This window comes from Terrapene carolina, unplaced genomic scaffold (assembly GCF_002925995.2).
Source record: "Terrapene carolina triunguis isolate 2854851 unplaced genomic scaffold, T_m_triunguis-2.0 Scaffold22, whole genome shotgun sequence".
Lineage (NCBI taxonomy): Eukaryota > Metazoa > Chordata > Testudines > Emydidae > Terrapene > Terrapene triunguis.
Window position 1 is genome coordinate 9,972,381 of NW_020664373.1, and position 72,089 is coordinate 10,044,469.

Genomic DNA, 72,089 nt, shown 5'->3' on the forward strand with positions numbered 1-72,089 from the left:
ATGCAAACATCACACATCTCAATGCACAAAGTTACCAGAATTTTGTGGTGAGTGACTGTTCCTGAACCCATATGTAATGAGACTTCCTACGTCTAGATGAGACACTTGGGACTTTAAATCTAAAGTGAATACATTTGTCTTAGCTGCAAGTTATGAACAGATGCTGAGACTGTGTTATTTTTAGCCCACATCTCTTATTTAGCATTGTCGATTGGATTATTACATGGCATTTTGTGACATTACAGCATGAAGGGAACATTGCAAGCTTAGTTGTTTTCCTGTTTGCATAAAATTTGTTTGTTGGTCCAAGTGAAAAATAAAACAAACTTACACAGGAGGGTGGGAAGATGCAAAACACACACAGTTGTCAAAAGGAGAATTCAGACCCTAGCAAAAGTAGATGACAGAGCCCACTATTAAATATTGTGAAAGATGCACAAATTATATGAAATTAATGACTAGTGTGTGTATGCGAGTGTATGCATGCACAGTTTTGTTCTAGTAGCAAGACACTGTCAGCTGCATTAATGACATCTAACTTGAGGCAGCATTTTAACTGAGTCGAGTACGCTGTTTCACTGAAACATTCATAAAATAGAAAAAATACTCTGTGTTCTATGATTTCATTATTAGAACAAGTCAAAGTCTACTAGATCAGCAGTTCTCAACCAGGTGTCTGGGGAACCGTGGGGGGCCACAAGCAGGTTTCAGGGGGGGCCACCAAGCAGGACCGGCATTAGACTCACTGGGGCCTAGGGCAGAAAGCCGAAGCACTGTCGCGCAGGGCTGAAGCCCGGGGACCAGTGTTCCCTCTAATTTTTTACGTCCATGTGCGGAATGAATTTTTGTATGTACACCAATATGAAAGTGATATGTGACACATCACCTTCATATTGGTGCACATAACAAAATTCATGTGGTGGGGGTGAGGCCAAGGGATTTGGAGTGAGGGGGGGCTCAAGGCTGGGGAAGAGGGTCTGGGGTGGGGGGGTGCGGCTCTGGGGTGGGTCTGGGAATGAGGAGTTCAGGGTGCGGGAGGGGGCTCAGGGCTGGGCAGAGGGTTGGGTGCAGGGGGTGAGGGCTCTGGCTAGGGGTGAAGGTTCTGGGGTGGGGATGAGGGGTTCAGGGTGAGGGAGGGAGCTCAGGGTTTGGGGTGCAGGAGGGAGCTCAGGGCTGGGGCAGAGTGTTGGGGTGCGGGCTCTGGGGTTGGGCCGGGGATGAGGAGTCTGGGGTGCAGGCTGCCCAGGGGCTACAGTGGGGAGAGAGGACTCTCCTCAGCCCTCTGTCACCTTAGCAGCTCGGGGCTGGAGGGGAGGTGCATCTCCCTGGCTGCGGCAGCTCCAGTGGGGCTGGGCCGAGGGAGGGGCTCCTCTTCCCCGGCCGCGGCAAGTCAGGGGCAGGCAACTCCACTCTGGGGCCAGTGGGGGGAGGGGGAGCGCCTCTCTCCCAGCCGCGGCAGCTCCACACTGGGGCCAGCGCCAGGGGAGGGCACAGGGCTTAATAGGCAACTACGCGGCCACGCAACTTAGAGGGAACTTAGCCAGGGACCCGCACCCCGCCACCCCGGAGTGAAGCTGAAGCCTGAGCAACTTAGCTTTGTGGTGCCCTCTGTGGTATGGGGCCCCAGGCAATTACCCGGCTTGCTACCCCCTAACGCCAGCCCTGGCTTTCATATGCAGAAAACCAGTTTTGTGGCACAGGTGGGCCATGACGTTTTTATAGCATGTTGGGAGGGGAGGGTGCCCAGAAAGAAAAAGGTTGTGAACCCCTGTACTAGATTACAGGCCAAATCCTGATCCCACATCAATGGAAAATTCCCATTAACTTATATGGAACTGAGGCAGGAAACAGCCACTTTAAGTACATCTCTGCTCTCTTCTAAATTTGGCTTGATTTTCTTACAGAGCTGCAAAAAGATACATCACACCACCATCCATTTAATATCATCCTGGTAGGACATAGGGTTGCCAACTTTCTAATTGCACAAAACCGAACACTCTTGCCCTGCCCCTACCCCGCCCCTTCCATGAGGCCCCACCCCCACTCACTCCAGCCCACCTCCTTCCATTGCACGCCCTCCGCCACCCTCACTCACTTTCACTGGGCTTGGGGTTGGGGCACAGGCTTACCTCGGGCGGCTCCCGATCAGCGTTGCAGTGGGGGCGCTAAGGCAGTCTGGTTAAGAAATATGGTTAAGTTGAAGTTTGTATCTAAACAATAAGGTCTCAGTCCTGCAAATTTGAGCAAATCCTTAAATTTCAGGACATGAATAGTCTCATTGATAATCATCATAATAGAAAAAGTGTCTCATGAAACATCACTCCTCTCATTCATAGTCACATGGTCCAACTACCGTCCTATTTATGGTCACGTCATCACTATGGAAACTACAGCCATTTCTTACATAGAAAAATAAGATTATTAGGAAAGAAATTAATGTATTTGTATTAGGGCTGGCAATTAATTGCCGTTAACTCATGCGATTAACTCAAACAAATTAATTGCGATTAATCACAGTTTTAATTGCACTATTAAACAATAGAATAGCAATTGAAATTTATTAAATAGTTTTGGATGTTTTTCTACATTTTCAAATATATTGATTGCAGTTACACCACAGAATACTCACTTTATATTTATTTTTTATTACAAATATTTACACTGTAAAAATGATAAACAAAATAAATAGTATTTTTCAATTCACATCATAGAAGTTCTGAAGTGAAATCTCTTTATTGTGAAAGTGCAACTTACAAATGTAGATTTTTTTGTTACATAACTGCATTAAAAAACAAAACAATGTAAAAATTTAAAGCCTATAAGTCCACTCAGTTCTACTTCTTGTTCAGCCAATCGCTAAGAGAAATAAGTTTGTTTACATTTATGGGAGATAATGCTGCCCGCTTCTTATTTACAATGTCACCAGAAAGTGAGAACAGGCATTTGCATGGCACTTTTGTAGCTGACATTGCAAGGTATTTACATGCCAGATATGCTAAACATTCGTATTCCTCTTCATGTTTCAGCCACCATTCCAGAGGACATGCTGATGACACTCGTTAAAAAAATAATGCATTAATTAAATTTATGACTGAACTCCTTGGGGGAGAATTGTATGTTTCCTGCTGTTTTACACGCATTCTGCCATATATTTCATGTTATAGCAGTCTCGGATGATGACCCAACACATGTTGTTTGTTTTAAGAACACTTTCATTGCATATTTGACGAAATGCAAAGAAGGTGCCAATGCGAGATTTGTAAAGATAGCTACAGCACTTGACCCAAGGTTTAAGAATCTGAAGCGCCTTCCAAAAATTGAGAGGGACAAAGTGTGTAGCATGCTTTCAGGAGTCTTAAAAGCACAACACTCTGATGTGGAAACTACAGAACCCGAACCACCAAAAAGGAAAATCAACCTTCTGCTGGTGGCATGTGACTCAGATAATGAAAATGAATATGCGTCGGTCCGCACTGCTTTGGGTCGTTATCTAGCAGAACCCGTCATCAGCATGGATGCATGTCCTCTGGAATGGTGGTTGAAGCATGAAGGAACATATGAATTTTTAGCATATCTGGCATGTAAATATCTTGTGACACCGGCTATAATAGTGCCATACGAACGCCTATTCTCATTTTGAGATGACAAGAAGCAGGCAGCATTACCTCCTGCAAATGTAAACAAAACTTGTTTGTCTGAGCAATTGGCTGTACAAGAAGTAGGACTGAGTGGACTTTCTAGGCTCTAAAGTTTTACACTGTTTTATTTTTGAAATCAGTTATTTTTTTGTACATAAATCTACATTTGTAAGTTCAACTTTCATGGCAAAGAGATTGCACTACAGTACTTGTATTAGATGAATTGAAAAATACTATTTGTTTTGTTTTTTACAATGCAAATATTTATAATAAAAAGAAATATAAAGTGAGCACTGTACACTTTCTATTCTGTGTTATAATTGAAATAAAAATATTTGAAAATGTAGAAAACATCCAAATATATTTAAATAAATGGTTTTCTATTATTAACAGCATGATTAATCATGTGATTAATCATGATTGATTTTTTTAATCACACAATTAATGATGATTAATTTTTTTAATCGCTTGACAGCTCTAAGTTTTATATGGGTTTTTCAGTGAGTTAATGATTATTACAGATTTATCTGTATATGAAATAGGTCAGTGGTTTTCAACCTAAGATTTCCAAAGAGGTCTGCACCTCCATTCAAAACATTTTAGGGGTCCACAAATGGAAAAAGGTTGAAAACCCAGAAATAGATGAATAGCCCATTTTAGATGGGAATTAAACCACTGGTGGCAGTGGAAAAAGCATGTTTTATTTTCTGTACAATCTGGAGATCTGGAATGGTTCAATGGGAAACATTAATAACCTGAAGAACAATCTGCTTCCCTTGCCTCATACAAAAATTAAATCACCAGGATGTTCCCAGTTCACCTTCCTCACAACCATAAGTCAGAGAGCTCCTGGGATCTCAATTTTATCCTGTTCTATACTAAGGTCAGAAATATTATTTGAAAAATCCAACAACTAAGTCTTTAAACCATGATTTGAAGACTTCAGTAACTCAACCAGAGGCTAAGGGTGTATTACAGGAGTGGGTTGGTGAGGTTCTGTGCCATGCAATGGGCAGGAGGTAAGACTAGATGATCAGGATGGACCCTTTGATCTTAATGTCTATGAACTATTAAATAAAATAAATAAGGTAAGTCAGAAACCAGGCTATGGACAGCAACTTCCATACATGCAAATAAAAGCTGCTTATAAGATTGTGATGACTTAACTGCTACCACTGGTGAGGTGTCCAATAATGGAACCAAATGCTGAAATATTTTAAATTAGAATTCAAGTTCTGTCATTTGATATTAGAGGAGTTTATTCCAAAACACAGTTATACAATAGGTTTCCTTTTCAGCTGGAAGCATAACCCAAAAAGCTATTTTGGGGGGGACATTTGCTGGTTGGCCTCAACACCATACTTACCAGGCCCACCAACTCAGCAAATTACATATGCCACAACATTTTAACAAAGTTCAAGTTCCTGTTTGTCTTCTTTCAGTTTCTGTTTTGGGTTTAGTATGGAGTCAGGTACTTTGAAGGTGCAAAAACTCATGTAATTTCAAACTGCGTCCTCCAAAGCTGAGGTTCCTCAGCTGCTCAGTGTGTGTCCACTGACTAATAGGTCTTTTTTCAGCTCACTCTCCTGATAAGTTCTGATTTTCCTTCTTCTTGTTGGACAGCTTCATCGTCATCTGGAGGAAGCACTTTCTATTTCAGTTCTTCTTTATATATCTGCTCATGGTCTAGAAACAGCTAAGTTAAAAACCTTTGGCCATAGAGTATGGAGAAAACACAGAGAAATTGCAAATAGTTGGTTGACGGATAGCAGCATGAGTGGCAGTGTGATATGATAAATATACGTCATGAAAGGGCTACACACAATGTACCTCTTGTGTATTTGTACATCACCGATTGAACACAGAGATGGCAAACAAGTCATTTACTTGCCTTAGGCTGTACATGGGCAACTGCTTGAAAATATCAGAATCCATAATGTTTAATGACATTTGAATTATTTTGGTCTTTTCAATGCATTGTTGTTAAAGCTAAAATGAAAACAAAAACTTAAATAGAGAATTTGCATTATTTTCTAAAACGATGTTTGGTGATCTTCATGTTGTATGAAAGCCGGATTGACTTCTCCATCCTCAGGTTCAGGGTTGATGGGGTTGGTTTGTACTAATTCATTTGTGCCTGCTTTCCTTCTCCTGTAAGCAAAAAGAATCTGTTAATATATAGGAAGCTGAGCCTCTGCTTTGATCAGGTACTTTTGGATTCTAACAAGAGACTATTGTAAAAAAAAATACTGTATTTCATGTGACTCGTTTTGCGAAAACGAATTACACTGGGCCTATTGACTTTAATGGGAACACGAGGAGGTACATCATATGGTAGAAGTACCCTTGATACAAATAAGTTGTAAAACAATGAACCAATCTTTGTTGTATTGGTTTCCGATCAAAACTATGGTTCAAATAATTCTTATGAAAAAAAGACATGCAAAGCACATTATAGGTCAGCTCCTCCAGTGCATTAGGGTGGCTTGGAACCCAAATAAACAATTTAGGCTTGCTGAAAACCCATCTTCAGGACCAGCTTCGATAATGTTGAGTTGCCAGGCCTCCCACTGCTGGCATATATTATTTAAAATATTACTTACTTTCTTCGGTCTCTCTGCCCAGTGATGATCAAGACAATGGCTCCAATCACAACTACGCCCAGGACCACCCCAAACAGTATTAGCCAGACAGGGACAGGTGGTTCATAAGGTGGTGCCAGTGTTGGAAGAATACCCTCAAACTCCAGAGTTTTGTCATCCAGTTTGAAAGCCTCATTGATTCGTCCCCGAGACATTCTGCCATCAAGAGCACAATCAAATAGATGAATAAATTAAACACAAACAAATCAAATATTTTTGGATTCCTTATAATCCTCTAGGTATTCTAAACTTCCATTGAACTCTTTGCTTGAAGATGCTACTTCAGTACTGGAGTGATAAACTATTTTTCTTTCTGGCATGATACCGCAGTCATACAGCAGCAAGACATGCCAGATTTGCTCTGCTACAAAGACAGTAACTGAAAGCCTGAATTTCTGTAGTAACCAGAACTGACATATTCAGATTTGTTACTGTACACAATAGTATCCCAAATCCTAATCGCCAAACCAAAACAAGACAAGAAACCTTTTGACCTCACTGTCTACTTGCATCTGCTCTCTCTCCTTCCCTTTACCTCTAAGTTCCTTGGATGCCCAGCATACACCACAGCCTTGACTTCCCTTTCTCTGTTTCCCTCTTGGATCCCCTGCAGTCTGCATTTTGCCTTCTTCACTCCACCAAAAATGCTCTCACCAAAGTCTCCAAGGGCCTTTTCCTGGCCATGTCTAAGGTACTTTTCTGCATCTTGATCTTCCTGTTGCTTTTGACAAAGTTTGCAAGAAACTATAACTTCTTTGGCCATATTCTCTCCTAGTTTTCCAATCTCTCTGACCGCTCATCAGCACCTCCTTTGGTTTTTAATTCTCCCCAGCCAGTCCCTCGGGGATTTGTCTTTTGTCCACTCTTCTTTTCTCTCTATATATCATCCACAACCTTATTGTTCACACAGCTTAATTTATTGTCTCTGTGGTAGTATCACAAATCTACTTCTCCATCCTTGATCTCTTCTGTACAGTCTCCCATACCTGGCTTTCTTTCTAACATATCATCCTGAAGGTCCTGCTAAAAATAGCACCTGAATTTACACTAGTTAGGTTAAAATTACATGGGCCATCTATCTTCAAGTTCAGGGCATAAGCTAGTCACCAGCTGGGGTTGGAGAAATGTACCTTCTCCATGGCACAGTACAGTACAACTCGATGTATTCTAGGAGTTTCACGACTTTTCTGTGTCGCCTTATATTGGCAGGTTTGAAAACAACATCAGATTAGACAGGCTATTTATCTTTTTTGATATGACAATTTCTCTCATCCTAATTTTTCCTTATTTTAGTTTTGGGTCACACTTTCTTATAACACCTCCCTCAGTCATTTGAGTATTTATATGGCTCCAACCCTCTTTCATGTTATTTCCTCTAAGAGCAAAATTTCACCTGATGGCTGTTTCCACCTCAGTTTTGGGAACAATGTCAGAGACATTACCAGGCATACTGACAGTAAAATAGAAGGAGATTCTTTGTGTTACAGCTCCTATGTGGATATCTGTGCTCCTGACGGGAAATATAAAAAAAATTGTTTCATGATTAAAGAGATACCCCCAATTAAAATCACATGAATGAAAATCTTGCATCCACTATACCTACAAACAACACCTAGCAGCACAACTTAAGGGTCCATTGCTTGAAAGAGGTATTTTTGTCAACACTTGAGCTTTCAGTTTTGTGTTACTAAGTAATTCTAGATACAGATGTGTTGCCCCAGGATTGAGGCACCCACTGGCATAATCCCTTAAAGCAGCAGTTCTCGACCAGGGGTCCGAGGCCCCCTGGGTGGCCACCAAACAGAGCCAGCATTAGACTCACTGGGGCTCAGGGCAAAAAGCCAAAGTCCAGCCCCACCACCCGAGCCTGAAGGTGAAGCCTGAGCAGCTTAGCTTCGCGGGACACCCTGTGGTTTGTGGCCCTGGGCAATTGCCCTGTTTGCTATCCCCTAATGTCGGCCCTGGCTTTTATATGCAGAAAAACTGCCTGTTGGGGCACAGGTGAGCTGTTGAGTTTTTATAGCATGTTAGGAGGGGCCTCAGAAAAAGAAAGGTTGAGATCCCCTGCCTTAAAGCACCTGGCCAAGCACAGAACAGAGGGGTTGCCCTCACCTGTTTGGGGCAAAATTCAGCTCAGCTTCTTGCACTTTGAACTAGAGAATAAAAACTAGCATTTGGTTGCACCTAGGCCCTGCTGAGAATTTAGCTTAGACATAATGGTGATTGATGTGCTATAAATGTGATCAAAAATATTAGGCAGATAGGTCTCTTTGGATGATTTTCTGAGGCTATCTAAAAATCATTCAAAGAGACTTAGCAAGTATAATGCTTTGTTTCTACAAATATCTATTTCTGTTCATAGCCTATGTTAGTAAAGGACTGTTTATTTTAAAATGCAATTAGATTAGGGTAGCATTTATTTATTGTGGGTGACTTTTCAACTCATTCAGATCAATTAACTCATGTTTTGTGGGTCCAAAATTCCTTGGCTATTCAGCATCATGTATATGATATGAGTATTATTGCCTAGAATTTTATATAATTTCATTTTTTATTTTTAATGGAATGTTTCTCCTCTAGGGAAGGTATCTCTATTGTTCTGTTCTTTGGCTATCATAGCCATATTCCTGTGTTAGCATTTGGGCAGCTGTTCTCATGATCAAATCTCACCGTTGGTAAGTGGTAAACTACAGTCTCCTACCTCATCCAAAAATAAAATATCATCTAACTATTGCACAGGTGATGTTTTTCTTTCTATCAAAAGTTCTGAAGATTAAACAGCATGCAGCAAAGCAAGTGGCTCCCCTATTATGACCCTCATGTCCTTTAGTATGAAACCACCAGATCTCCTCCAGCTACATTACACAGAAATCACAATTAATTCCACCAGTACATATCCCTGCTGAACCAAAAGCAGTACTGTATGCTCACAGCATGCATAGTCAAACAAAATAACTCACTGGAATGAGACAGTCTGGTTCTTGACCTCTGAGAAATACTTTCTCATCGCATAGGCAATCGATGACTGGAACAAATATAATTCAGTTTCATCCCATTCGTACTACAATATAAAAAACAGACCTTCAACAGAGATTATAATTATGCTGAAAATTACCGTGCATTAAGCAATTACTTTTAAAATACTGCTTCAGTAGTAGTAATTATAATTAGAGCTAGGCAATTTTTTTTTTTGCCAGAAAATGCAGATTCAGGTTGACGAAAACATTTTGTAACTTTGTGCTGAACCTGCTGAATTGTTTTGGTTGGAAACCATACACACCCCGCCAAAAAAAAAATTCTTTCATTTTAATATTTCAAAACAACTTTTCATTTCAAAATGTGTTGACTTGACTCAAGCTCCAGTCATGGCTCAGGGCTCCATTGAGCTAGGAGCTGTACAGAAGGTAACAAAGAAGACATTCCCTACCCCATAGAACTCACAGACATTTTACCAGGCAGCACATGACAGGTGGACAAACATTGCGGGAGAATGAGGTAACAAAATGAACAGAACAATGGAAGTCTTGGCTCACCACTTACTTACTTACAAAGGTAATTTACATACCCAAAGTGACTTACAAATATCTGATTAATCTTCATAACTCCCTTCAAGATAGATAAGTGATTGATTCTCCATTTTACAAATGGGGAAAATGATACATACATAAATGGAGTGTCGTGAAGAAGCTCACTGAGGGTACATCTACACTGCAACAAAAGACCCGTGGCATGGCCGCAGCTGGGCCAGGTCAGCTGACTCGAGCTCGCGGGGCTCAAACTGTGGAGCTATAAAACTGCAATGAAGACGTTCAGACTTGGGTTGGAGCCAGGGCCCTGAGACCCTGTGACGGGGAGTGTATCAGAGCCGAGACTCCAGCCCAAGCCTGAATGTTTACACTGCAACTTTTAGCCCCGCAGCCTGAGCCCTGCAAGTGTGAGTCAGCTGACCCAGGCTCTGAGAGTTGGTGCCACGGGATTTTCATCTCAGTATACACATACCGTGAGTGAGTCAATTGCTGAGCCAAGCCTAGAATGCAGGGGTTTCTGGATTCCAGTCCCATATCTAGTCCACAGCTGATGCTGTTCCTCTGAACCTGACCATCTTTTCATGTGTTGTCATCTATCTGAAGTGCTGTCATTTTAGGGTATTTATCACCTAAGGCTATTTTGTGTCCCAACTGAATCCCACAAATAGCACCAGGAATATCTATCCCATTTCAACACAAGGGTTCATAATAGCTGAAAATATTTTTTTTTTTTTGCTTAAAATAACGAGAGGCCAAATCCTAGCCCAGGAGTATTTCCACTGGAGTTATTGGGAGTTTTGTCTGGGAAAGGACTTTATGATTTAGACACTGGTTTCTATTATATAATTTTATACATAAACAGGTCATTTAGTAGGAGACCCAGTTGTTTTTGTCTTTGTATTTTTCTTGTTAAGAATTCTTTGTAGCAATGTTTCTGCATAAGGTATGTATTGATTTTTGTGCCCCAAACCAGACAAGTGATTCAAAAACAGCAGAGCATATGTGGTATTTCATAGCAAACTACATGATAAGTCAGATATTAACTCCAATGGAACACAGAAACAGAGAGTGGTGCATCAAGTTAAATAGCTCATCTCTGGCAGGTGCCCCTGCCTGTGCAGGTGGAAAAACCCAGCAATAACTGAGAATGTATCCTACGCAATTGTGCAATGGTGTACGTGGAAGGAAAGTTCATTTTTGACCTCTGTAGCAATCAGTTTATAACTTGAAGCCAGAGCTTTGATTACACTTATATCTTAGCATGCATGCCCATAAATGTTATTATTGGTAATATTATCCAGCCCTGATATGAGGCTCATGGGCATGGTATAAAACTCTAGATACCCCTTATATAATAGCAATTTAAAAAATACAGCTACATTTTTTAACTCTCTTATTTCCTGCTGCAGTGAATTTCATAAAAGGAGGACACATTGGGCTGGTATATGTCAGCCTAGCTCCATGGAAGTGAATGGTGGATTCAGCTAGAGCAGAAGGAAATGCTGCTTCTAAACTCAGACACAGTCAGTAGACCAATTCCTCCGTAAGTATAGTGTAGCACAGCTCCATTGACTTGAATCTACATTACTTCCAGGGACAGGCTCAGTGCTCAGCAGTCAGAAGGACAATGTTCTGATCCAAAGTCCGTTGAAGCCAATGAAGTCTTTGCATTGACTTCAGTGAGTTACAGATCAGGCCCTACGGGACAATAAAGGTGGCTTAAAGCCACTATTGCCCACAAACACCTTCTTCTGAGGTGTGCTGAGCATGCAAAGATAGTACCCCAGGATCTGGCCCTTAGCATTAATGAAAAATACAGCTGTATGGGTTATCTCTGAACTGGCATCTTGTACATTCATTATTTAGCTGATACTACACACAATGCTTTACTTAAGCATTCATAGGAGTTAGCATTGTTTTCTCCTGTAGCTACCACCACAATCCATAATGTCATTGTATTTGCTTTTTTCTAATTTTCCTTTCATCCTTTGCCCCTTTATACTCTACAATATCTATTTTCCACCCCCTAAAAGAACCCCGTGTATTAACAGAGTTTGATTCCACAACCACTGCTTTCATATTTGGCAGTAGAGCTGGTTGGAAAATTTTTGTTGAAATAGTTTTCCATTGCAAAATGCTGTTTCAACTAAACTGATTTATTTGCATGATATTGTATAAATTTCAACATTTCATTTAGAAATTTAAAAAAAATTGAAAATGGAAAAAGTGTCCTGTTTTGACATTTTCACAACAAAAAGATTTAATTTGTAATTCAAAATGACTTTTTGTTTTGAAATTTACTTTATTTTTATAAAAATTAAAAAAAAATTGAAAAGGGCCAGAATCAAAACCACCACATTTCAGATTTATCCAAACAAAACATTTTGATTGACTGAAAATAAATTATTTTTCAAATTTATTTTGCAAAAAAATTCAAAATTTTGGTTTTCAGGATGAATGTTTAGGAAATCTTAAAAAATTTCACAGTATGGAAAAATCTGTTTCCTGACCAGTTCTATTTAGCGGTTCCTTTAGCTTTTTAATTATCTATCTTGTTTTTATAAAATCTATTTTATGATGTTTTCATTCAGAAAAGTATTCAAACAAAGATCTCATGTGCTATTTAAGAGAAAATGTAAGTTTGGCCTCTAATTTTAGAAGAAATTTCCATTTTAAAATACACTTAGTTGTCTACAAGCAGTTTGTGTTTCAGCTTTTTATGGTGTGATCACACAGAAGATGCTGACAGAGTGGTTCTGGTTAACATTTAAAAAGGAGTCGGTTTTTTAAAAAGAAGAGACAGATCCTCATATTAAATGGTTTATGAAATATTTTGTCTACAGTTGGCAGAAATTAATTGAGTTCAAAAGGACTGGTCCTGGCAGTCTTTTAAATATATTTTTTTCTCTCTCAGACACTCTAGTAAAGTCAAGTCACAGCCAGAGCAAAGCTGCAAGTGTCTCTACCTGATCAATGTCACCTGAGACGTCAGTACATTCTAAACAGATGCTTAGTGCAATAGATGTACGTTATATGTGCTGTTCCAAACAAGCTGCTTCTTTAACATAAGCTGTAGTAAACAGACAACGAAGTTCTCAATTTACTTTTTTCACAAAATCCACTGTGCCTCCATTAACTTTGTAGCATTTCCATAACTGGAAGGCAATGCCTCAATCTTTCCTGGACTTTTACCAGCACCAGTGTGTCAGGTGTAATACAATATAGCTGCTGTCATATTTAGAAAGGATTCAGAAGTCAGGTTTGTCAGGAGAGAAGAAGCAGAGGTTTTACACTGTACAACAGCTGGCTAAGGCTGTTCAGGCTTCTAGAACTATTGAGCCAGACTCTCGGCTAGGGTAAGTCAGTGTAGCTCCACTGACTTCAACAGAGCTACACTAAATTACACTGGCTGCGGGATTGGACCATGTAGTACACAAGGGAGATGGCTAGAGGCTTAACCCAGGCATTAGCATGGGACCTGAAGCTGTACTCAGTGACATAAAGCAGGGATGTCACTGACTTTGATGGGCACAGGATTAGGCCCATAGTCACTCCCAGGCTCACATTACACTGTCTCCATTGCACAGTCAGTCCCTGACTTGATACAGGATGCCTTATCTGACAGCTGTGACCATGAGATGGTCTAATACAGGCAGTTTGCTGTGTACTTAGCCCCACTTCTAAGCACCTGTAAGATACAGGTTTGAGCATTGGCCTGCTAAACCCACAGTTCTGAGTTCAATCCTTGAGGGGGCCACTTAGGGATCTGGGGCAAAAATCTGTCAGGGACAGTACTTGGTCCTGCTGTGAAGGCAGGGGGACTGGACTCAATGACCTTTCAAGGTCCCTTCCAGCTCTATAAGATACATATATCTCCATATTAGCCTAATGTTCTTGACTGCTGCAAATCAGCACTTATTAGGCCAGATTCACTAGTACACTCTCTAGCTATTTTGTGACGCAAAAAAGTGGTAAACCCAGCATAGCCAACCAGTTAAACTGGAATTTGGGCTGCTTTGCAATGTCTGGGCAGTACACAGCAGCTGAATGTGTCCCATTATGAGCTGCGGCAAGTCCTATGTAGGAATCTTCCCAACATGCCTACACACTAGTTAACACGTGTTACCAAGATCCCTTGCTGAACTACAAGGTTTCAGAATCATTTACTTGTGTAGAAGGAGTGTCAGAGCAGAAATGTATTTAGTGGACAATGTTTATGTGCTTGTTTTGCAGCTTGGGACCATATCTTACAGTCATTCAAATTAAGTACTGTAAATGAGATTGTTTTACAGCCACTCAGTTGCACCATACAAGAGCATGATGACAAAAACCAGGCACAAAATGGTGTTAAGTTAACCATTAACTATAATGGCTAATAAATGTGTTGTAATATGGAGCCTTTTAGTGGTGTTTCTATCACCACTGAATGACATCTAACTCAACTCAGGGGGACTGGAGGCAAAAAATTTTTTACTAGGGCTTGCATGCAAGAGAGTGACAGAACTGAAAGAGTGTGGGTTTGTGTGAGAAATAATAACATATTTGTGTAACCTTCCTAGACCAATAGGTTCCTGAATTTCATCTGAATTTCAAATTTGAGTGTTTGGATACATAAGCAATAAGCACCTGCCTGATGACCCAATTTTACTTGGAAAAATGCTCATGCTTTGACGGCAATGACAAGCTTTCACAGGAAGGAAGGGTCTGTGCACTATTCCACTGAGAGTACCACGAAGAAGGAAAACTAGAATAAGGGTATGTCTTCACTTACATCCGGGTCCGGATGTAAGCAATCGGTTTTCTGAGTTCGATTTATCGCGTCTGGTTAAGACGCGATAAATCGATCCCGGATCAATCCCGGAAGTGCCCCGGATCGATCCCGGAAGTGCTCGCTGTCGACGCTGGTACTCCAGCTCGGCGAGCGGAGTACGCAGCATCGAAGGGGGAGCCTTCCTGCCGCGTCTGGACCGCGGTAACTTCGGACTAAGGTACTTCGAATTCAGCTACGTTATTAACGTAGCTGAATTTGCATACCTTAGTCCGAAGTGGGGGGGTTAGTGTAGACCAGGCCTGAGGAGCAAATCCGCAGCCAAATGCCCAGCCTTGGCAGATTGGCTGAGTTAGCAGTGAGCCAATCCTCCAGCACAATGTTGAGGGAAGTACCATTTTTTGCCTACTAGCTACTGCACTCCAGAAACATAACAGTAAGGACATTTGGGCATCTGAGCTGGAGCATAGACAGGGAGGAAGGTGTGAGGAGGTTTGCAAGGTTTATCAGGGCCTGGAAAAATGACATCAAATATGCAAACAAATTGCTAGAAAGAGCAATCATATTGTTTGTAACGGAGAGCATCCAATACCTCCTGTATAGAATTCAGCTAGATATTTCCATGTTGATCTATGATTTGTTAAACAAAACATGACATAGTAACAGAATGAATACACTGATCTGGATTTACTCACTGGATTGTTCCCAAGTGCTGATTTCAGACTGATCCTCACTTTGATTGCATTGCTAGAATCTGATTTAAAAAGAAAAGAAGCATTGTATCAGAACTGCAAGTCTTTTCCATAAAGCTACTGCATAGCAACTGAGACGATGAGGTGATTTTGTTTTACTGATAGTTTTTACCCTCCTCGGGCTAATAAGGGTATCAGACACAACACTGTTCTCAGCCACTAGGATATGCTGCATTCTCCCATCCTGACTGTGGCTACAGGTGTGTGTCTCACGTGTGCTTCAGCATTTGATGTAGTGATGCTGGGCTGAATAAAGCATTTTACTCCTCCTCCCACTTTTTGGGCACCCTTTTTGATATGGCCAGCAATGGAGAGCCAGGGAGAGATGACATTTAACATTCCAAACTGGCTTGCCCACCCTGAGCCTGATCGCTGTTCCAGCTCTGATGACCGAAAGTCTAGATGAGTTCTCACCAGCCCGGCAGATGTGAAGCATGCTCAGTAGTCTCAAGCAATGGTTATAACTGAAGAGCTGAAACTGATCAGTACCTACAAACCCAAACCACTATTCTCCCTTCATTCTGTTTATCCGTCCTGAGTTTTTAGCACTGCCAGTGAAAAAAAGCTTTTTGAAGTGCCCTTTGTCAATAATTCATTATCAGGGTCAAGTGCTCAGTTTCTGGGAATCAGGTGAAGCTGTGACAGGTGGCTGATGGCCACCATGGTCCCTGAGTATGCTGACTCTCCAGCTTTGGGAGTGATGAAGTCAATGCACTTTTGCATGAACAACTCTAACTGCTGGGTCCCAGGGCCATAGAATTTGCCTGTTGCCTCTCCCAACTGCCAGATTCAACAACTGCGGAAAGAGAAAGGGGGCGTGGGTTAAGGAGAAGTTGTATTGTCAAGCATTCTGAATTGCATATAAAACCATTACATACATGGAGTCCAGAATGTGTTCCAACCAACAGATCTGCCACTATTGTTCTTTATCAGCCACTGATGTAAGGGTTCAAAGTAGTGGAGCAAGGGTGTTGCATTCATCTTTTTTTCTCCTGTTATACTTTCTAGTGCCTGGGTCCAGGGCTGTGATCTCCCTAAGACAAGCATGTCCCTGGGTATGGAAGGATCAAAAATTATTGCTAGGTTCCATCTGTGCACAGATTATATGTACGCACTCATATTAATGCAAATAAATTCCCTTCTCATTGATAGGAGACTAAACTCCTATGGGTCAGATCCTCAGCTGGTATAAATCTGCATAACTCCAGTGGAATTAGGTGAGGAAACAGACTTTAGTGTAGAACCAAGTTTATCCCTGGTGTAACCCCATTGGCTTCAATAACTTAAGTGGCTTTACAGCCAGGATGAATTTGGCCCAGTTATATTCAGTCTCCTTTTATATAACAAATTGTGTGCTTTGTTACCGCAGTTTGTGACCAGCTGCCGTGGAATTAGTAATGTCACATGTGTAAAGAGGACCTGTATGGTTAGCAGCCTTGCAAAGTGCCTCCTGAAACTGGAACTGATAAATGGTCCTTGTGTAATATCTAAAAGAAAAGAAAAAAAGAACAAAAGCCATACTTTGTGTTACCCATCTCACACTGGAGCAGCAAATAGCCTTGCCCTTTGGAATGGGCCGCAATTTAGATTACCGCTCCTGCTAGTGACACTGGGCACTTTGGAGAGAAAGACAAAACACTAATGACAGGCTGGGCCTAACATCCTGATAATGTTCAAATGCCAAAATCAAACACAGCATAAGAGCCGAGATGTGCTCTCCGTTACAATGGGCCCTAGCTGGAGTAAGTGGGGTTACAGAGACTCTGATTCTCCACTCCAGCTGAGATCGATTGGATGGAGGAGCCCCAGGGAGCCAGATGCAGCTCTCTGAGTCAGGGACATCCCTAATGTATGTCATTGGCACTAGCTACTGATCCTTCAGGGGCCTGTTCCACTGGTTCTTTAGGAACCTGACTCCAGTGAAGGACTTCCAAGGTGCTTCCTCCTTCCCCTTATGGTGAGGGTCAGAGAGGCAGCTGGCACAGGAAACAACAGAGCCATCTCCACCAACATTACACTGCTGTGCAGAAAGCTCCTCTGCACAGCAAGGAATTGCTACTGGGCATCTCCAGTCACATTGCATCGTGTGAGAATCCGGCCCTACAAATGTAACTAGTCTGCAGGTCTGATCCAAAGCCCATTGAAGTAAGTGGAAAGATTCCCATTGACTTCAGGAGGCCTTAGGCCAGGGCCTAACCAAAAGAAGAATTTGGCCGTAACACTCTAAATGAAATATTTAGCACACAGCTGCTTGTCATCTAGGAGTTAAATGATGGTGATAAGGATACCTTATGAAAGAGTAATCATTGGCCACATGGAACAGAGCAGCAGGGTCACAGTACGTTTCATCATGAGGCAGTGGTTCAACCACACCCACTATTGCTCGCCTGTGGATAGGGGAAGAAAAAATTAGAGGCATTTCCATTACGAGTTCTTGAGAAAAAAATATACTGACCTTTCCACATAACAGCTGCCGTTTGTAGCAGTCATCACTGTTGGCATCTCCCTTACCTTCCAAATACAGACATCACAAAGCTAAATAAACTAGGCTCCTAAACTGCTATTGATCTGTGCATGGAACTACTGTGCATGGGATTATTGGACCTAAACATTTAACCCTGACTGGAAATTCAAATGTAAGAAGTGAGTGAAAATGTCACAATAATCTATAACTTTTTTCCAGTTTGAAAATTAACCATGGTAAACAGGTTTTTTTATGATAAATGTTATGAATAAATGCAAGAAGATCAGGCAGAGCAACTAGACTAGTCCAAACAAAAAGAGGCGACTGATATCACTCAAGGACTATTGAAATGATGCTTTGTAAAAACAGAAGAGGTGTAGTCTGAAATTAATGAGCTAAAATTGGTGTGGCGGATATTTGGCCTAATTGGTGGACAAAATACAAGGGGATGAACTATGCTGCTCACTTTTCTCTTTGGGGGGTTTCTTAAAAAAAGACTTTGAAAAAAAATTCATCTCCTTTTCCACCTTGTATCCCAGTTGGTCTCGTCTGCTCTCATCTTCTCTGACCCCATGATAGAAGGAGCTGACCAGACTTCCTTCCTGAGAGGAAGGCCACTAGGCCTTGCTAGTGTTCAAATAACTTTGTTTTTCACTTGTGAGTCCTGGAAATCATATCATGACATCCAGGCCTCAGCCCATCAGTGGGAATACTTAATTGCCAGCATTGCAAAGGCACATAAGATCCTGTTCTGTTCCATTCCTCGTGTTGCTTTCCCCCTTCCTCCTATCCTATCTCTTAGTTTTCATTTTTTCATCAAATCCTGAAATCAACTGCATTGCATCAGTACAGTGGGATAAGATGACCACGATCCTGTCCTGTTTAAGGAGAAAAGACCGAACCAGATTATGTCCCTGACCAGAATGTGAACCACGGTCCAAGCACCAGGTACCCTGATCAGCCTGCCAGCCAAAGCATCCATTCGTGACTCACCAGCCTTCCAGTGTTCCAAAGACATCAACAAAAGCCATATTTCCCTCACCTTCTCTGTCCCATCTCTCCTCTACCTTGTGTCTGCGTGTTTGTTAGAAACAGGAGGCATTTTACCCAACAGGACTGAAAGTGAAATTAACCCTTTCCTTTTCATCAAAGAAAATTTGTTCTGCAAATAGAAGACTCTGATATTTTGCCTCCAAATGGAGAGAAACTTTAAAGGTTTAAGTTAAATTTGCATATCACTCAATGTCATTTTCAGTATAAGTACTTGTTTTAATTTATTCTTCTTCCATGTGTTTCAACTTTAGAATGAATACTTTTGGGTGTTTGCTAAGGAACTGAGTAAAACCAAGGCTTCAGTAGAAAAAAACTCCAAACATAAGTATCTATGTTTTAATGTTGGACTGTGAAAGAGTTTATAACACGGCTAACGTTTTTTTACCTTTGAGTTCAATACCACAAAACTCACAGTGATGTCAATGGTGGCACTGCTTCAAAATGAATAGCAGGATATGGTCCTTTGACATAAAAGATTAAAAACCAAAGGATTTATGTTCGGATGGGGTAGGAAAGGTAAAATCACTGTTGTAAAATATTCCACAGTCAATTAGCTTCACACAGCACTCATAGCCCATTGAACCAAAGACACCATGATGAGGTGTCTACCCCATGCAAGGCCTGAATAGAGAGAAGGGCCAATTAACCTTGTGACAGGATGCACCTGGGGGAGAGTCAGGGTTGAAAAGCTCTAATTGATGATGAAGCCCAGGCTAAACTGCTATAAAACCAGGAAGAAGAAAGTAAGAGGGGGGGCTGCAGTAGAGAAGGCTGATAGTCACCTTTTGGGCTTGGAGGGGAAAAGGAGGAAACTGGGGATGAATTGAAGCCCTGTGATCCAGGCCCTGAGGGAAGGGCATATCCAGAGGAGTGTTGAAAAGGAGCCTGATAGGGATGAAGTAGGAAGCATCCCAGGGAAACAGCAGCAAGGTTTTGGACAGTGCAGAATTTGTCCGCTGGTTGTAGGGTCCCTGGGCTGGAACCTGGCATAATGGGCAGGCCTGGGTTCCCCTACCAGCCACTGGGGAAGTGGCACAGAGTGGGCAGTGGAGCAGAAGACTGCCTAGGATAGTCATCCAATGGGATTTTGATCTCCCAGAAAAGGAGGATTATAGTGACCTGACCACAGGGCCAAGCCATGAAAAAGGAATACCCTGAGTGATAAAGAGGGAGTAATCTGATGAGAGAGAGAGAGAGACACCATTGGGTGCAAAACGGAAGTAGGTGGTGTCAGAGTGGTCGTGAGCTAATCCCCAATGGGCCACAAGGAGGCACCACAGCAACGAGTAGCAAACCCTGTGACAAATTTGGTGACGAATGTGGGCACGATAGTCATCCCTAAGACAAGTGGAGTGAGAAACTATGCTTGTTGGTTACCTCTGAGATGAGGGGACTGTGCATAACAGTCACCACTGATACAAGGGGAAAGTGAGGGGCCACAACAGTCACAGAAGAAGTAAAGGGACAATGGAGCTGCTGCATGTGGAGGCCTTTTTTGGAGAAGGCCTGTATACCCTCCTGAAATGGACGCAGAGTTTTTGCTCCCATTTAAAGGGGATGAAAAACAATCCATGGGGCTCCAGGCACTACTTCTGCAGGTCCTGCAGAACCAGCAGAGACAGTGGAAGGCCCAGTTATATCTGCAGGGGTATTTAATGAAGCTGGCAGAAAAGCGAAAATCTTTATTTAAGATCCTATGGAAAGAAGTGAGCTAGGGCTGAAGAGGCTGGGAACAGAAAAAATGTTCTGAGCCCAGAGGCCTGGTCAAGAGTGTGTATTACACCTGTGGGCAGAGGGGACAGCTGAAAAGGGAATGCCCCTGTGTGTATCAGGACAAGAAGTCTTGCCTGGAAGGGAGGGATGCAGGAAAGCCCAAAAGAGTCCCACCTGCGGAAGAAGTAGGAAAAGGAGGGACCTGTTTTGTCTGTGGGAAATGGGGACACATGCAGAGGCACTGTCTTCACAAAAAAAGAAACTAGCAGAAAAAGAGCAAAGTATCAAGAAAGGAATGGAAGGATGAGTCAGAGGCCCATAGAAAGTGCACAAAGGTTGTAGAGAGGGCCTAGAGGGTGGCTGTGAGTATAGAGGGTGAGAAGAAATTGGAGGGAAGAAAGAGTCTGCCAAAGACAAAGTTAAAGGATATAAGGACAAATACGGAGAGTAACCAGAATGCAGTGGGAACTCAGACCCGGGGAGAAAGGAGCCAGGGAAAAGGCTACAAGAGAGGCTGACAGCTGCAGAGTAAGCCTTGCAAGTGGCTTTGCAAGACTTAGAATTCCAGAGGGAAAAGTTTCAGGACACCATGGAGGAGAAGGGTAGACTGTTCCTTATGGTTGGCAACCTAGAACAGAAGCAAGATAACTAGCTCCAACAACTCCAAGGGGAGAGGCATCCATACCCTCCCACTCCAGCCTGTAACCCTGGGGGGTATGTGATAGGGTGTCTGCCCCACACAAGGCCTTAGTAGAGAGAAAGGGCCAATTAACCCTGTGACAGGCTGCACCTGGGAGAGAGTCAGGGCTGATAAGGTCTAATTGCTGAAGCCAAGCTGGGCAAGGGGCTAAGCTGCTATAAAGTATAGAGTAAAGAAGATAAAAAATAGAGAGTAAGAGGTGGGCTGCAGTAGAGAAAGCAGATAGTCACTTTCTGGGCTTAGAGAAGGAAAGGAGGAACCTGGGGGAGAATAGAAACCCTGAGATCTGGGCCCCGAGGAAAGGGCATACCCAAAGGAGGGTGGAAAAGGAGCCTGACAGAAGCAAAGTGGGAAGCAGCCCAGGGAAAGAGCAGCAAGGTTTTGGACAGTGCCATCCTTGGCCACTGGTTGTAGGATCCCTGCCTAGTACCTGGGCTAATGGGCAGGCCTGGGTTCCCTCCTAGCCACTGGGGAAGTGGCACAGACAGGGCAGTGGAGCAGAAGACTGCCTAGGACAGCCATCCAATGGGACTTTGATACCCCAGAAGAGGAGGACTATAGTGACCTGGCCAAAGGGCCAAGCTATGAAGAGGGAGCACCCGGAGTGGTGAAAAGGGAGTAACCTGACTCCAGAGAGAGTGAGTGTGAGTGATACCCCGGGGTGAGAAACCAAAGGAGAGAGCATCAGACTGGTCATGAGCTAATCCCCAGAAGGAGGTGCCACAGAGGTGAGTTGTGAACCTTGTGAGAGACACCCATTACACTGAATGGGCTTGGGAGCAGGTCCCAGAAAGTGCATTAGTGATATTGAGCAACATCCTCTGAGGTAAGTGAATACCATTATTATCTCCATTTTACACATGGGGTAACTGTGAAACACTGAGAAGTTAAAAGGTCTGTGACAGAGATGGGATTAGAAAACAGATCTCTTGCCTGCTGTGCCTTTGGAATGGAGATGAAATATAGCTCCTTTTTTTCCCTCCTGAAGAGCTGATTTCCCAAACTGTACCATGGAGATAGACCTATTTCAGCATACCTAAATCTCTGAAACTGCAGACATTTAGTCCATACAGGTGTATGAAGACCAAGAACATCATCTACCAGTGGATAGCATTGCAGTGCCACTGAGACAGATCTGTTTACTTTTGCTAAATAATTTGGCATTCCCCTCCACTTCCCTGATGTCTCTAGTACTCCTGAAAATGAAAACTGAACCATCCCTTAAACCCTGTTTCCCAAAAGTTCTTCTTCCTGTTTCCCCACACTTACTTCATCTCCCACCACTTCTTCATCCACTCATCTTTTGGAATGTCACCTCTAAATACCATCCATCGCCACTTCTCTAGCATGTAAGTAAAAGGCATTGTTCCAACAATAGTGAGGGCTTGTTTGAGTAGGAAGTTGATATCCGTTTCTGAAAAAAGAGCACAATGTAACTGTTAAGGTGATGATGAATACATGACCAGGCTACTAATGTTGCTTCCTTCACCATACATAGCTAATAAGTACATCTGCTTAGAAAATTTTAGTGAAACACAAAAAACCCAAAGAAACCCAGGAAGATATTGTTATGCAAATTTGTACATTTTTTTCTCTTTTTACTCCAGTTCTACTTTCTAAACATTCATAATCCCTGTGGCTTTTGTTGCAACATTATTTTGTTGTATTTATTTAGTTGAGATTTAGTTGAGAGTTGATTTAGAGTTCGGATCCAAATCCTAATCTCAATTTTGGAGGATTTTGGATTGAGGGATTTGATTTAGGCTCATCTTCATCATGTAATATTCAACTGGACAAGCCAGACAAATCCAACTGTGAAGAAGAAGTTGGACAAAGCAGCCCTTTACATTTTGATATAGATTTGCATAGCTTTATGTAAACAAAGTACAAGGACCACCACTAACCTTACTGTGCTGTGAAGATTTCCTCAATAATTCCGAAGGTAGTGAAGAACTACCAATTCTAAATTCTTGCAGTAGCATCAAATGAGTGGCACATTATAAATAAACGCTTCCCGGTTCATGAAGTCATTTTGGAAATGAACATACTGTGATATGTAACTGAGATGGAATTCTCAAAAGCTTCTAAGTAACTCACTCGTCTTACAGACTTACTCATACTCTGCTACAGAATATGGCATGAATACATTTTTATTAGTTACCATTGTCTTCCTGAAAAGTAGATTCTAGAAGGTCAAGCGATTTCAAATGCTTTGGAGTAGCTGCCGACAGTGACATGATTTCTCCTACTGCTTCATGAAATCCTTCGTTAGCTCCACTTCTGAGCAGATAAGAGAGGTTGGAATATGCCATATCATACTCTATATGCCCCATTTCATGATGTGCTGTCAAGAAGTCATCCATACTCACTTTCGTGCACATCTTGATCCTGCATTCCAATGCAAAACATTTAAAATTAAATAAAGACACTGGCAGAGTTATACCATTTGCTTGGTACTGGATGCTGTAGTTGTGGCTGCAAAACAGCTAAAATAACTCACTTAATAACCCCCTGGTGTATTTCATGTTCATCGTTTTCTAAAACATTCACCTTTGGGTCTGTTCTATGTTTGATCCCTGCCTAAAGGTGATTTTGGGGGAAAGTTTTAAGTAAAATTCCTTTGGCTATTATTAAATTCTGCAGAGGTCAAATGAATATTGCCATGCATTTTGTATGCCGAGAAGTAAAAAATGGCTGAACTCTGAAAGCTGGCACATTAACAGTGCTTATTAAGGAAAATCTCTGTTGCCAAGTTTACATAGTGGGATGGATAATACAGTAAGAAATTAACAAAAATTGGCTACGCATATAGAACTCTTTTTAACCTGAGTGTTTAGACATGTAGAGATGCATGTTGAACACATTCATTTTTTGTCAATACGCATTATTAACACTTCTGCTGCTACATGGAGATTTAAGGCTTTATTGCACCCTTATGACTAGCTGGACTGTGCAAACTGCATACAGCCCTGAGTAAGGTGTGGCACAGAGTTACATCAACACTGGGGGAGCTCCAGGAGGGTTTGCGCCTTAGAAAAAGGTAGCTTATCTCTGACGTTAAAGGACATGGCCAAGTCACAGAAAGTTGGGTTTGGAACCAAAATCTTTACACCCAGGTGTCCTTTCTCTGCTAAGCCTCTGTATAATCCACTTGAACACAGCGCCTTCCAAGCAAATTAATTACCCTTTCTGTGTCTCTATTTCCTGCTGTAGATGGTACTTTGTACCCACCTACGGCAGCAGTTTTCTATCTCTTGATCTCAGAACACTTTATAGGGATGGATAAGCACCATTTGCCACATTTTACAGTTGGGGTAGCTAAGACATGATTTGCCTGGGGACCATTATGATCTATGAATAAGACATAAGGTGTAGCAGGCAAGAGACCTGCTTTCTAATCTCCTCTCTACCACAAACTCTGTCATTTAACTCCTGTTTGTTACCCCATGTGTGAAATGGAGATGATGATGATTTCTGCTCACCTCATGTGGGTATTGAGGCCTCACTATGTAATGTTTATAAAGTGGTATTTAAGGACAAAGTACATACAGCATATAGTGACATCCATGTGCTAAATTATGAAAGCATGTGATGAGCTGAATGTATCATGCATTTTGGACCACCTCCCCTGGACTCTGCTCATTAATCTATCTCACCCAAAGCTACTCCTGACGTTTCATACCTATGAGCACCTTCATACAACTGCTATTTCATAAAACCCCACCAGACAAATTATTCTCTTTCCCCTCAAATGTGGCTTCCCTTCACTGCCACCAAATTACATTGATAGATGGTCCAGGACTAGAAATTTTCACCCCTAGATCAATGACTGATATCTGGTGACCCACCATTGATCCAATTCTCTCCTTGTAGGATATTGGTAACTACCATTAATTTCAAGGGAAGATAGAACCTGCTTCAATGGGTCTCATTCTATATAAATTCACATTCTCACTGAATATGAAGCAGATACATGGGGATAAATTTTCACTAAATTACAGCCCACATGGCCCCAGGCTAAGCACTGTACTTTTTTGATAATTTTGTTGATGTCCCCCAACACAGTTGTTCTATCACTAACTTATATGAATATAAACACAATCCTCTGTTTAATAGAAGAGAGTAGCCCATTGATTTTACAGAAAAACGTTACAAAATCCAGTTTAGATTCCCCTAACCACCCTAAATCTGCCCCCTACCAAAAATATTAGAGAAGTAAGGAAAAGATAAAATTAAAATAGCAGTTTGCCCTGGTGCACGTGACTAGATATCAAAGAATCATAGAAATGTAAAGCTGGAGAGGACTGCAAGAGGTCACCTGGTCTAGCCCCCTGTGCAGAGGCAGGACCAAGTATACCTAGATCATCCCTGACAAGCATTTGTCTAATCTCGTTTTAAAAACCTCCAGTGACCGGGATTCCACAACCTCCCTTGATAACCTATGCTAGTACTTAACCACACTTCTAGTTGGAAAGTTTTTTCCTCTTATCTAACCTAAATCTCTCTTGCTACAAACTAAGCCAATTACTGTTTGTCCTAACCTTATTAGACCTGGAGAACAAGAGATCACCGCCTTTTTCACAACAACCTTTTACATCTTTGAAGAGAAATGTGAAGATTCTATGAGTACCCATCGGAAAGAGTTACAAACGTTACAGTACCTATAATCCTTTTTTCCCATATCCCAAGCTGTAGGATGGCAAACAACCTTTCTGCCATCGTTAGGCTCTGTAATCATAGAATTGTTCCAGAAGCCTTCAGTCATTTCATAGAGGCCAACAGAGATGAAAAAATCCTCAGCAGCCTTAAATATTTTTGTTGCATCCCAATTCTGAAACAGACAATGAGAATTCACTTATAATATTAGCCAGTCATTCTATGGCTAGATATTTCTCACAGTCCAGTAGAACAGATTCTATTCTGAAAAATGACTCTGAAAAACAGCATCACAGTCCCCATACTTGTTGTATCTCAATGGCTTCAAATCAAAGTCTTACAGTTTGCAAATAAGTGGGTAGCTTACTGCCAGTCCTGAAAACTCACTACGGGAGCTGAGTCAAGCTGGCTCATGGATCACCATCAATAATCAGGTTTCCGCAGGCAAAGCTAGCCTATTGATAATGCATGAGCCAGAACAGAAAAGCATTAACAGGTGTGAAAAGTAGTAAAAACTTAGTTTTTGTCAGTAATGTACACAGATATAGGGTCCAATTCTCCCCTCTCAGTGGTGTAAGTCAGGAGTAACTTGTTGAAGGCAGTGGAGTGGCAGTGTTGTAAAACCAGGTGAAAGGGAAATTGAATCTGTAACTCAGAATACAAACAGACAGCAGAGCTGAGTAAAAAAGGGTTTGATTTTAGAGTCCCTTATCTGATCGTAACTGTACTTGAAAGTTAGTTTAAAAACCTTCATTTGAATTTCATTCCACAATTTTACTTATTCTAAATAGGGGGAGCTCTTTATTAGCCTGACTTTGAGTAAAGCCATAAAGTTAGAGGCTTTAAAATTAGGGGGGTAGGAAAGTCCAGTGAGGGTGTTAGCCTGAGACACAGATGATCTGGATTCAATTCCCTTCTCTGCTATAGACATCTGGGTGACATTGGGCAAGTCACTTAGGGCTTGTCTACATGGGAGGAGGGGGAGTGGAAAGCTCACAAGAGCTGGCGTGCACTAGCTCTTCTGCACTAATTCCCAGTGTGGATACTCTTACTGCGTACTAAGACTGCCTTTGTCCACATTAGCTTAATGCACTTTGCAAGTGTACTAAGCTAAGCCACCTGAGGGCACTCTTAGGCCATGTCTACACTACAAAGTTAAGTCGACATATTTCTGTAAGTCGATATCGAGCCTCCAAATTAAGGAAATCGATCTTGCATGTCCACACCATGCTCATTGTGTCGGTGGAGTGCGTCCTCACTAGCAATGTGCAGTAAGAGTGTCCACCTGGGGAGTTAGTGAGGAGTTGTAAATCCACACCTAGCTTACTGCACACTAGGCTTCACTGTGTAGATAAACCCCTAGTCTCCCTGTGCCTAAATTCCCCACCTGTAAAATGGGGATAACAGAACTTCCCTACCTTACCAGGAGTGTTGTGAGGATAAATCCATTAAAGATTGGGTTCAGGTACTCTGGCAATGGGGCCATATTAGTGGAGCTTCCTATCCAAGAAGTGGGTATATTTAGGATAAATAGTTAAATGTTAAGTATTAAGCTCTCCTGATTGTTTTTGTAAAATGAATGAAATTCAGGCAAATCTACAAACATTTGACTAAACATCACAGAACATTATTATTGGTGTTGTTATTACGCCTCGAGGCCCCTACCAGGTTCAGGGCCTTATTGTGCTAGGCACTGTACAACACAGAAGAGACAGTCACTGTCCTTACAGCTTACAGTCGAAAGACACAAGACTGGCAGAGTTGGGAAAAAGGATACAACACATAAGCAGATTGACCAGGGCAAACGTCTTGTTAGTGCAATGATTTCTTAGGTGGGATTTTATTTACTGGGATTTTTATACACAAAACATATCTTGTGGAACAGATGCAGAAGAGGGAAAGGGAGTTGGAGCTGAGACTAGACAGTGGAAGAGGATGGAGAGAGAGAGAGACAGGGAAGGGAATAGGGAGGGAGAGGGGAACAGATGGGAAGTGAATGGATAAACACAGGGGAAGAGTAAAGGAAACAATAAAAGGGAGTGTAGTAAATAATTCTGTGCCTGAAGCATGACTATACCTAAGGCCAGCCCTGGTTTCCAGGGGGATGGCTGAAGTATTCCATTTAATATACTACCAAAAAACGTCATTTAAAGAACCATGAGAATCACAGCAAAACCATATTTGCAATGCAGCCAATTGCTGCTTGACATCTCATTAGAAGTCTTACCTTTTTAACCATTTCAGACGTTACATCAATGTTTGGTTTGTTTGGATAGGGGACTGTCCAGGCATACAAATTAGTCCAAAATCTACCCCACATGTCACCTTCAACAGAGAAGGGAAAGTTACAAATTAATTAAATAGCATACTATCTGCCATGCTCAAAGTCATCACCAGAATGTTGGGTTTGTATCATAACAGGTGTAAGGATTTTCACACATGTAAGCTAGGGCCTGATGCAAAGCCCATTGGAACGAATGGGAGTCCTTACATTAATGTTAATGGGCTTTGCATCAGGCACATTATTATGATTATTATGTTAGCTCCTAGGAGCCCCAGTCATGGATGTACAAAGACAGAACACAATGGTCCCTGTTCCAAGAGCTTAAAATCTAAGTATGAGACAACAGATGGATAGACATAGACAGGATATATTTAATATAATGATATCACAAGTAGAATATTTTAGAAAATATGTAAAAAAAATAGTTTTATTTGCCATACCAAAATTATTTCAACCTCAAAGGTGCTAATTTCTTCAATGAAAAGCAAACATCGTCATTCCCTGAGATAAACTACCTCTTACCATACAGCTTCAGGACCATTCAAAATTGAAACAACTGAACATCCCCTGCATTTCTATGTGTAATACTACGATTGATTATTTTCATTAACTGCTATTCATATATGGCTAAATGTATATATTATATTAATGCAACATAAAGGTGGCACAGTTAAAATAAGAATGTTACAGTTAAGGTCAAGATTTTCAAAAAATACGTGCCTAAAATTATGTTCCTAAGTAAGAGTTTAGTAGTTTAGGTTAAGATACCCATTTCTGAGAATCTTGACCTAATTTCCTTTAATGATGTTAAGTTGGCTACATTATATAGTGCCATTTTTGGGAGGCAATGTGGTCTAATGGAAAGGGCACTGGATTGGAAGATAGGGACCCTGGGTTCTAGTCCTACCTCTGCCTCTCACCAGCTGTATGAGCTTTGGCAAATTGCTTCAATTCTCTATGCCTCTGTTTCCCCACACCCTTTCTCTGTCTTGTCTATCTAGATCAGTGGTTCCCAAACTTTAACAACCTGTGAACCCCTTTCAATAAAATGTCAAGTCTTGTGAACCCCCTCCTAAAAATGAATATTTCTAGGTAATATTGAGATATACCTATCTCATAGAACTGGAAGGGACCTTGAAAGGTCATCAAGTTCAGCCCCCTGCCTTCACTAGCAGGACCAAATACTGATTTTTGCCCCAGATCCCTAAGTGGCCCCCTCAAAGATTGAACTCACAACCCTGGGTTTAGCAGGCCAATGTTCAAACCACTGAGCTATCCCTCCCAACCCTAAGGTATTTCTTCTTTACCTGAGTATAAATTATAACAGCAGTGATCTTGGAAATATAAAATTTGTTTTTATGACATGCTTATTACAAACTATTATTAATTATTTATCATTACAGTATTTTTATTACATTATGAAAATGGCAACATTCTTCCAGGATCTCACTTTCGTAGCTTGTATCACTTTGAATAAGCCTGTTATAAGACAAGGCTCCTATGTTTCATCAAGGAGTATCAGATGTGAAACAGCATGAAGATATTTAAGAAGCCAACTCAGAGTTCCTCCTACACAAGCATTCAGGGCTTGAGCAGTCCAGGCAAACAACGCACATTACAAGAAAGCTTAAACTTGTTCTTCATAATAATTTTAAAAACAATACTAGCTGCCTATTTAATTTAAAAAACAGCAAAAAATATCCACCTCCCTTTCCATTTCTTATAAGGAGTCTTGAAGTTGAAATCTCCTCAGTATGATAGATATGTTTGCTTTGATCTGCTTAGCTCTTGGAAGTCCAGGGGCTCTGGGCTGCTGGCTCCATGCTGCCTGGGGTCCCTAGGCACAGCTCTGTCCGCCATTAGGGAATTTTTCCCTGAGAACCCCCTGTAACATTTCGTGAACCCCCAGGGGTTCACGAACCCCAGTTTGGGAACCACTGATCTAGATTGTAACCTCTGCAGGGCAGGGACTGTCTTTCTCACTGTGTGTTTGTACACCACCTAGTGCAATGGGGCCCAAAATTATATCAAGAATCTGGATTCACATGAGTTTAATGTCTTAATATTTATGTCTTAAATGGCACTGTCCTGCTCCCACAGCAGTAAGTGTCTATGAAATCAAGCTTGTATAATACAGTTGCTTTTTCATACCGAGTAAATGAGCAGGAAGACATCCTGTTGAACTGATGCGGTCTGAGCCATAGACATTCTCCAGCCTGTACCTCACATAAGCATGTAGCTCCCGATATAAAGGTTTTATCTGAAAAAAAAAAGGGGGGATAGATCACAGAGCCATTAATTTGTCTAAGCCACCATCTGGAAATGCAGAGCCTCTAAGATTCAACCAACTGGATATTGCTTATTGTATTATCATGCACCTGTCCAATGTCCTAGGTGTACGTACACAATGTCATGTGAATACATTCTGAAATTTGCAATCCAGTTGTCGTCTTGTCCCACAATATTGATATCAGGCCATGAAGTTCGAGAATGAATTTGGTGACTTTTACAGGGTCCTTTGTAAAGACCATCTTGACCTAGGGTGACCAGATGAGGGGAAGAAAATATCAGGACACGGGGGGAGGAGGTGCCCGCCAGCAGAGCAAAAAAAAAACAACAACAACACAGTGCTGGCGGCGGATATCGGGACAAAATACGTCCCGACAAAAGATCGGTTGGAACGCGAGACAGACACCGAAATATCGGGATGGTCCCGATTTTATTGGGACGTCTGGTCACCCTATCCTGACCTCATTGTGGTACTGGGGTGTTACCAGAGGAAACAGCTGGCTAACAGGACTCTGGCAACCATATTCCCATCATTAAATTGCATATGAGAGCTTGGAGACAAAATGCTACTGTAATCCAGTTTTCACTCAGTAAGGCCCTAATAGCACTGCACAGATGCAAGGGAGGGAGGCATATCTATCCCTAAGCCATGGAATAGCTATGGAGCCACTCAATGGATGTCACTACAGTCCCATGGCAGAATGCTCTCTGTGGGGATTCACATAACCCCCACACAGGAGAAGGATGTAAGAAGCTGCATAACATATAGTCACACCCCTCATTCTCCTACCTCCTGCACACTGCTGTATCTTTTGCACCAGTTCCACTGTAAAGGGTACCTTCTATGGTTGTGACGGAGGGAGCTAAATTTGCCCCTAAAAGACTAGATAAATATATAGGCTTTGTAACAAATTCAGGCCCTGTTGAGCAAAGGGAGAAGAGCATTCCAGAAAAGTGTCCAGGTTCCTATGAAACCTGCAAGTTCCATTTGCGCTTGCCCCAGGTTTGCTTTGAAGTCTTTAAGTTCATGAGAATGTGAAGCTCCAGGTGAAACTGAAAGGACTGTGAGAGCAATAAATGTTATGAACAAAACCACCTGATTATGGTTTGTGGAGCCTACATTACCCAAGGCCAGTGGGCTAGGCAGAGTTGTACTATTTCCCCATAGTATGGCAGTTTAAGTCACAAAACTTTCACAAATTACTAACCAGTGTAGAAATGACAAAATGAAACTACAGAACAGTGGTTAAGAAAACTCCCACAACTTGACCCTGAATCACTACCTGCTCAAATGTTGTTTCCACATCTTCAATCAGCTGATTACGGCTGTAGGCATATTCTGTGGAATCATCTACTTCATAATTTCCTCTCCAGTAATCTCCATAGTCAGAATACTCTGTAAAACAAAGTCATGCTCATACTGAGACCAGAGTCCAGCCTGAAATTTAAACAATCTCTCCCTATAAGGGAAGAGATGAAGTTACTAGTATTGGAACTGAAGGCATGTGTCCTCTGAGATGGTGGGAGGGAGGAAGCTCTGGTCCACTGCAGTTTAGATAGTCCAGGTCTCCATGGACAGCAGAAACAGAAATTGCAGCAACTGTTTGTAGGTCTATCTATGATTCATACTAATCAGAGAGTCAGAATGAAGAGACAGATTAGGCTGGAGTTCTTCATTAGATTAGAGGTCAATGGAGAATGAAGACTTGGGTTCAGGTTCAGTGACAATGAAATCTCACAAATCGTTCTCATAAAACATATGCAGGGCAGGCTGCTGCCAAACTAGACATAGGAAAAAAGCCCTTTCTAGTTTTGAATCTACCTCAAGAGTACAACTACAGGGGCAAGCTCAGATCCTGGGATTCAAATTCAACCTCCCCTCCATGAAATTTGTTGGGGAGGGGATGGTTCATGTTTAAAGCCCACTGTCTGGGCCCTCTCTAATATTGGGAGAGCTGACAGCGAGGCCTCTAGTTAAAGTTGCCTTGACACTTTTCATTACAACCTTCCCTTTTCAATTGCTTGTAATTTTGACAAACTTTTACCATTTGGACTTAAATTTTCCATGCTTTGGCACTGCCTCTGGTTAGATTTTTTTGAGTAAGTATAAAATACAGGAAAGTAGATAGGTAGAGGTATGGTTGCATGGGGAGAGAGATGATTGGAACTGGAAAAGTTTCAGAAAAGGACAACAAAAATGATTAGGGGTATGGAACAGCTTCCATATGAAGAGAGATTAATAAGACTGGGAATTTTCAGCTTGGAAAAGAGACGACTAAGGGGCAATATGATAGAGGTCTCTAAAATTGTGACTGGTGTGGAGAAAGTAAATAAGGAAGTGTTATTTACTCCTTCTCATAACACAAGAACTAGGGGGCACCAAATGAAATTAATAGGCAGAAGGTTTAAAACAAACAAAAGGAAGTATTTCTTCACACAACACACAGTCAACCTTTGGAACTCTTTGCCAGAGAATGTTGTGAAGGCCAAGACTATAACAGGGTTCAAAAAAGAACTAGATAAATTCACAGAGGATAGGTTCATCAATGGCTATTAGCCAGAATGGGCAGGGATGGCGTCTCTTGCCTCTGCTTGCCAGAAAGTGGGAATGAGTGACAGGGGATGGATCACTTGATGATTACCTGTTCTGTTCATTCCCTCTGGGACAGTTGGCATTGGCCACTGTCGGAAGACAGGATACGGGGCTAGATGGTCTTTTGGTCTGACCCAGTATGGCCGTTCTTATGTTCTTATGATGTAGCTACACCTTGCTAGGTGTTATTTATATGCTATGGTATGATCTATCATAGAAGCTCTCAGGATAAAAACAACTAATCCAGGCTGCTGTTTCTTGAGAGGATGATCCTCTCTGATTGGTGGGAAGAAGATCTCCTCTGAAAAGCATTACACTGCATAATCTTTTGTGCCTTAAATTAAAAATTCCTTCAAATGCTCAGATAATAGCTGCATCTGCACCTCACCTAGGCAAATTATTGGCCTGCCTCCTCCACCTATTGCCTTCTCTGCCAACATAATCCTAGAAAATGTGATCATTCATGGAACATAATATATAAAAGTCTAACACCACATGCGTTCTTCCATCTGATACAACAAGATACAACTCAATGGATACAAAAAGACTTAGCCACGTCCACAGTTATCCACTCAGCTGTGACTGAGAGGCCGTGAAATACAGTGCAGCCCAGGGATGGGCAATGTTTTAATTTCAGGTAGTGAAAGATAATGTGGTGTTATGGGAGTGAGATAAAATGCCGACAAAGACAGACCTCGTCATTATGGTGTAAGACGTGTGAAATGTATCTGGTCTGATCACTGGCCTGATTCTCCACTGCCTTGCACCTCATACAGTTAGTCACATAGGAACATGGGCTGTCAGACTGCAAAGGACCTCCTGGGTCATCAAGTCCAGTCCCTGCTACTGCAGGCAATGCCATCATGTAATCCCATTCATAAAATTATCAAGATCCATCTTAAAATCTAATTAGGTTGTTTGCCCCTACTACTCCATTTGAGAGGCTGTTCCAGAACCTCACTCCTCCGATGGTTAGAAACCTTTTTCTAATTTCCAGCCTAAATTTATTCATAGCCAGTTTATACCTACTTGTTCTTGTGCCAACATTGTCCTTTAACTTAAACAGCTTTTCAACCCTCCCAGGTGTTTACTGCCCTGATGCATTTTTAGACAGAAATCCTATCCTCCCCTCAGCCTTTGTTTTTCCAGCCTAAACAAACAAAGCTTTTTTAATCGCCCCTCATGAGATAGGCTCTCAGCCCCAAGACAGATCCTGAAGTAACTTCATTAGTAACTGTCCTTTAGCCTGGTAGCTCTCCTTTCAGTACAACTTGTTGTCTCCCCTTTAGCCAGTTCCTAGTTATTTTATCAAAAATACCAGATTAGTCTGACATGATCTACCTTTGGTAAACCCACGTTGCATTTGATCCCTTTTTCTGTTTACTTCCATTATCTAGTCTCCCTGATTTGAGAGCATTAAGCTCTGGGTTTTGCTACCACTTCAGAGGTGGTAATTTCCATTTTTGTACACTCATTCCCATTAGCCATCCTACCATTGTTCTACTTTATCATCCTTATGGAAAACTGAGCTGTGAGTTGTTGGGACACACGTAGATTATCCTTAGCCTCTACCCCATCCTGAAAGCAAAGTGGCCTCACTTCTTTTCCTGTTCTTTTATTTATACAGTTAAAAAACTTTTTACTAATTGTTTTAATTTCCTTTGCATGATCTAACTCAGCTTGGCTTTTTGGCAGTTCTCTCTTTATCCTTACACTTTCTGACCTCTGAGACATAGCTTTCTTTGCTGATCAATCCCATCTTCCATTCTTTGTAGGTTCTCTAATTACCACGAATATCCTTTCTGAGGTGGTTATTCATCTCGTTAGGTTTGCAGCCCTTTGTTACTAGTTATTTCCCCTTGCTTGGGATGCAAATTCCACATAGTTTTTGCACCTCTGACTTAAAGAAATTCCAAGCTGCCCCCGCTTTTAAATCCCTGAGCCAGAGGTGGGCAAACTACGGCCCGTGGGACCATCCTGCCTGGCCCCTGAGCTCCTGGCTGGGGAGGCTAGCCCCCAGCCCCTCTCCTGCTTTCCCTCCTCCCCTGCAGCCACACGGGGAGTGCTCTGGCCTGCTGCTCCTGCCGGGCTGGACGGCTTGTGCCCGCCCACCTCCCAGGCTTTCCTGAGAGGCATGGTAAGGGGGCGGGGAGCGGGGGGGTTGGATAAGGGTCAGGGAGTCCGGGGGCAGTCAGGGGACAGGGAGCAGGGGCGGTTGGATAGGGGGTGGGGTCCCGGGGTGCGGTTAGGGGTGGGAGGTCCCAAGGGGCAGTCAGAGGGGCGGTTGGATGGGGTGGAGGTTCGCGGGAGGTGTGCGGTCAGGGGATGGGGAACGGGGGGGTTAGATAAGCGTGGGAGTCCCAGGTGGGCCTGTCAGGGGGCGGGGGTGTGGATAGGGGTTGGGGCAGTCAGGGAATGGGGGGGGAGATAGGGAGCGGCATCCCGGGGGGCAGTTCCGGGAGGGGGCGGTCAGGGGACAAGGAGCAGGGGGGGTTGGATGGGTTGAGGGTTCTGAGGGGGGCAGTCAGGGTGCGGGAAGTGGGAGGGGGTGGATAGGGGGCGGGGGCCAGGCTGTTTGGGGAGGCACAGCCTTCCCTGCCCGGCCCTCCATACAGTTTCGCAACCCCGATGTGGCCCTCGAGCCAAAAAGTTTGCCCACCCCTGCCCTGAGCTCTTCTGTCCAGTTGACTTCACTAACTAGCTCCCGTAATTTCTCAAAGCGCGCCCATTTGAAATCAAAAACCTTGACGTATGTCTATACTACAGAGACTATACCAGCATAGGTATATCACCGGAGCTATGCCAGCATGGCTCCCTGGTGTAGACACAGCCTACGCTGACACAAGGGTTTTTTCTGTTGGTGGTAGGCAGACATGTCAACCAAAGCGTTCTTCCATTGACACAGCTGTGTCTATACTGGGGGGTGGGGTTGGCATAGCTACATTGATCAGGTATGTGGATTTTTCACACCGTGACAGGACATATCTATGTTAATCAACTTTTAAATTTAGACCAGGCCTTTGCAGATTACACATGTATAAAGTGAGTTCAAAGTGTGTGCACAAGGCTACCCACCGATTCGGGGAAGATCCTGGCTTTGCTTGGACACAAATGACTGCACAAGGTATGAAAGGCTGTGGAGAATCAGGCCCTCTGTACTTCTGAAGGACAAAATAATTGCAATTGTAACTTACTATTAAGTCTTGCAGCCTCATTTTCCAACTCAACATAACCTTCATATAACGGTCTCATCTTCTTGCCAATTTCAGCTCTCCAGCCTTGCCACGCCCACAGTCTCTCAGAGTAATCAATGCTGCTAGCCATAATAGCATCTAGACCTGTCATCATTTTAAAAAAAGAACCAGAGCCATAAATAAAAGATGAATTCTTTAAGTACTTGTCATTCTACATTAAAAAACAACAGGAAAACAAGGAATAATGAAAATAGCTGAATGCACATTTTGGGTAAAACCAGTGATGCTGTAGCTGAAAGTTTTGGTTTATTGAAGGAAATGTTTCATTTGTTTCCATTTCAACTTTTCTGCCCTGGCTTTTCTGCCCCGAGATATGCGGGCAATTTGTGATTTAGTTAAAAAAAAAGTGTGACTCTAGATTAATTTCACTGAAGTTAGTGCAGTTTTCTGGACTTACACCAATGTAATAGAAATCAGAATCTGGCTTGAAGTCTGCCAACAGAACTTCTATCTCTTTTGATAGAATTTGACAAAACTCACCCAGTATGGCAGAACCCCCAAGTGATGTAAAGCTAGCATAGACTACTCTGCAACTTTAGAAGCGGCAGCCAAGTTTTGGCCATCCAAACCTACATCATTTGAAATGGGGCATGTAATTTTGAGCAAGCCAGATGGAGGACCATGAACTCTGCAGCTCATGCTATTTCACTAAATTATTTCCATGTGTGAAAAGTCACAGCAAAATTGTACTGGGAGATAAAAACCACACCACCACCACCACCACCAACAACAAATAAGCTTTATAAAACAAAAGCATTTGGAGAACGCAGATCTATTAAACCTAAAATTTGATCTTTCACAATTAAAAACCTCCTCTCTGCTTTGTTCCACTCTTCTTGAAACCTGTTAACGTAAAGGGCACAGGACAGACATTGTTTATACTGTACCTGGCTCCAGCGGCAAGCAGTTAAATGGATCATCAGGTTTACACACGGTCCCGGTGCTGTAGATGGTGCTCATTGTACTTAAAATAGTTTTCAGCTGCAATTTAAATACAAAAAAGCCCATTAAAAAAGAAAACGCAATAAATACAAAATGACTATTCCATAACTGTTAGTCCTTAAAATCTCAGTACAGCAGCTTATCCCTATCAGCAAGGCAGTTTAACATGTGCTTAAGCACTGTACCTGAGTAAAAATGAATTTAAGCATGCGCTTAAATGCTTTGCTAAGTTGGAGCTACTTGGACAAGACAGATAATGTAATATCTTTTGAGTGGATATTAAGTGATTCCACAAAACCCTTCAAATACATCATCATTATCATAAAGATTAACAATACATTTTATGTATATGGCATCCATGCCAAGGGTTTCTAGGTAAGTATACAGTACACGCGTTTTAATGGAGGGGAAAAGGTCCCTTTTCCAGATACAGACAGGTTGATTGTTGGTTGTATTTTTTAATTATACATAAGGCAGATTGTGTTGATCTGTTTGCTGTGGATTTACACAGAAGTTAATTTTTATGTCTTGGTTCAGCTGAAGGCCAAATGCATCTCAAAATATTCAGCTCCATCTTAGCCTCACCAGTGGTGCTACAGAGCATTCTCTTTTCACTTATCTATCGTTAACTTCTTTCTTTCTCTCTCAACTATCCTCAACTTTTCCAGTGTCAAGTAAAGCATATTCTCTCATTGAGGACTATATACCTGCTGTCACATGTCCTAGCAAATGCCACTTCACACTCACTCCCGAGGATTGCTGTGAGAGGAATCCACAGCTTCTTCTACTCTCGATCCCCTAGAGCGTGTTAAGCTTCTGGAGCCTTAGCAGATTGCAGCACTGTTTCCTCCCTTGTCCTGTTTGTCACAATTCCTGGTCACCAACCCTCAGTCTGTTACCCCTTCTCAGAACCCCAGCTCCTCATCCCACCTGCCCTTGTCCTCCAGAATCAGCACTGACCTGCAAGATACCCCAGTTACTCAAGCACACCCTCTCTCGGAACTCCACCCCAAAGTGTGAAGCTTCTGGTTACAGTTTAACTCTTTCAGGGGCACACAGCAGTTGTGAAGCAGTCAACACACACACACAAACTTTGCACAGAGTCTAACACCTTAATGCTCTTTTATACTTAATCATGTAAAGCAGAGGAGAATACAGATCACACAAAACAGTTAAGCCTAAAGGCATGCCCCTTCCTATAACACACTTCCCTTGGGAGTCCTTGGGGACCATCTGGTTCCAGGAAGGCAGGAAGGGTGACTTCTGTCTCCTGAATGCTGTTACATGATTGGTAGTCTCTCTCTCTCCTGGAGCCCCTTACCTAGCTTCTGTGACCTTCCTCTTTCATGCCCCATGCTTCCTTTTCCTGACTCTTGAACCTTCCTGGGAATTTCTTATTTAAACTTTTCCCAGTCACCTGATTGCCTTTGTTCTCCTCCTGGTAACTTTCCACTGCTTCTACTTTATCACACCCCACATCAGAGGAGTCAGCTAAACTGGTTTCCTAAGGCTGCCACTCATCCATTGTCCCAGATGATTGCATCTGAATAGAATCACTGAGCCTTAGGCCTGATCCACACTACAAAGTTAGGTCAACATAAGTCACCCTGTGTTGACCTATATGTGTATGTGTCTCAGATTTGTCTCCAGCCAACGTAAGTTCCCCACTACGGCAACACAATAAAACCACCTCACCGAATGGCATGAAATCATGGTTCACCTGCTGAGGTCAACACAGGGTGAGTGTAGACACTGTATGACCAGTGTCAACCTTAACAGTCCTCCACTAGCTGTTTCATAATGCCCAATTCCCTCTAACAGTGATGGCTCTGGACACAATTGTAAACTCCACTGCCTAAAGATCACAGAGACTGGAGGACTTCCCCCCTTTGAAATCTCCAACATATTTTTGAAATCTCTTTTCCTCATTGCCCCCCGTAGTGAGCACACCTAGCAGCTCTCCCTTGGTAAGCACCTTCTATTATTTCTATCTGCTACAGGCCCTGTCAGCAATAGTGGATCCACATACATATAGGCACAAATGATATCACAATTTTTCATAATACAACTTCATAATATCAACCAGAATTCATAAGCTGTACAGACATAGCCCCAATTCACAACCTGCTAGCTTTGATATTTTGTACCAGAGCTATTCTGAGCTATCCAAGAGGGAAAAAAAACATGTTTGAGCAATTTCTGTAAGCATGAAAAATGATTGTGTGTGTGGTGGGGGGGGGGCGGTGTCACAATCAGAAAATTTAAAAATATACAAATGAAGTTCTGTCAAACAGTACAGAAAGTTGCCTTTGAGCTGAGAACCAGCATTAACAATTTCAGCCTTTCTTCTGGAAAGCTATAAGTGCCTAAAAATAGAGGATAAAGATGGAAATGCCTTATCACTCACAACCACAATGCCACTGCAACACTACAATTACACAAAATATATGCCTGAACCATTTCGAATTGCTCACAGACAATCTACTCTTTTCTGAACACAGGAATTGCCAGACTGGATCAGACCCAAGTTCCATCCTGTCTCTGACAAGGGCCAGCATTAGATGCCTCAGAGGAAGATGTAAGAACCCCACAGTAGACAGATGTAGGATAATCTGCCTCCACATTAGGTCTCATCTTGATCTCCAATAGTTAGAGACTGGCTTAAGCCCTGAAGCACAAGGTTCAATATCCCTTCTGATATGTGTATAGCCATTAGTCATAACTCTGGATAGTCTTGATATCCATATAAATGCCCAGTCCCATTTTGAATCTTGCTAGATTTTTGGCCTCAACCACTTTCTGTGGTAATTACACATCTGAACAATTATTTCCTTGTCTTAGTTGTAAATTTGCCACCTTTGAATTTCATTGAATGCCTTTTTGTTTGTGTTTCTACTTATTCCCCAAGATCCTGACCCTACAAAGCACATAAGCGTGTATATAATTTTTCTTATGTGAGCAGTCCCATTGACTATGCTATACAGACACATGCGTGTTGCTTAATTGTATGTAACATATGCTGAAGGATCTGGGTATTCAATGAGTTCATGTAATGTTCTAAACGTGTAGATATTTAATGCACAATATAAACTAGCAATAAATTAAATGTGCGCATATGTAATATTAGCTAATAAAAGCTATATGATTCACAACAAGACAACACTGTTGGGATTTAATATGTTGCTGGGATAAACAATGACTAAGAATAATATTGTAACCACTGCCAGAGACATTTTGAAATGCATTTCAACTCTTTGGACAGTCTTCATACATTTAGCAACTTACTTCACTGTATTTTTCCCCAGATAGCACTGATGTTCCTTTGTCCTGAAGAGACTGAAGTTGGAGTTTGACAATAGGATCCGTAATTTTATCTATTGCATACTTGCTGGCATTGTTGGATGCTTCATCATAGAATGCAGACCATTTGGCTCCTGCTTCATTCTAAAACAGATTAATTAAAGTCTGAATTACTCATTTATAAGAAATCCAGCAAGATAATAAGTTTTAGGGGAGAAAACATTCCTTGCATGAAGAATTAGTTTTGTGGATTTTGCTAGTTCTCTCATTAGCTTTGGAAATATTTCTACTATACAATGAAAACAACTAGGGAACATTTTGGATTCCATTTATTCACAGATGTAGAGCTTTTCAAATTATTTGTATTTGGAAAAATAGTAATCAAGTAGCCAAGAGCCTCCCCCCAAAACAAACCAACCAGTTTTAATGGATTCAGAACCATCAAGCTGTGCACACAGCTGGTCTATGTAACCATACATACTTATTACTGCTCCCCTCATCCTCCTTCCCTCCTGTATTTGTTGCATGCAGGTGTTACATGCTGTCTTAACTTAGACCAGGGGTGGGCAAACTTTTTGGCCTCAGGGCCACATCTCGATATGGAAATTGTATGGAGGGCTGGCTGGGGCAGGGGATTGGGGCACATAGGGGGGATGAGGGCTCCGGCTAGGGGTGCAGACTCTGGGGTGGGGCTGGGGATGAGGGGTTTAGGGTGCAGGAGGGGACTTCAGGCTGGGATCAAAGAGTTTGGAGGGCGATCAGAGTTGGGGCAGGCGGTTAGGCCGCGGGGGGGGGGGGGGCAGGCCTCAGGGGGGCAGGATCCGGGCAGCCCTTACCTGAAGTGGCTCCTGGAAACAATGGCCCAGCCTGCCTCCGGCTCCCATGAGGAGGTGGGGCCACACTGCGTTGCCTCATTCGCAGGCACCACCCCCGCAGCTCCCATTGGCCTTGGTTCCCGGAACCCCCTGGCTGTCCCTGCTTCCAGGAGCTGTGCGAAGCTGCCGAACGCACGGAGTGGAGCAAGGCAAGCCCCTGACCCCGCACCCCGGCTGGAGCACCAGAGCGGGGAACGCATCACTCCCCACCCCACTCCCCGGTGGGAGCTCGAGGGCCGGATTAAAAGATCTGATGGGCCAGATGCGGCCTGTGGGCCATAGTTTGCCCACCCCTGAGTTAGACTGTAAGCTCTTTGGGGTACTGGGCATGCCTACCTATGCATTTGAATAGTCCGTAGCTCAAGAATCATGATCCTGACTGAGTCCTTTGGGTGCTGCCACAATAGAAGTAATAAATCATAACTGCAGGGCCGGCTCCAGGCACCAGCTTACCAAGCAGGTGCTTGGGGCAGCCAGTTCTGAGAGGGGCGGCACGTCCAGCTGTGCGGCAGCAATTCGGCAGACGGTCCCTCACTCCTGTTCAGAGCGAAGGACCTCCCGCCGAATTGCCGCCACAGATCGCGATCACGGCTTTTTTTTTGTTTTTTTTTGTTTTTTGTTTGGCTGCTTGGGGCGGCCAAAACCCTGGAGCCGGCCCTGCATAACTGCCATGTCACCGCTAGTAATTCATGTGATTACACAAATATTTAATCTTCCCAAAGTTATAATAATTAGTGCTTACTGATTGGACATGGAAAACCACACGCTCCCAAATGCAGTTTAGAATCCTAAACTGTACATGCAGAATATGAACCCACAACACGCAATTGCTTGCACCTACTCTGTGTGTCTATACTCTGCAAGACAAGCTGGCTCACAGATGCAGTGCAACCCTTAGCACTTAACATGATTTGGATTTCAGCAGTCACTAGAAGAGCCGGCTTTCATTTCCGTCTTTTGTTATGGACAACGAGCACAATGAGACCCTGGCATGCAGGTTTGGTTTGGAATCTTAGGTCACTTCTAATCTCCCTTCTGTATGTTCCAGGACATTTAAGGGACATTGTACTTATGGTTATCATAGCTCCTTGCTAATGACTCATCAGAAGATAAGAATTACCACCCAGCATGCGTACATTCAGAACTATGTATGAATATGTTCGCAGTGTCTTTTTTTCCCTTTATTCTTTGGGAATGAGCAAAAATGGGCATCATTTTCTTTCTAACACCTCAGTCCTGGTGTTTGATACCCAACCAGAGTCAAATGTATTAGTATGCAAATGTATTTTTTACATTATTTGATCCCAGTGGGGATGACTAAGCAGATTGGGAGTTAGGCGGAGAGGGGGCATTTTCTGCCCAATGAGAAGATCCAGCTGGGGGAAGTTGGGTTGCCAGCCGGTACCTCTCCACAAGATGGGCTGGTTGAGTGCATGGGCTGTCCCCACCCATTTGGAGAACTGGTTGAGGAGTGGGCAAAATGGTTGTGTGATTATGGAGGGGTGACCCCATTCTATGAAAAAAGTGGATTTGAGGAAGCCACTGGGGGCACCTTTCATTAACTTTGTCCCTTTAGCGGGCAGGTGCCATACCAGTGTCACTGCTGGCATCACAATAGTGCATGCACGAGGGACAACCAGAGGCACCATCCCTGAGCACCATCACACTTGTGTTCATTACTGGTATCATACTGAGCCACCTTATTATCCTATTCTATTGCTTAAAGCTGCTAAATGGAGCTTCAATTTTATGTGTTTTAGAATGTCACAGAACTATGATTAGCCAGGAGGATTTCATCCTGCAATCAGAGACTATATTTTGATTAAGAAATGTTACACTTAACCATGTTTTCATTAACTAATAAGACTCCACTGGTTGTGGTGATTCTGGGTTATACCTTTATTCAAAATTAGGTCTGTTGAGATTACACTGCATCATCACATGCCAAAACATGCTCAAATAAATTTGTTAGTCTCTAAGGTGCCACAAGTACTCCTGTTCTTTTTGCGGATACAGACTAACACGGCTGCTACTCTGAAACCTGTCATTTAGAAACTAGTTTGCTTTAAAATATAGCTACAAAAGTCACCACAATATTTTCCATTGATTTTCAAGATTCCAAGGATAGTAGATGCTTTCTAATATGGCTGCAGCACTGAATCCTCAGTGACCAATCAGATTACGGTTGAATGCTGTCACAGCATATGATATCTGTCTAGAGGGGCAGGTGATTGTACTGGATAGCTAGAGGCTGAGAAGAGGCTGGATAGTTAGAGACTGGGAGATAGTGAATCTTATTGTGAGATAGGGCAAGCACAACTGTCACTGTCCTTCCTGTGGCTATATACTAGCTTCTGTTAGTCAGAACATCAGGCCTTGGGAATCTGGAAATCTATGTCTTCATTAAATTTTCCTCACAGTACAATTCTACCTATTCCACTGGTGATTGCTAAGGATGCTAATCTATGAGAATAGCCACAGTGTTTTGAGGCAGACAATCATCCACCGTGAAATAGATTTAGGTCACCAACTCATTTCACATAACTCACCAAATGACCATCAGAAATTTTTCAGTAACTACTGAACTAAAATCAAAAATTGAACCCATCCCTAGTTCCTTATCCATTAGCAATTCCTATATATCTATCTACAGCAATACAATAAAATATCATGTAGTTATAATATAATTTCTAATATCATAGCAAACATTCCTAGACAGTGTTGAGTACCCACCATCTTTCTGGAATTCTCATCGGTGATGTTGGTGTTATAGTCCCAGGAGGCAAGTGAACTTGCATAAGATAGATCTTCTGCTCGTACATTGAATTGAGACAAAAAGTTGCTGGCCTCTTGTGTTGTATCCTGTGATGTAGCAACAGCAGTGAGACTGCAAAGAAGCCAAAGATGGACCAACATACTTCCTTCTGAGCCAAGATCCAGTAATTGAGGTAGGTTCCCTCAAATAAGCTTCCTAATCAGCTGCTGTCTCATCAGCCTTTGCACATAGGTGTGTGCTAGGGGAAAAAGGGAGAATCCAATTTGCTGGATCTTTTATCGTTTTTATCCAGTGAAGGACAGAAATGAAAATAGCTTTAAAAAGGCAAATAAACAAAAGTTAATGATTAACTTTGGAAAAACATAATTACTAGTAGCATTTTATGGTCTTCTTATAAAAGGCTTTTACTTTTAGTTAATATTTCCCCAGTATACTGTCAATGATACAGCTGGTTAGTTCCTATAATCTCACAGTGTCAGGGGAAGTCCAAGATCTGCAAATCCTTTAACAGATTAATGATAATCTTCAAAAATAGTTAGCAAATTCAGTGAGACACTACCTGACCTTATCTCTTGGGAAGAAACAAATTCAGTGTAGGACTGGTGTAATGTTGCTGCTTGGCCTCTTAAGGCAAAGGTGGGCAAACTACGGCCCGTGGGCCACATCCGGCCCGCAGGACCATCCTGCCCGGTCCCTGAGCTCCCGGCCGGGGAGGCTAGCGCTCTGGGCGGCGGGATTGTGCACTCCTGCCAGGCAGTGCGGCAGCGTGTCTGGCTCTGGCCATGTGGCGCGACTCCAGACATGCTGCTCTGAGTGGCATGGTAAGGGGGCCGGGTGGTTGGATAAGGGGTGGGGGGTCCCGGGGGGCAGTCAGGGGTCAGGGAGCAGGGGGCAGTTGGATGGGGCGGAGGTTCTGGATGGGGGATGGGGGACGGGGGGGTTGGATAAGCGTGGGAGTCCCGGGGGGGCCTGTCAGGGGGCGGGGGTGTGGATAGGGGTCAGGGGACGGGGAACAGGTTGGGTTGGATAGGCATGGGGTCCCCGGGGGCCTGTCAAGGGGTGGGGGTGTGGACAGGGGTCAGAACAGTCAGGGGACTGGGAGCAGGGGGGGTTAGATGGAGGTGGGGTTCCGGGGGTGGTTAGGGGTGGAGGGTTCCAGGAGGGGGCGGTCAGGGGACAGGGAGCAGGGGGGGTTGGATGGGTCAGGGGTTCTGAGGAGGGCAGTCAGGGGGTGGGAAGTGGGAGGGGGCGGATGGGGGTGGGGGCCAGGCTGTTTGGCAAGGCACAGCCTTCCCTACCCTGCCCTTCATACAGTTTCACAACCCCAATCTGGCCCTCGGGCCAAAAAGTTTGCCCACCCCTGTCTTAGGGTATGACTACACAGCAAAGAAAAACCCCTAGCTGGCCCATGTCAGCCGATGCAGGCTCGTGGGGCTCAGGCTGTGGGACTGTTTCATTGCTGTGTAGACTTCCGGGCTTGGGCTGAAGATGGGGTTCAAGGACCCTGCTGGGTGGGAAGGTCCCAGAGCTCAGGCTACAGCCCAAGCCTAGACATCTACACAGCAGTGAAACAGCCCTGTAGCCTGCGCCCCATGAGCCTGAGTCGGCTGGCATGGGCCAGCCATGGGTTTTTCTTTGTTGTGTAGACATACCTGTAGGCCCAGATCCTCAATGGTATTTAGGTGCCTAACTCCTGCTGAAATTAATGGGAGTTAAGCACCTAACTTGCTCATGTGCTTTTGAAAATCACACTAAGTACCTATCTGCATCTTTAGGCACCTAAATACCTTTGAAAATCTGGCCCTTAAGAGCCAGAAAGTCAATGGGACTTAGGCTTCTAAGTGCCTGAGTCACTTTTGAAAATGATACTTAGGCTCCTAAGTCTCGTAGGCATTGCAATGCCTTCTTGTATATTTGGGAAGGGCTTAGCACAGTGTGGGTACTACCAGAAACAAAGAAGAAAAAGAATAAGATTTCATTGTTGTTATTTTATTATTTATTATTTGTATTAGGGCAGTGCCTAGAGAAAGGCCATTTGTGACAGAATTAGGAAGGATAAACCTGGGACGTTCTAAGTGATAATATCTTAGGGTTTCCAAGATAACTTACCAAGAGGTAGCTCAAGTCTCTTTTAGCTGAGGATCAATGTAATGTACCACATGCAGAACATTACATATACATTTTGCACCTTGCTCCTTATCTATCAGGTAGAGTTGTTCTGAATTATATCACAAAATGACTTCATTATGAAATCCTTCAAACTTTCTGACTTATTTATAGGATACTAAAAAGTGCACCAGTAAGTGAAAATATTTCATAAAATGTAGACTATTATTTGCAATGTAGACAGGAATTCCACTTTGCACATTCTACGGTATTTTCACAGAGGGTAAACCTTTGTTGTGATATGAATTAGTAGAGGTTTAAACTTGAGCTTTGCCTACATTAGAGAAATTTGGCCTGACAACCACCATATTGTGACCACCCAAGATGCCTGTCCCAGATCCCAGCATCAGCTTCTTCTGCGGCATTGTTATTTACCAGCAATTCTCAGGAGAAGGATTCCTATGGCTGTGCTGCCAGCGGTCCAGAGGCAGTTGTGGGGGAATTGGTGACCATCTGGGACGACAAGGAGATCCAGTCATAGTTGAAATCTGTAATTCAGAACACCCAATCTGTCACCTGGTTCCAAATCCCTTGCTGACCAAAGCATCACTCAGTCGAGTGAGTAATGCAGGAAAATGTTAAGGGCAGGAGTCAGGAAGGGATTCCACCCCTCAGTGTATTCTGGGAAGTTTTTTTCTCTCCTCCTCTGAAACATGAGGGATGGCCATGGCTGGAGATGGGACACTGGGCAGGGTGGGCCAGGGCTCTGAGGTGGCACCGAGCATTCTCTCTCTCAGGTGCTTGGCTGCCTGGTTCTTGCTGACATGCTCAGGATGGGCAAACTTTTTGGCCTGAGGGCCACATCGAGGAATAGAAATTGTATGGAGGGCCATGAATGCTCACAAAATTGGGGTTGGGGTGTGGGAGGGGGTGTGGGCTCTGGGGTGGGCATGAGGAGTTTTGGGTGTAGGAGGGTGCTCAGGGCTGGGACCGAGAGGTTCAGAGGGCGGGAGGGGGATCAGGGCTGGGGAAGGGGTGCAGGTTCTGGCTGGGGGTGCGGGCTCTGGGGTGGGGCAGGGGATGAAAGGTTTGGGGTGCAGGAGGGTGCTCTGGGTTGGGATCGAGGGGTTTGGCGAGCAGGAGGGGGATCAGGGCTGGGGCAGGGTGTTGGGGCGTGGGGAGAGACTCAGGGGGTGCAGGCTCTGAGTGGCACTTACCTCAAGCGGTTCCTGGAAGCAGTGGCATGTCTCTTCTCCGGCTCCTACACAGAGGCGTTGCCAGGTGGCTCTGCTCGTTGCCCCATCCACAGGCACCGCCCCTGCAGTTTCCATTGGAGCACATAGGAGCTGGAGTGGGGCCATGCCGCAGCTTCCAGGAGCCGCATGGTGCGGCCCCGACCAGAGCGGGGCTGAGCTGCGTGGTGCAGCCCCGAACCAGCGCCCCCCGGCCAGAGCGTCGGAGTGGGGTCGAGTTGCTGGTGCTGCCTCCGCCCCGGCTGGAGCGCCGGAGCAGGGCCAAGCCATGTGGTGCGGCTCGCAGGCCAGCTTAAAATGGCTCACGGGCCGGATCCGGCCCGCAGGGCATAATTTGCCCACCCATGATCTAACTGATCACCATAAGTGGGGTCAGGAAGGAATTTTCCCTCAGGTTAGATTGTGGGTTTTATTGCCTTCCTCTGCAGCATGTGGGTGCGAGTGACTTGCCAGCATTATCTGGGTGTATCTCATGTAATCATTTCCCTGCTTGTGGCACATAATAGTCTATTCTACAGTGGGCTGTAATACTTCAGTCTAATTTCCATTGTTGGATTTAGTGTGCGGGTGCTGGGTGGGGTTGATGGCCTGCTATACGCAGGAGGTCAGACTAGATGATCTGGTGGTCCCTTCTGGCCTTGAACTCTATGATTCTATAATATGGCCTGAGACAATAACAGCATGTCTATGGTGAATTGGACAGATTTCTTGGTGATTGCTCTTCAACTTAGTTTGGGATGCTGTTCAAGAGTAAAAACGCAGCTTGGCCACTCCAGTGAAGAACAGCAAGGAGAGAGAGAGAATACTAACATGGAAGCTGCAACAGAGATAAGGACATGGAGTGTGTGATACCTGAGACCATGCTGAGATCCCACAGCCTCTTCAGAGAGTCCCAAGCTCTGGAGATGGCAAAGGAGACAGCATCCAAGCAATCTGGGAGGAAGAGGAGAAGCAATTGGGTGAGAAGAGGTTCTCTGCACAACGTGTATTGGTATATGGAGAAATCAGAGCTGATTTTGCTGGCCCTGGGTAAGGGGGGAACATAGTGAACATGTCATAATTGTTGTGAAATGTGCAGATGAAGCCTCATAACAGCAGAAATCTCTTGCCCATCCAGATCTGCCAGTTCCCCCCTCACCTTCGCTGCCTGGGCTGCTACAGCATCAGTGGCAGCTCCTGGCTCCTCCCTTGCAAACCCTATTTAGTTCTCTCAGGCCTGGTCTACACTACGACTTTAATTCGGATTTAGCTGCGTTAATCCGAATTAATCCTTAACCCGTCCACACAACGGAGCCAGTTACTTCGAATTAAAGGGTGCTTAAAATCGATTTCTGTACTCCACCCCGACGAGCGGAGTAGCACCAAAATCGATTTTGTAAATTCGAATTAGGGGTAGTGTGGCCGCACAGCACCGAATTAATGTGGTTAAAATTAATGGGGTAGTGTGGCCGCACACCACCGAATTAATGTGGTTAAAAACCGAATTAATGTGCTTAGTGTGGCCGCGCACAATTGAATTTATACAATCTGTTTCCCAAATTCGAATTATCTAAATTCGAATTAATCTCGTAGTGTAGACGTACCCTCAGAGTCTGACTTGTCTCACAGCCCCTTCAGTAGCTGCGTGCTGTGATCAGCCACGTGGCTGCTGTTGCCATTCTTAGTGAAGTGTCCGGCTTGGTGCTTACAGCACTGGCTGAGCTGTACCATGGAACTAGACTCATGCTGGCCATCAGGCCGAGAATTTTACTTTGTATGTATCAAATAGCACCTAAATATAAACAAAATATGAGATTCTGATTTCAGTCAGCTACCTATTGGGCATGATGACCCAGGTATTTACCTTACATTGTAGCTGTCAAGCCATACTCCAAACCAGGACATCAGTCCAGCTGTCTGCTCTGATATCTCTGCAATCACTCTTCATTCTGTCTTTCTGCTTATTGCATGAAACACGGGCACACACATTATTAGCTATTGAACTGTTCTACTGCTACCACAGGTTAGGGTAGGGAACATGGAATAATGAGGGAGAGGTCTCAGTACAGTTTCTAATGGGCATGTGTCCACACATCATAGTTTGCAATATCATTTAGATACAATATCATAGAGAATGTTAATTCAAAGTTCAAAATTCCTGTTGGTCCATGGCTGATAAGAGCTACATACTGCACTATGTGGCAATCAGAAACCAAACGGACAGACAGTACTAGTACAAGTTCATAAAATAATAGCAAGAGGTAAACATTTTTCATCTTCACTTTCCAAAGGATTTTTCTTCATTTTAATTATTATTAAATCGGAGTAAATAAAATGAGACGGTAAACCTTCAGTGTCAGCCCCAAGGAGTCATGCACCAGGTAACAAAACCCACCTAACATGGCACATAAAACAGGTAAGAGGAAAAGGCAATTGTGAGGGAGGGGAGAGAGAGAGAGCAGAAAAACTGAACTTTCCTCTCATGCACTTTTGAGACAAATCCAGTTCCCATTGAAGTCAACAGGAAGTTTGCCATTGACTTTAATGGAAGGTTTTGCCCTCATTGAAAAGGGGGAATTGTCACTTGCCATCGAACCTTAGTCTAAAATGCATATATATTGATATGGCTACAGAACATTCAGTTCTGAAACCAAAAATATCATCATCATTTTTATAAGTGCATCCACAAGGTGTGAAGGCATTTAATGTACTTATACAAGTGAACATATCTGCACCATGTATAGGCACGTGTGACACTAATAATCACTCGGTCACTGTACCTATTCCATGTTATTTGAAAGCTACCAAGTTCAATCATTTAAAATAAACAGGTGTATGTAACTGCTTAATCATTAATTAACTAATGATGTTCATTAGTAATTAGTTATTAGTTCATTAGCATAACTGTTTGTTAGTTTTGAAAGTTGGAACATAATTAAACCGCACAAATCCCTTATTACCTGTCTCTTTTAAAGAAAACAAAAATACTAGAAACAAATTAGAGCAGTTCATAGAAAGCTGAGCAAAGACTGTTCCCAGCTAATGGGCTGGGGACAGCTGGTCGATACAGGAGCGGCGCCAGGGTTTTTGGCACCCTAGGCGGGGGTCCTTCTGCGCTCCCGGTCGTCGGTGGCAATTCTGCGGCGGGGGGGTCCTTCCGCGCTCCCGGTCTTCGGGGCACTTCGGCGGCGGGTCCCAGAGCGAGTGAAGGACCCGCCGCAGAATTGCCGCCGAAGACCCGGAGCGCGGAAGGACCCCCCGCCGCCAAATTGCCGCCGAGGGCAGCAAAATGCCGCCCCCCCCCAAATCCTGGTGCCCTAGGCGACCACCTAGGTCGCCTAAATGGAAGCGCTGGCCCTGGGTCGATACATGCCCTAAGTAAACTTGGCACATTTAAAACAGTTTACTTCATAAGCAACAGGTTTATTGCAGTGAAGAACTGACCAAAAAATCCTAGCTTTTTTGTTTTTATTCTTCATAGTGCTCCTGTCCCAAGCTTCTAAGTGTATATTCTTTCTGATACTATGGGTGGGAGTTTTTACCACTCAAGATATGAACATGACACTAAGGTGGCTGGCAAATGGTTTTCCCATCCGAAGAAAAATGTCAAGATTTCAAGATATCATCTCATTCTGAATTGGGACAAAAAGTCAAATATTTGAAAAATTGTTGCGAATCAACAAACTGAAAAATGTTTTGGCACAGGCCAGTTGAAACATTTTGTTTGATTTTGGCTTTTTATACAACATTGTTTACTATAATTAACTTACATTTCTAAATGAAAAGTAGTTCTGAACAAAAGAAATCCAGAATTTTTCATTTTGAAAATGTCACAATGTCCGATTTCAATAATTTCAAAACTTTTTTTTCCAATTTTTTTTTCAAAACAAGACATTTGTTGAAACTGATCCATTCCCACGAACAGTTTCCTAGAGCCCCACATGCAGATCTCTCCCTCTTCCTTTGCAGATAACAATATGGGCGAGAGAAGACATAAATGCAAGATTGTTTTCCCTCAAATTATAGAGCAAACGATGATGCTTAATAAGGAATATCCAGGAAAGTGCTTCATCTTGAAGTCCAACATGTAACAAGGACGTTTCTTTCCCCTACTGATGTGATGGGCAGCTCCAACAAAAATTGCAACTTCAGTACTGCTAGTGACATTGTTGAAGACCAGCAGGACCCTAGTTCCTTGTTATGTATGGTCCTAATCCCCAACCCTGGTGCATCCGTGGAAAGCAGAGTACTGGAACTGTGCCACCTGGCCAGGTTCTGAAACCCTGAGGTCTGTACATATTCCAAGGGACAAAAATTTGTCCTCACAGATGGCTCTGTAAGGCTTATGTAACTCCCCAACTGGTTCCCTTGCCTAGGGATATAGGCACAAACTCTGTCCTGCCCATATGCACTAAAATGCACACAGTGTCTTCCTGATTCAACACAGAGGTCAAATTCTTTCCCAGAGGAAAGACAGCCAGACAGAGGGATTGAAAGGAGCCATTGAACCAGAGCTGTCATCTGGGAGCAGAGTCCAGTGCCCACTGGGCCAGACCTCCAAAGTGATCAAGAGGAGGTGGACATAACATTAAAGAGATTCCTCAGCACCTCCACTATGATTATTATGTTCTCATGCTGGGGAGCCCATTCTTGAACATATCTTTACCCCACAGTAGATGTGCAGAGATGAAGGACTAGAATTATAACCCTTTTAACTGCCACTGGGAAAGTGAGAAGGACCAGGATCCACGGAGATCTGATTGTGGGGGATAAGAAGCTCATTTGCATAAACACTTTTCCCTCTGAGTAGCTTTGTACCTTGTTCCAGCAGAGCAAGTGCAAACCCCTTCACTCACCCATACGTACCAGACCTCAGGATAGGTCAGACCAGTGGAGAGGCACCATAAATTGTGGTAAGGGATTACTACAAACTCCCACCCAATTCAATGGCAAAATTACCTGACTAAGCATTTCCAACATTTGGTCCCTAAGTTTACACTTTTTCCTATAAAATCATTACATTTGTGTTTCATTTAAAAGTAAAGAATGTGTCTGGTGCTGCACTCACAGTTCTGTACCGATTTAATCAGTAAACATGAATAGTGTCAAAATGAGCTCGTTCTCTAATTCAGGGGCAGATATCTCAAAGTTCTCAAAACTTCTCTAAACACTCTGAAGTAATGAGTGACAGAGTAAACCATAAGCTCAGTTTGTTTATGCAAATTTATGCATAATTTGCACTAGTTTTAACCCACAGGCATCAAAACTCTCCCTGTTAGCTGAAATTGTGACCAACTCTGGCAATGGAGTTACTGAATCTTGATCAACCTTTCCTTTATACAGAATATCTCTGAATTTTATAATTGCTTCATTTAACTGTTTTATTTCATTTATCTGGAATTTAGGTAATGATCTGTAGCCTCAGATCAAGCTCTCAGAAAAGCAAAATTCTCCTCCCAGTCACATCAGTGTTACTCCATTCATACCTCATGGCACTGCACTGATGTAGCTGAGAGCAGAATTGTCTCACTGTCTTTAAGGAAGTGATTTAAGGCATATTGCCTTTCATTGAGTTACCTATATAAAGCTCACCACTCTATGACAGGTTGCTTGGAGGAAAAACAACTGCTGCAAACAAGCAAAGGTTATATAAGATAGTTGGGCTAGCTCCTCAGCTGATGTAAATCAGCATTGTGCCACTAGTGGTGTTTAAAGGGCAGAACTCACCAAGTCAAACTCTTTGTTTTCTAGAGTTTGCAGTATGAGAACACTAGAACACAGACTAGTTTCTTCCACAGCAAATATGTTTTTGTATAACCCAGTTTCTGATTACTATTTCAGCCAGGAATCTTAAACCAAGAATAACTTTTAATGGTTGTTACGAATGATACAAGCCCATTTGCTTGTATCATTAAAAGTTAAAGAAGTATGGGCTGGATGAGTGGACTGTAAGGTGGATAGAAAGCTGGCTAGATCGTCGGGCTCAACAGGTAGTGATCAATGGCTCCATGTCTGGTTGGCAGCCGGTTTCAAGCGGAGGGCCCCAAGGGTCGGTCCTGGGGCCAGTTTTGTTTAATATCTTTATTAATGATCTGGAGGATGGTGTGGACTGCACTCTCAGCAAGTTTGCAGATGACACTAAACTAGGAGGTGTGGTAGATACACTAGAGGGTAGGGATCGGATACAGAGGGACCTAGACAAATTAGAGGATTGGGCCAAAAAAAACCTGATGAGGTTCAACAAGGACAAGTGCAGAGTCCTGCACTTAGGACGGAAGAATCCCATGCACTGCTACAGACTAGGGACCGAATGGCTAGGTAGCAGTTCTGCAGAAAAGGACCTAGGGGTCACAGTGGACGAGAAGCTGGATATGAGTCAACAGTGTGCTCTTGTTGCCAAGAAGGCGAACGGCATTTTGGGCTGTATAAGTAGGGGCATTGCCAGCAGATCGAGGAACGTGATCGTTCCCCTTTATTCGACATTGGTGAGGCCTCATCTGGAGTACTGTGTCCTGTTTTGGGCCCCACACTACAAGAAGGATGTGGAAAAATTGGAAAGAGTCCAGCGGAGGGCAACAAAAATGATTAGGGGTCTGGAGCACATGACTTATGAGGAGAGGCTGAGAGAACTGGGACTGTTTAGTCTCCAGAAGAGAAGAATGAGGGGGGATTTGATAGCAGCCTTCAACTATCTGAAGGGGGGTTCCAAAGAGGATGGAGCTCGGCTGTTCTCAGTGGTGGCAGATGACAGAACAAGGAGCAATGGTCTCAAGTTGCAGTGGGGGAGGTCCAGGTTGGATATTAGGAAACACTATTTCACTAGGAGGGTGGTGAAGCACTGGAATGCGTTACCTAGGGAGGTGGTGGAGTCTCCTTCCTTGGAGGTTTTTAAGGCCCGGCTTGACAAAGCCCTAGCTGGGATGATTTAGTTGGGAATTGGTCCTGCTTTGAGCAGGGGGTTGGACTAGATGACCTCCTGAGGTCCCTTCCAACCCTGATATTCTATGATTCTATGATATCCCACAGGCTATTCACTCACAGCTCCTACGGGCAACAAAATGTACTCTTTGTCTTCACTTTACATAACTGCTAAGGAGAATCATGCCAAGCCACTGCTAATTAATCTCAATGCTGAAGATCCAATTCAGGAGGAGGTCAGTGATTAACCACTTACCACCAATAACAGGCTACCTCACATACAGTATTCAGAAGAGAGCCACTTTCAAAGTGCTGGCCAGTGCTGAAGGCTCAGACAAATCCCCATTAAAGACGTGTGTGGTGTAGAAAGCCTTGCCAAGGCCTCTTTGCACTTTAAGTGAATTTTACCCACACTGTAGAACTTCCTCTTTTTATCTTCACTTCCCACTTGCTGTTGTGCTATTAAGCCATTCCCCCAAAGGGCCACACTGCAGAAATCTTTCCGCAATTTCTGAAGAGATGTCACAGTTCCAGCCATTCAGCGCAGATCACATTGCAGTTCACTCCTAGCAATGCAGAGTATGGCACCTACGAAGGCAGCCAGCCACCTACATAGGCAACAAAATAATACTGGGCTTAATCCTGAGTTCCTTAAATAAGTCAGTGCCATAAGGATTTAAGGACCTCGGGATGGGGGCCAGTAAAATATTCTGTACTTCTACTGCATCTTCCATCCAAATATCTCAAAATGATGTTCTAACACTGATGGACTAAACCTTACAATATCCTTGTGACGCAGGGGAGTATAATTATCCCCATGTTACAAATGGAAAATCTGAGACACAGGGAGATTATTATTCATTTCCATTTTTTAATTTTATTAATCCATTGCCCAGACTTGTGCTAGGAATCTCACAGCACATAGAGAAGACTCAGTCCCTGCCCTGAAGAGCTTACAGTCTAAATTGATGGGACATACAACAGATGTGGGAAGCGGGCAGAGATGCAAGCAAAACTGAGACCATTCTAGGCATATGTCTTGTTAGCGCTGTGATTTTATTTTTATTAATTGCCTCCTTCCTCCCTTCCCTCTTCTCATGTGTCTCAATGCCCCATTTTCCTTGTTACACATGTTGTTCCCACTGTTCTATACCCTGGTCCCTTCTCACCCCAACCTGAGATTCAAGGATGAGTGGGAGAAACCAAAAAGGAAAACACCGTCAATGAAGGTGGGGTTGGTCTCCTGGGGGGCAGGGATACGCATAGCCAGTCCGGACTCTAGAGTCTTTGCCAGCTCTTTTCACTTTACACATGCTCCTGTTGTAGGTAAAGAGTTTGAAAATATGCTGTGAAACACTAATGCTTAAATAATGGTTTAAATGTTCTCTTGAAATAAGAAATGATAATTGTAGTGACACTGGCCAAATTCTATCCTCAAGTGTATTATTGTATTTTCCAAAGGAGTTGCAAGGACGGGACAGGATGTAGAAGAAAGTAAGCAGATGTTTATGCAGTCATGTAGATACAATTCCTCACCTCAACATACTCATATCCTCTTTTAACAATATATATAATTCTTCTCTGCTTAGGGCCCAATTCTATTCCTTGAAGTCAAAGGGACCTTTACTATGGATTTCAATGGGAGCAGGATAGTGTCCTTAATATTAATTTATACCATGGATTACATGTGAATGGCTCTCATTAAAGTTGTCCAAGGGCAGAATTTAGGGCTTGATCCTCTGAGGTGCCCTCAGCTCCCATTCATGTCAATGGGAGATTCCCAGATATGAATAGGCCATCAGCAAGGACCATTATGACCATCCAGTCAGATCTCCTGCATAACACAGGCTATGGAATTTCACAGTGATGTCTGTATCCAGCCCAATAACTGGTGGTCAAAGTAGAGCATGTCTTTTAGACAGAAATCCAGTCATGATTTAGAGTCCAAGTGAAGCAGAATTTACCATACCCCTTGGGAATTGTTCTATTTTCACTGTGGATTTTCTAGGTTCACGAGGAGACCTAGCTTCATGAACAAGTCCGTTGTTATGTGGGTGGCTCGGAGAATGTAGATTTCAGATGGGGCCTCGAGGAGACAGTCATCCAAGTATGGAAAAATGATAATTCCTCTTTTCCTTAGTAGGTTGCGATTATCGCAAGGACCTTGGAGAACACCCGAGGTGCTGTGGATAGTCCGAAGGGCAGTACTTTGTACTGACAGTGGTCAGTGCTCACGACAAACCAGAGGAATCATCTGTGGGCAGGATGTATAGAAATATGAAAGTATGCGTCTTGGAGGTTGAGGGCAGAGAACCAGTCCCATTGTTTCATGCTAGGATAATAGTGGAGAGGGTAACCATCTTGAAACATTGCAGCTTGACGAATCTGTTTAGATTGCGAAGGTCTAGGATATGACGCCAGCCACCGGGCTTCTTCTGAATCAGAAAAGAGTGGGAGTAGAAACCCTTTCTCGTGTGTTGGGGAGGGACCTGTTCTATGGCTCCCAGTTGCAGAAGGTGATTTATTTCTTCCCATAGAAAGGACTTATGAGAGGGGTCCCTGAAGAGGGAAGGGGGGCGCGGGCGGAATAGGAATGGGAAGGAGTATCCTTCCTTGACTATCTCTAGAACCCACTTATCTGAGGTGATGAGACTCCAAGATGGGAAAAATTGAGCTAGCGGTCGCCTAACTATTGGAACATCAGAGATGGTGGGGATGACTGGAACAAGGGAAGGCTTCTTGGGGCCTTGATCACACCTTCAAAATTGTTGCTTTGGTGCCAGTACATGAGAGGTAGTCCCTTGAGAAGTGGGCTGTCTACGTTTAGACTGAGGCCTTTGTCAATGGCATTGGGTGTTGAAGTGCCATTGAGAGGTATACTGCTGAGTTTGGGACTGCGGTGGGAGTTGGTACTTCCCCGAGTGTCTCTTTGGTGCTTGTGTGCATATCCCGAGAGAACAAAATGTAGCTTGGGGTCTTTAAGGGAGTACAAAGAGTCGTCTGTACGCTCAGAGAACAGTTCTAGCCTTTGAATGGTAAGTCCCCTACTGTGTACCTCCTTAGGAAAGCCCAAGAGGTGGAGCCATGATGCATGCCTCATGACCATAGCAGTGCGATGGATCGAGCAGCAGTGTCTGCAGAGTCTAATGAGGCTTGTAGGGCTCTACAGGCTAGGAGGTGTCCCTCCGATATCTAGGACTGGAATTGCTCCTTTTTGGTCTCTGGTAGATCATAGTAAAGTTCCTCCCATTTGGAGTTATTCAGATAATTATACCTGGCCATGAGAGCTTCATAATTTGAAATCCTAAATTGGAGTGTGGCTGAAGAGTATGTCTTGCATCCAAATAGGTCCAGGCATTTCCAATCTCTGTCTGGATGACTAGATCGAGATTGGTACTGACGGCTCCTCTCCTGCACCGCATTGACCAACAAAAAATTTGCGATGGGGTGCGAAAATAAAAATTCAGTATTCTTTGCCAGAACATATTTTCTGTTGGCGTGTTTGCAGGTTGGAAGGATGGAAGCCGGGGTCTGCCACAGAACCTTTGCAGATTTGAGACAAGCCTCATTGATCGGTAGTGCGATCTTTGAGGAAGAGGATGTGTGGAGGATATCCAGCAGTTTATACTGTTGGTCTTTGACGTCCTCCAAAGGGATCTATAGGGAGTCCGCAATCCTATGGAATAGATCTTGAAAGTGCCTGAAGTTGTCGGCAGATATAGAGGATGGAGGCATAATTGCCTCGTCAGATAAGGAGGAGGAAAAATGTAAAGTTGGGGGAGCCTCCTCTTCCTACTCTTCCTCCTCAGTTGGTATCAGTGGCGGTTTGACTTCCTGAGGGTGAGAGACCAATGGAGAAGGGAGAGGTGTATGTCTCTGGCTTTGCTCTCTGCGAAGGTTCCCAAATTGTGCCCTGTACCTGGCCTAAGGGTCCCAATATGGTCAGTTTGGTGGGAATGACACATGTGGCTGCATCCATGGTGGCCCTGCCAGGATTGGGAGTCAGAGGTAGTCCGCATATAGTGAGGATAAGCTGGTGCAATTTGTCCAGTAGTCGAGGGAACAATGGAGCCCTCGTCCTCCTTCTCCTCTTCCTCCTCCTTACTGGGAAGGGAAGTGTTGTCCTCGGCAGAGAGAGGGAGGAACGCCGTGAGTCCAGGGAGGAGGGTAGAAATGGGGGGAAGTTCCGTCGAAGAAGCAGAGACTCGGGAGTGTCAGATACCAGAGGTCTTTAAGGTATCTGAAGTCGTGTGGAAGGGGAAGGAGCATCATCAGTGCGGTTGTAATGCATGGTGATGGAGAGAAAGTGTATGTCCCTGATGTTTCAGAAGATGGCACAAGAGATTTGGCTGGTGCCAATGACTTGGCCGGTACCGAAGACTTGCCTGGTGCCGAAGATTTTGGAGTTGATGATTCGGTCAGTGCTGGTGACTTGGCTGGTGCCAACTATTTTGATGGTCCCAAGGACTTACTCGGTGCCAACAGCTTCGTCGGTACCAGAAATGGCATTGGTGCCATAGCTCCTGCAAGCGGGCTGCCTTGGTCCCCACAGCTGGGAAATGACGCCGAGGGCTGAAGGTGCCCGGACAAGATCATTAGACCATTTCTTTGATCCAGTACCAGAGGTATTCAGATGAGCCCTGGAGCTATGTCCCCTGTGGGATGAGGTTGAAGCCACTGACCTAGCTAGGGATGGTGTTCTGGAGGGCTGAGCCTCAGAGTTTGAGGAGAAGGAAGCCTGTTTCTTGTTATCTGCATGATCACGGATGACTTTCTCTTCACAGGACATGGAGAGTGGGGGTCGGCAGACAATCTGGCAGAGCATTAAGGCTTCTCTGGGGAAGAGTCCGGGCCCGGGTCCAATCCTGGATGTAGTGATTTCTCCATGAGGAGAAGTTTCAATCTAATATCCCTATTCTTTCTAGCTCTGGGTTTCAGGCCGAGGCAGTGAGAACACTTGAGGGACATGTCCCTCTCCCAGACAGTGGATACACTGTGGGTGGATGTCCATTATCGAGAAGGCGGCCCCGCACGAACGCACCTCTTATACTTGGGAGAGCTGGGCATAAGGGTGAAGGGAAAAGGGCTTCCCAGTCTGGAAGGCGGGAAGTGGGATAAATGGAAACCTAAGCTATGAGAATAACTGTAAAGATAAAGTTAAAACAAAAAACAATTTTTTTATAGATAGATGTTGAAAGAAGAAGAGGAAAATACTAACTACTCTATCAGGTAAGGAACTATCTATGAGGAGCAGCGAGCTCTGCTAGCGGCTTCCGTCCCAGACCAAAGGTAATAAAGAAGGAACTGGGGCTGTCTGTCTGACCAAACAGTGGTATATATATATATGTCCTGTGCACAGTGTGAGAGAGACAAGATGCACACGTGCAGTCCTACGGGCACTTCTGGTGAAGATCTCCGATACCAGGCGCAGGAGACACTGCCGCACCTACAACGGAGCACCAATAGGGACATCACTTTAAGAAGAACAATGAACTAGTCATAATGATGTCTTTAAATAATCGTTAATAACTAAGCATCTGATGTAAGACAGCCTTCAACCTCATTCCACCACACACTTCTTGAAAATGTTTAATGAACAATTGAGTGTTTTCCTTTGTTTTAGCTTTGTAATACAGTTTTGTGTGTTTGTGTTTTATCAAGGAAAGTTTCTCTCAAGGGAAAATAACTGACAAGGTTAGGACAAGCAGGTGCCGGGGGGCGGCCAATGAAGAGGGGGGCGGCATGTCCGGCCGTTCGGCGGCAATTCGGTGGCGGGGCCATCACTCCCTCTCGCAGCGAAGGACCTGCTGCCGAATTGCTGCCGTAGACTGAAGCGGCGGTAGAGCTGCCGCCGATCGCGATCGTGGATTTTTATTTTTTTATTTTTGGTGCTTGGGGCGGCAAAAACTCTAGAGCCGGCCCTGCTGACAAGTCATATTTTTCTTGCCTTAATGCTTGACATTCATCAGTCATGACTACATAGAGTTAGTGCAGTCTCTCTCAAAGAAGCCAAAAAGAAACTGTGACATTTCATAGTGGTGTGAACCGTTCATCATCTGCTGCGTAGACTCCATTAATCTGGCCTGCTTTTAAATCTAGTATATCACAGGGAATCCCATTTTCTGTTGTCACTGGTGTGTCACATTTGTCTTCTAAATCTCCTGTCTCTGCAGACTCATTGTTATTTCTAAAAAGGAATAACAAAATTACATTACTGCAATCAAAGTGTACCATTCAACAAAGACTGGACATAAGAAAAATAGTTTAGCATGCACTTTTATTAAGAAGTTTACAACACACTATATACAAAGAGGCATAGTCTACTCATCTGAAGATAGGAATGGGAGTCAGAAATTCCTAAGTAAATTCTAATATCACTTTCACCCTGGCTCCCTTCTGTTGCCTCACTTAACTTCTAGACCTCAGTTTCCCCTTCTGTAAAATGGCTTGGAGGAGGGTGAAAAATAGAAAAGGAAAACAAAGAATAAAATACACATTCATATACTTAATAGATTTCAAGGCTATAAGGGGCCACCATGATCATTTAGTCTGACCTACTGCATAATACAGGCCATAGATTTCACTCAATGATTCCTGCATCTAGCCCAACAACTTGACTTAAAGACACGTTAGATGTTAGAGAATATATGCACCACATTTCTTGGTAATCTATTCCAATGGTAAGTTTCTCCCACTGTTCTAAATTTGTATCTTATGTCCAGTTCAAACTTCACTAGCTTTAACTTCCAGCCATTGGATCTTTGGCTGCTAGATTAAATAGCAATATGTCTTGCATACTTTCACTTTTCCAGACTCAAACTCTGATACCAACCATAATAAAATAGGTGCTGAAGAAAATGATCTAAACTGACAAACTGTAAGCAAATTTAGTCAACAATGACTATATAGTTCCTTTAATTTCCATATTTATTTTGACCTTGAGACCTGCTGATTCATAGCTGAAAAAACCTGCTGTACTTTACAGACTGCAGCATCAGCAACTTAGAATGATAAGAAACTCACAGGTTAGCTACAGTATTTCTTCCAATCCCATAACACATTGTGACAACCTGACTCAGTACTTATACATCAGTAATATTAACAATAATAAAACTTTACTGGCCTGCGAGAGATACTTGGAGTTTAGAGACCTGCTAAAAATAAATGAGAGTGGGTAATAAACTCCTCTCCTCCTGCTTGTGACATGCTTCTGGGGTTGTCTCTCCTAGCTTGGAAATGAGACAAGTCTATTAGCAGAGAAGGAGATGACGTGCTGCCATGGTGATAGAGCTAACACATTGGAAACCAGGCTTATGAGGGACTGGAGAGAGAGTCTGTTCAGTATGGGCCTGATCCAGCTCCCACTGAGATCAGTGCCCAAACTGCCACTGATTTCAATAGAGAGGAAAATTGAGCCCTATAATGAGAGGACCTGAAGCTAGAGCTAGATGGTTCTTGGAGTTGTATGTGGGGGCAGTAGATCTTGAATATTACTCACCAAGGCCCTGATTGAGAAAAGCATCCTTATTTGGGACAGCACTGAAGCATGTGCTTCACTTCAATGAGACTTAATAAGTCCTACTGAAGTTAAACACATGCTTACATGCTGTCCTGAACAGGGATGGATTTAAACACATGCTTACATACTTTACTGAATCAGGGCCTAAACTGCCGTACATTGCTCACTCTGTAAAGGCCTGATCCAAAGACCACTGAAGTAAAAAGAGCCAGATTTTCAAATACTCAACACCTATAAGGGGGGCTAGATTTTTGAAAGCACTCCAAAGGAAGCAACTCCCAGTGTGATACCCAACAAGCTGAGCTCCTTTGAAAATCTGGTCCCAAGTGCCTGTCTCTTCCCTTGGGAAGCAAAGTGGCCCAAACATTCCCTGTAACCCTTAAATCCTCCCAGCAGTGGACAGGAACAAACACATTTGTTTTTCCTCATATTCAACTCCCTTCAACCACTGTTGGCTTGAAAGTAGGATAGAATTCAAACATGAGCTGAGTTTGTGTTTTGCTGAGAAAAGATGATAGTGAAAAGAAGACAAGGTGAGCAGAGAGCAAAAGAATCTAATGAAAATATAAGGGCAAGCGATGGAGCAGAGAATGGGCAGGATGAAAAACAAATTTAGAGAAGAGGAAGAAGCGGAGAAGGGAAAAGAAAAATATTCTAAATAAAACAAATTAAACAGTATATACCATATATAGGGACCCCTCCTGTGCCAGCCTACTTATTTTTGAGAAGGAGGAAGGAGATGGTGGTGTGTGTCTTTTGTCCCTAATCTACAGAACAGGCTTCCCATTAACTAGAGAATCATGATTACTTATTATTATCATTATTAATTTGTATTACAGTAGGGCCTTGAGGCCCAAACGGGGATCATGGCCCCACTGTGCTAGTCACTGCTCACATGCACAGTATGAGACAGTCCCTGCCTTGAGGAACTTACAGTCTAAGTAGACAAGACAGTCAGAGGATGAGATACGGAAGTATTATTATCCTAGATGTACAGAAGGGGTAATTTCTGTAAGGGTAACAGAGAGATTAAAGCTCAGGACCTCAAAAGGATTTAGGTGTTTAACTCCCATTGATTTCAGGGGAGTTCATTGATGCCCAAGATCACACCAGAAGTTTGTGGCAGAGCTAAGAACTGGACCCAGATCTTCTGAATCTCAGGTCAGTGCCTTAACCACAAGAACAGCATTCATTCATTGGCTAGGTTTTGTTCTTGTTGTTTAAAACAGGGATGGGATTAGATGGGGAAGAGTTTCACAAATTCATACCAGTCTTCTGAATCCAAAAAAATAATTTGAAAGCCTCACCAAACCTCCAACTCCATAGGGTTCACTCAACACTAGCAGTATATGTTATTTTTACCCAGTTGTTTCAACCTCTTTGCCTAAAATGAGGCATTTTTATACTGGGGAAATCTCTGCAACATCTCAGTCTTCACACATAAATCCATTTACATTGGATTATTCGTGAAATTTTTTTTTTTTTTTTTTTTTTCCATTTTGTTATTTGCTAATGTTTAAGCTATCCAGCTGTCAACAAGAGTTTGTACTTTCCCAATCTATCTCTGATTCCTGTTTGAGCCTGCAATGAAATCATAATGCTTGTGACAACATATCAATGTCCATAATGATCATAGTCAAATAAAGGATGTTCTCTTCACTGTATGATCAAGCAGGAGAGTCTCAGATGAGCTTAGAGATGTCCTTATCTAAGTACAACTATCTGAAATAACAGCAAGTAGGAACAGAATGGGAGCCGGGGGTCAAACCCAAGGCTCCACCCACTCCCTTCCCCTCTCTATCCCCATGAACTCACTGGCTCACAGCAGCAAGTATCAAGTAAGTAACCCTTACTAGGACTGCCATGGCTACGATGCACTGAACACTATGACTGGTGCTGCAATATGAGCAGGGTAGTAAGGAGAGGGGAGACAACTACTCCTTACTCTACTGCATAGCCATGATAATCTAGTCTCATGGCGAGTCCAATCTGGAATTGACCATGTGAGATGCTGAGCTCCTAGAACTCCTCATGAAGTGAATGGGAGCTGAGGCCATACACTGACTTACAGGATCAGGCCCTTTTAAAATTTCAGTCAAGTAGCCCTTCAGTCATTGGTCTGCCCTGCGAGTGGCTCCTGAATCTGCACAAATCAGGAGCAGAGTTTTAAATCTGCCAGTCTTAAAAATCAGTAGCCACAATCATTGCCAGCCTTTTCCCCTCTCACATGCCTTATCTCTGACAGGAGACCTACCTGCAGCACGGGGGCTGGCAGCAAATAAACTCCTTGTAAAGCAATCATCTTTATTAACAAGGCCTCCAAGATCACATTCTTACCTTGAGTTAACAACTCCACAGTCCAAAATAACAACACCTGCCCTTTTAAAGGACAGATATCCTCAACTGGGGAGAAAAGGCTGCTATTGTTTCTTTGTAACCAATGTGAACTGCAGAATGATCCAACTCTAACACTTCTAGTTCACTTAATTCACTAACAGTTGGTTAAAACAAAAGCACAGCTTACTTTTTGCGTTGCCGGATTCCTGAAACAACGAGGAAAAGAATTGCAGCCACAACGAGGCAAAGAACAACACCAAACACAATAACCCAGACAGGCACAGTGGGTTCAATGGGTGGTGATAAAGTGGAGGAAATTTTCAAGAACTGGAGCGTGTTGTCTGTCAGTAGGAAAGCACTGTTGATTCTGTTTCTGTTCATCCTTTAAAAAAATACAAAACACAACACAAATGATAAACACATTTATAAATGAAAAGACAATGAGGAAAATATAGCCCTGATGTAGGCAGTACAACTCTGGCAGGGCTGAATGTGGCCCAATATGAAGTTTTTAGGCTGCATACATTGCATAGCCATTGTCACTGATCCCTATATATCCTGTGCAGGGTGTTAGCCACAAGACTCCCATATGCAACTGTTTGAAAGCTTAGGGGATAAGGACGAGACTTTATATTATCACTGTTAATGTATTTATTATATTACTAATTGATTCTGCTTTGGGTCATGCATAGACTCTCATGAGATGGAATATGTAAAAAACAAATGGAATTGTCGCTAAAACAAATTTTATTATTATACCCAGGGCCGGCTCCAGGCACCAGGCACCCAAGCTGGTGCTTGGGGCGGCACCTGGAGGGGGGCGGCGCGGCGGCCGCCGGGGAGAGCGGGGCCACAGCAGGGCTCGCCGCCCTGCCCCCGGCGCTCTGGCCGTGGGGGGGGGGGGGGGGGGGGGGCCGGCCCCCCGCGGGGGCCCCCCCCCCCCCCCCGGGGGCCCCGGCCCCCCCCCCCCCGGGGGGGGGGGGGGCAGGGGCCGGAGGCTTTTTCGCCTGGGGCGGCGAAAAAGCCAGAGCCAGCCCTGATTATACCTATTAATTAGTATAATTATCATCAAAGGAGGAATCTTGCACTTGTCAGATGTTGATTTTGATTCATAACACTGAATAGATTTTGCATGTCCAACTTAGATTCAGCATACTGTAAGCAAAAGTAGTTCAATACTGAGCACAGGAGTTCTCATTCTGTAGAGAATTTTGTTTCTTATCTCTAACCTACTGATAGGAATTTAAACATTTTTAAAAGCATATACTCTTCTTTAGTAGGTGAGAGACAACAGTTAAAAACCAAACATGTTATAACAGCATCCAATTTCTGTGGCAAACAGTGCCTATAAAAGACTTACTGTAAATCAGCTTATGCTACCGAATGTATCAAAGAACAACAGAAATGAATTAAAAAATGGTACATTCCAACACTCTTAGCAAGTTTCAGTGAATAAATAACCTCCTTTGCCCACTAATGCACTGAAGTTGTTGCTGGGTATCTCTGTAGGAAATAGTTTAATCTGCTCAGAAGCTTAAAGTTAATCTTTCCAAAAGAACGCATACTCATTCATCAGGAATTAGGTATTACGCCTTTGCAAAGATAACATGGTTTTTAAAGACAAAGTGCAGTATATTTAAAAACAATGGGTCTATTTTTCATTTGATGCTTGGGAAACATATGTGGGTAACTCTATTTATGGGAGTTACCCTTGCAAAGGCCTTGTGAACACATCGTAAACTGTTGAGGTCTGATAACCTATTTTTCTTCTCTTCCTATGCAGCTCCATATTATTGTTTTTCTAGCTTTAGAGCATGATTTTTAATGGGAAAGTGGGATAACTTATGCTACACTGTATTGTGTGCAAATGGTGCTCATCTACTACAGTGACAGGCTTCCCACAAAGACCTAAGATAAAAAGAATGTGAGCATTGGATTATTTGCTTGGGCTGACAGTGCAATATGAAACGGGAACATTCAGCACTAAAAGCATGAGCCTCTGTTACTTGAACTAAAAGTACTAAATCTCCTGTCTGGGAGCTGTAGCAGACTCTGTGGATCAGCCATTAGAGGGGCATGTGCAACACACACTGAACAGTAGGCTACAGTCAGAGCTCATCATGTCTAGACATCATGAGAACCCACAGTTAAAAAAAAAAAGACACCTTTCAAAGTTGCAATCAACCTCCCAAAGGCTCACACATTACAAGAAGAGTTCAAAGAGATTGTTCTCCCTCAGCCATATATAACGCCTTTTAATCTCACATGCATGTAGGAAGAAGAGTACAGACCCCATTGTGTTTAACTATAAACTAATTCATGTAATTAAAAAACACAGAGTGCTAGTTCATACGGCCTGAGACACAGGTCCACATTAAGAAAACATCTTTGGTTGCCAAGGAAGAGTCAGAGGGAGGGACAATTACTTTACCTTATGGCTGCCTCTACTTCACTTCCAGGAACAGTTGTCACATTTCTGGCAGAGTCTGTGACCACAAACCAAAATGACACCCTCTCTGTCATATTGCAAAGCAGCACATTGGAAATTCTGTGAACATTTAAAACAAAATGAAGTCATTGTAAAATAAGTAAGTACGTACTCAAGTGATGCATGTTATCACTGTATTTCGCAGTGTTTTAGTCTAAGGAGAAAAATCTTTTAGAAAAGGAAATTATTAGTTTCTGTTAATCTAATAAGAAAGAACGAGAAAGAAATACTGGTCATATTTTCTATCCTCCAATACAGTAACAAAACAATAACAAAATAACTGTATTTATAGAGGCTTTATTTTATTTTTAAAAACATTTTATAGCCATATCATCACCGTCATCTCACCACTAGGAAATGTGTTTTCAACCATATATATATGTAGGGCCAGCTTAGTGGGGCAGGGACCATATTTTTGTTCTGTGTTTGTATAGCACCCATCACAATGGGGTCCTGGTCCAAGACTGGGACTCCTAGGGGCTAAGGCAATAATAATAATAATAATAATAATTAATAATAGTGTACAGCTAGGACTATGACATCAGGAGCAGATTCCCTAAAGTTGCCATAAGGAGGTGCACATTGTACTTCCTTGCCCCAGTATGGTCCCTTGTATCTCAGGGAGGATTGTGGAAAGAAGAGATTTTATTTCCACTTGGAACTCCATAGGCGCTCCTGGTGCAGGAGATGCCTTCGGGAGTGCTGAATCAGTGCACCTGCCAGCTGCCCCGGCCATACCCACTTTCCAACCAGTGTCAGTCATCTTTCTGGGGCTGTGTTCGTTCCCTGTGCCGCCACTGAAAGAAGGGAGGCTGTGGACTCTTTGTCTGACTGCAGCCTCCTCTACAGACTTTTGATCTTGAACCTCTCTGAGACGGTTTATGCCAGAAAAAGACAGCCTAGCCCTGCAAATGAATCTAGCTCCCTGGTCACTTGCTGTAGTGGGAGTTGAGTGGATTGTGGAGGCAACGGGCTAAGTTTACTAGGGACTGTTAAACCTCAAATCATTCTAGCACTGACCCATAGCGTTTAGGTTATGTTCAGCTACATTTAACGTTCTAGAGACAGAAACATTCAAGTGGATGTGAAGCAGTTATTGGAAGCTTTGTATGCAATCAGATTTTCATGAGTTGCTACATAAAATTGAGTCTGAACATGTCTTTAAAATTTAGCTTTTTGATATTCGTATACTTATCAGTAATTCATAATGAAAATACCATTAGAAATACATGAAGGATTAAAATCCGACAGGAATTTAAAGTATATCTGATAGTAGCCGACTTTGTATTCCGAAAATAAAATTCTGGCCCCAGACTGCTGAGACTCCAGTATCTGAACAGATTTTAGGTGGCATTTGTGTAAGCAGCTGTTCTGAGCAAGTGGCACTTGCAGATCAAACTCAAGAGTAAGGGCCCAGATTTACTTCCACTGAATTTCCTGGGCTGGTTAACACCGGCAGTAATTCAGCATAGCGCTGGCAAGTCTCCACACACAAGTGCCCTGGCAGTTCCCCACTGGGAGGATGGCACTACCAGCCCTCATGTGGAGTGAATCCCTATGGCCATGTATGCAGTAATTATAATGCCCAGTATTTATTATTATTTTGCCATTGGTTCCTCCTCATTTTTATGGCTTAGCCCATCCTTCTTAAAAAACAAGTTTTAACATTTCTTCCCCTCTGGTTTTCTAGTGGGATATATTTCCTTCTGCAAACAGCTACCCACAACAGAGTACTGTAAATGTTCATAGTGACATCTGCTGGCTGATCAGAAAAATAATTAAATGATTTCCATCTCTATTTATTTCATTAACAGGCAAATGCAATTATTAATATTTTTAATAGTTGAGCAGCAAGACTCATGAAAACAGGTACATTTTACTTCCTTTGAGCTCCCTGTTATGTATAAAATCCTTGCATGATTATAATCATCCAGAACTTGGCTCCACTGCCACTCTTCATCAACAGAATCTGAGAGTAGCAAATCCTTCTAGGCTTTGAAAAGAATGAAGCTGTTGTTCATGGGAGTTTCAAGTAGGCTGAGTAAATACCAAGATGGACTACAGTGCAACACATACCAGTTCACATCTTTTCACAGCATGGTTATCATACTCTTATATATACCATTTCCCATTCCCACGTGTGATAATTCATACTGTGCTGTAACATTATATGTAGCTAACAGTCAGAATCTGTTCAGACTGAAAAACTTGCCTTCATTATGTAAATTACCATGATGTAAATTTGTAAACATATGTTATGATGTGAATATTTTTTTATTAATTGCAACATTTTATTAAGGTAAAGTTACAATAAAACTGCCTTCTGTGTTAGAAATAGTTAGCAAGTGTCAATATTTTGCCACGGAGATGATAGATGAATCTTAATGTTAGAATGACATACTGGACCAGCTCTTAGGACCCACAGTATGTGCACTGGCAAATCTCACCAGTGTTTTTTTTTTTAAATATACGACAATAAATTATTATTATGTGTATTCTTGTAGCACCTAAGAGCCTTAGTCATGGACCAGGACCCCATTGTGCTAGGCACTGCACAGACACAGAACAAAAGACATGCCCTGCCCTAAGTGCTTACAATCTAAGTCATAGTTTCCTCCAGATCAGTGAGCAGAAAGGACAAAAACTTGTAAGTTTCTTAGTCAGGGGGCGAAGTAACTTCTCTTCTGGGGGAGTTACCGGATTGTCAGGGAATACAAGAAAGGGGCAGGGAGCCAAAAGGCAGTGCAGAGGCACAGAGCTTCTGTGCAGACCCTGTCCTCTACTGGATCATAGGAGAACCACAGAATTTGGGTTCTTCTGAGCCCCTTGCTCTGACATTTTCAAGGCAGCAGACCCTTCTCCCCCCCCCCCCCCCCCCCCCCGCAGAACCTTCTGGACACTATGAGGATTTTTCTGTGAAGAGTAACCAGCAGGGCCAAAATACTCATCTTGACATAATCAGTTCAAATCTGAGATCACACGAACACTTGTAATTCCATTTCCAAATAGTCAAAATATTTTAAATACGGATGTGATCCTTGTGTGGAAGATAGAGAACAAAGTTTGGTTTTGTGTGGCAGGTCAATGAAACATACTGCAGATATTTAAATATAGGTGTGATAAAAGATACAGCAACAACTGATTCTGCTATTTGATTGAAAGTAAATGTTCTCACATTCTTTATGTGCTAAAGATTAACTTGTCTCCAACACAAAAGAGATGAATATTATTTCAAACAAGTCACAGATTAGGGAAACCAGGGTTACCAACACAAATTACAGAGGATCAATTTTTAACACTGCGCGATCAAAGGTTGGTTTATGTAGTTCAGTAATGTCTATATTTCAAAGTGAATTACAAGGCCCTATTGAGAAGGAAATCAAGGATTTGTGCCTCTGTTGGAAAAGTTAAACTTTTCAATAAACATTCTATTATTATAGAATACTCAAATGGGTAGCGTGATTTTTCTGTCTCACACAACTTTGTCAATTTAATATGTCTTTAAAGTGTTAAGCACAAATCAGTGGCTTAGTTTTAAAATTCTAGTTTAATAAATTTTAGATTGAAATTTGAATTTAATGGGAACCTGCTCAGACATCCTGACATAAAGTAAAGTCTAAACAGGGCTTAATAGTAACCTACTAGGGGCAGAAATGGGCACCTACTGCTGGCCTATTGCCATTTCCTATGCCAAAAGTTGGTCACCGTAGTGAAGAAAATCCTTTTATCCCTCCTCCAAGAGTCTAGCAAGGGGTCACTTTGAATCCTAGCAGGTAGGGTGTTCTGACTATGCTGATCCACTCACTATTCATCTCTCATGTCCTTGAAGAGTACGAATCAGGTTGGAGAGTTAATGAAGCCCTGAAACTGCTGTAGGAGCTATGTAGCATCTCTCATGCTGCTCAGTGACCTTGTAGCAATGATTCTTTCCCCTCCCAGATCATCCCCCTCTGTGCACAGCCAATATACTTGCAAGGGGAACATGGATTTGGACCTTCATGCAAAAACGTAATCCTTCAATCATTCTCTGTTCCTGTGATTTCATAAATCTTTGATCAATTGTGTACAATGTCTCATATTTGTTTAAATCTAGACCATAACATGCCTCAATGGTAATCAGCTAGTTTTTCTTTTTATGATACTGAGTGACTCATGGTGAATCTTCTACAACCCCTAATGAAAATTCATTGACATTTTGCCAGTAAAATCACTGAAACTGTAAAATGGAATTTAAACAGGTTATCTAATCATATAATTTACTGGCACAAAAGTTACATTGCTATATTAAAAGAACCCTACCCGATAAAGAAAGTGGAAACATTCTGTAACTTCAACACAACATTTTAATTGGTCTAATATGACACATTACAGTACATTGATTCTCCTTTAACAATGTAGCACCAAAGAATTATTCCTTTTCCAATGACACACAAAACCTCACCTCCAAGCAAGCAACAACACTGGCACAAAATGGCACACACCGGGGGGTCGGCAGTACGACCTAGTGATCGGAACAAGAGCCTGGCCTAGTGGTTGGAGCAGAACCAAGGGACAGAGTTGGAGGTATGGTCAGGAGACAGGTCAATGGCCAGAGCCAAAACAGAAGCAAAAAGTAGAACTGGGGAGGTGGTCAGGAGATAAGACAGTGGTCGGGGCCAGTTCTGAGGAATGGAGGGACAAGGACTGGAGCAGAGCAGACAAGGTTTGGAGCAAGGGCTGGTGCAGGAAGCAGGTGTGGCACAGCTGCGGGCGTGGAACACATTGTGCAGCCACTGTGCTATTGTTGCTACAAGGCTTAAATGGTGATCTGTTGGCCCTTCTGTCCAAAAAGGGAGCACAGTCACTTAGTGAGGGTTTTATTGGGCCCAGCCAAGTTCATTGGATTGCTAGGAGGCCACACCTGGAGCCAGCTGAAGTCCTGACACGAAAGTATAGATTATAATACTTTCTGTGGGCCTTGATTCTTTTTTTCACCTACAATGGTATAAATGAGCAATAACTTAATTGAAGTGAATATGGAATTTAATAGAGAATGACAACTGTTCTACCAAGTATATAAATTAATCAATAGGACTCCATAGCAGAAATTCAATTCTGTATTAAAACTGATAGGTAGATTTAAAAATGTCTATGGAAAAGATTTTTTTCCACAAGGGGAATTATTTTGGTGTCAAACTGGCCTAAGTGAAAGGAGAAACTGTCACAGTATTTCCCTACAGACAAGCTAGAAGGGCATATTGAGTGGGGTCCCGCAGGGATCAGT

General features: G+C 43.1%; 2 protein-coding genes across 2 annotated transcripts in view; both read right to left on the reverse strand.

Annotated features, from left to right (window-relative positions):
• Positions 1–5,671: 5,671 nt before the first annotated feature.
• Positions 5,672–44,366, reverse strand: LOC113406033 (angiotensin-converting enzyme 2-like). The gene is made up of 18 exons (XM_026648166.1): positions 44,184–44,366; positions 40,561–40,719; positions 37,221–37,314; positions 36,274–36,417; positions 31,770–31,882; positions 30,349–30,457; positions 28,141–28,238; positions 25,919–26,088; positions 23,419–23,645; positions 22,527–22,671; positions 17,616–17,714; positions 16,692–16,814; positions 16,206–16,378; positions 15,271–15,329; positions 9,241–9,341; positions 7,674–7,790; positions 6,242–6,436; positions 5,672–5,789 (listed from the first exon to the last, which is right to left on the reverse strand). The coding sequence occupies exons 1-18, from the start codon at positions 44,364–44,366 to the stop codon at positions 5,672–5,674; spliced, it is 2,427 nt and encodes an 808-aa protein (XP_026503951.1).
• A 16,146-nt stretch (positions 44,367–60,512) lies between these two features.
• Positions 60,513–72,089, reverse strand: part of LOC112103824 (collectrin) — a 21,787-nt gene continuing 10,210 nt past the window's right edge. The window contains exons 4-6 of the mRNA XM_024195775.1: positions 66,770–66,886; positions 64,526–64,720; positions 60,513–60,669 (exon numbers count right to left, since the gene is read on the reverse strand). Of these exons, the coding sequence (XP_024051543.1) occupies positions 60,513–60,669; positions 64,526–64,720; positions 66,770–66,886 (469 nt within the window). The remainder of the gene's footprint in view (positions 60,670–64,525; positions 64,721–66,769; positions 66,887–72,089) is intronic.

Bases quoted from the DNA above. Each gene is read 5' to 3' on its own strand.
- LOC113406033 (XM_026648166.1), bottom strand. From the start codon at position 44,366: ATGTTGGTCCATCTTTGGCTTCTTTGCAGTCTCACTGCTGTTGCTACA. The intron at 7,791-9,240 runs GTGAGTTATTTT...ATTTCCCGTCAG, and splicing joins AACCAGACTGTCTCATTCCA to GAGCACAGATATCCACATAG. The intron at 6,437-7,673 runs GTGAAATTTTGC...TCTTGATGGCAG, and splicing joins GAGGTGGAAACAGCCATCAG to AATGTCTCGGGGACGAATCA.